This window comes from Loxodonta africana, chromosome X (assembly GCF_030014295.1).
Source record: "Loxodonta africana isolate mLoxAfr1 chromosome X, mLoxAfr1.hap2, whole genome shotgun sequence".
Lineage (NCBI taxonomy): Eukaryota > Metazoa > Chordata > Mammalia > Proboscidea > Elephantidae > Loxodonta > Loxodonta africana.
In genome coordinates, this window is record NC_087369.1 from 89,872,917 (window position 1) to 89,945,005 (window position 72,089).

Sequence of the window (72,089 nt, forward strand, 5' to 3'; positions counted from 1 at the left end):
AAAAACAATTAAAACAGGAAAACATCAATGTCATTATGTGGAAGATGACAATATTAAATCAATAAACAGGGACTAAAAAATGTAGTCATAGATCTCTCATGTGGAGAGGGAGTCGAGGTGATATAAAGAAATAGTTTGGTTTAAACTTAGAAACATAGGGGTAAATATTAAGGTAACCCAAAGGAGACTAAAATCCCACACATCAAAACAAAATACAAAATAAACATAAAAGACTCACCAAAAACAAAATCAACAACAATGAAAAAGAGGAAAAGACAATATATAAAGAAAAAAAACACTCAGCACAAAAAATTAAGTGGAACAAAGAAACTGACAACAACACACAAAAAAGATATGAAAATAGCAGCACTAAACTCTTATTTTTCCATAATTAAACTGAATGTGAATGGACTAAATGCACCAATAAAGAGACAGAGAGTAGCAGAAAGGATAAAAAAAAAAAAAACATGATCCATCTATATGCTGTCTACAAGAGACACATATATAGACTTAAAGACACAAAAAAACTAAAACTCAAAGGATGGAAAAAATATATATCAAACAAAAAACAATAAAAAAAGAGCAGGAGTGGCAATATTAATTTCTGGCAAAATAGACTTCAAAGTTAAGTCCACCACAAAGGATAAGGAAGGACAGTATATGATGATTAAAGGGACAATATACTAGGAGGATATAACCACATTAAATATTTATGCACCCAACAACAGGGCTCCAAATATACTCTAACAGCACTGAAAAGCAAGAAAGGCAGCTCCACAATAATAGTAGGAGACTTCAACACACCACTTTCATTGAAGGACAGAACATCCAGAAAGAAAGTAAAGACACAGAAGATTTAAATGCCACAATCAACCAACTTGACCTCATAGACATATACAGAACACTCCACCCAACAGCAGCTATGCATGCTGTCTTTTAAAATGCACATGGAACATGCTCTAGAATAGATGACATATTAGGTCATGAAGCAAGCCTTAACAGAATCCAAAACATCGATATATTACAAAGCATCTTCTCTGACCACAAAGCCAGAAAAGTAGAAATAAATAACAGAAAAACAGGGAAAAGAAATCAAACACTTGGAAACTGAACAACACCTTACTCTAAAACTACTAGGTTATAGAATAAATTAAGGATGGAACAAAAAAATTCATAGAATCCAATGAGAATGAAAACACTTCCTATCAGAACATTTGGGACACAGCCAAAGCAGTCCTCAGAGGTCAATTTATACCACTAATGCACACATGCAAAAAAGAAGCAACGGCCAAAACTGAACAATTTTCCCTACAACTTGAACTAATAGAAAGAGCAACAAAAGAAACCCTCAGGCACCAGAAGAAAGCAAGTGATAAAAATTAGAGCAGAATTAAATGAAATAGAGAACAGAAAAACAATTGAAAGAATTAACAACACCAAAACCTTGTTCTTTGAAAAAATTAATGAAATCACTAAACCATTGGCCAAACTGACAAAAGAAAAGCAGGAGAGGAAGCAAATAACCCAAATAAGAAAAGATATAGGTGATATCACAACAGGCTCAACTGTAATTAAAAAAATCATATCAGATTACTATGAAAAATTGTACTCTAACAAATTTAAAAACCTATAAGAAATGGACAAATTTCTAGAAACACACTACCTACCTAAACTAACACAAACAGAGGTAGAACAACTAAATAAACCCATAAAAAAGAGAATGAACAGCTAATTAAAAACTCCCAACAAAATAAAGCCCTGGTCCTGATGGCTTCTTCACTGGAGAATTATACCAAAATTGCAGAGAAGAGATAACACCACTAGAAAAGGATGGAATACTACCAAGCTCATTCCATGAAGCCAGCATATCCCTGATACCAAAACCACTTAAAGACACAACAAAACAGAATATTACGGACCTATCTCCCTAATGAACTTAGACGGAAAAATCCTCAACAAAATTCTCACCAATGGAATTCAACAACATTTCAAAAAAATAATTCACCATGACCAAGTAGGATTAATTTTTATACAGCAATGGTTCAACATTAGAAAAACAATCAATGTAATCCATCATATAAATAAAACAAAAGACAAGAACCATATGATCTTATCAATTGACGCAGAAAAGGCATTTGGCAAAGTCCAAAACCCATTCGTGATAAAAACTCTCAGCAAAATAGGAACAGAAGGAAAATTCGTCAGCCTAATAAAGCACATTTATACTAAGCCAACAGCCAAAATACTAAGCCAACAGCCAAAATCATCCTAAATGGAGAGAGTCTGAAAGCATTCCCCTTGAGAACGGGAACCAGACAAGGATGTCCTTTATCACCACTCTTATTCAACTTTGTGCTGGAAGTCCTAGCTAGTGCAATTAGGCTACGTAAAGAAATTAATGGCATCCAGATTGGTAAGGAAGAAGTAAAAGTATCTCTATTTGCAGGTGACATGATCTTAAACACAGAAAGCACTAAAGAATTCTCAAGAAAACTACTGAAACTAATAGAAGAGTTCAGCAGAGTATCAGGATACAACATAAACACACAAAAATCAGTTGGATTCCTCTACACCAATGCAGAAAACATTGCCAGGAAATCACCAAATCAATACCATTTACAATAGCCCCCAAGAAGATAAAATACTTAGGAATAAATCTAACAAGAGACGTAAAAGACCTATACAAAGAATACTACAAGACACTACTGCAAGAAACCAAAAGAGAGCTACATAAGTGGAAAAATATACCTTGCTCATGGATAGGAAGACTCAACATTGTAAAAACGTCTATTCTACTAGAAGTGATCTATAGATACGATGCAACTTGAATGCAAATACCAACGCCATTTCTTAATTAGATGGAGAAACAAATCAGCAACTTCATATGGAAAAGGAAAGAGACCACGGATAAGTAAAGCATTACTGAAAAAGAAGAAAGTAGGAGGCCTCGCACTACTTAATTTTAGAACCTATTATACCACCACTTATATAGTCAAACCAGCCTAGCACTGGTGCAACAACAGATACCTAGACCAATGGAACAGAATTGAGAATCCAGACATAAATCCATCCACATATGAGCAGCTGATATTTGACAAAGGCCCAAAGTCCATTAAATGGGGAAAAGACAGTCTGTTTAACAAATGGCGCTGGTATAACTGGATACTCATCTGCAAAAAAATGAAATAAGTTCCATACCTCACACAATGCACAAAAACTAACTCAAAATGAATCAAAGGCATAAATATAAAATCTAAAATGATAAAGATCATGGAAGAAAAAATAGGGACTGCACTCGGAGCCATAATACATGGCATAAACAGTATAAAAAACATTACTAACAATGCGCAAATGCCAGAACAGAAACTAGATAAGTGGGAGCTCCTAAAAATCAAGTACATATGCTCATCCAAAGACTTCACGAAAAGAGTAAAAAGATTACCTACAGACAGGGGAAAAAATTTTGGCTGTGACAAATCTGATCTGCATCTGATCTCTAAAATCTACATGATACTGCAAAAACTCAACAACAAAAAGATAAATAATTCAATTAAAAAATGGGCAAAGGATATGAACAGGCACTTCACCAAAGAAGACATTCAGGCAGCTAACAGATACATGATGAAATGATCATAATCATTAGCCATTAGAGAAATGCAAATCAAAACTACAATGAGATGCCATCTCACTTCAACAAGGCTGGCATTAATCCAAAAAACACAAAGTAATAAATGTTGGAGAGGTTGTGGAAAGACTGGAACACTTATACATTGTTGGTGGGAATGTAAAATTGTACAACCACTTTGGAAATTGATTTGGCACTTCCTTAAAAAGCTAGAAATAGAACTACCATACGATCCAGCAATCCTGCTTCTTGGAATATATCCTAGAGAATATGAGCCATTACACAAACAGATATATGCGCACCCATGTTAATTGCAGCACTGTTTACAACAGCAGAAAAGATGGAAACAACCAAGGTGCCCATCAGTGGATGAATGGATAAACAAATTATGGTATATTCACACAATGGAATACTATACAAGGAAAAAGAACAGCGATGGATCCGTGAAACATCTCATAACATGGCGGAATCTGGAAGGCATTACGCTGAGTGAAATTAGTCAGTTGTAAAAGGACAATTATTGTATGAGGCCACTTTTATAAGAACTCGAGAAATAGTTTAAACAGAGAAGAAAGTATTCTTTGATGTTTACAAGAGGAGGGAGGAAGGGAGGGAGAAGGGTTTTCATGAATTAGATAGTAGATAAGAACTATTTTAGGTGAAGGGAAAGAGAACACCCAGTACGGGAGAGGTCAGCACAACTGGACCAAACGAAAAGCTAAGAAGTTTCCTGAATAAACTGAACACTTCAAAGGCCAGCATAGCAGGGGTGGGGGTTTGGCTACCACGGTTTCGGGGGACATCTAAGTCGATTGGCATAATGAAATCTATGAAGAAAACATTCTGCATCCCACTTTGGAGAGTGGCATCTGGGGTCTTAAATGCTAGCAGGCAGCCATGTAAGATGCATCAATTGGTCTCAATCCCCCTGGAGCAAAGGAGAATGAAAAACACCAAGGACACAAAGTAATTATGAGCCCAAGAGACAGAAAGGGCCACATAAACCAGAGACTACATCAGCCTGAGACCAGAAGAACTAGATGGTGCCCAGCTACAACTGATGACTGTCCTGATGGAGAACACAACAGAGAACCCCTGAGGGAGCAGAACAGTGGGATGCAGACCTCAAAGTCTCTAAAAAGACCAGACTTAGAGGTCTGAATGAGACTAGAAGGGACCCCAGAGGTCATGGTCCCCAGACCTTCTGTTAGCCCCAGACAGGAGCCATTCCCACAGCCAACTCTTCAGACAGGGATTGGACTGGACTATGGGATAGAAAATGATACTGGTGATGAGTGAGCTTCGTGTATCAAGTAGACACATGAGTCTATGTCAGCAGCTCCTATCTGGAGGGGAGATGAGAGGGCAGAGGGGGTCAGAAGCTGGCCAAATGGACATGAAAATAGAGAGCGGAGAGGAGTGTGCTGTCTCATTAGGGGAAGAGCAACTAGGAGTATATAGCAAGGTGTATAAATTTTTGTGTGAGAGACTGACTTGATTTGTAAACTCACTTAAAGCACAATAATTAAAAAAAAATACCTCACAAAATTTTACAGTAATTCTTGCAAGGTATGATACCTGATATTCCCCTCTAAAATAGAAATTTACCTATTCTTTGAATTGTTGTTGGTGATCTGAAATTAAATGTACATGATCTCATAATTTGTAGCCTCAGAGTTTTACTAAAACTGAAAGGACTACCTAAGTGCCTAACCCGTTGCCGTCGAGCCGTTTCCGACTCATAGTGACCCTGTAGAACAGAATTTTACTGCCCCACAGGGTTTCCAAGGCTGTAATCATTATGGAAGCAGACTACCACATCTTTCTCCCACAAAGGGGCTGGTGGGTTTAAATTGCCGACTTCTGGTTAGCAGCCAAGTGCTTCACCACTGCGCCACCAGGGCTTCTTCCTAAGTTCCTAGATAATAAAAATATTTGTCTGAGATTATTAAATTAATCAAAGCACGTTGGTATCCTTTTCAGAAAAATCTTAAAACTTACAAAGGTAAAACATAAGCCTGTGGGATTACTTTACATGGTATCAACTGAATAACAATCATCCTTTAATAAGGCTATAACTTTTTGAACAATTTATATTTTAAAACAAAATATCGTATCAGCTACTATTCCACTTCTACAATGTATTCCCCAGTGAGACAAGCCGTACAAGTACCCTTATTTTCAAAACATTTTAGACATTCCTATTTTCCGGAATCATGATCTCTTGCTTTTCCATTATCTACAACAAAAAAAACCCCATTATCTGTGGTTTAAAAAAGAATGTTAAGCCTAAGCAAGACTAAAGGGGCACACTAGCCCAGGGGCAAGGACTAGAAGGCATGAGGGGACAGAAAATCTGGTAATAGGGAACCCAAGTTTGAGAAGGGGGAGCACTGACATGTCGTTAAGTTGTTAACCAGTGTGATAAAACAGTATGTGTGCTGTTTAATGAGAAGCTAGTTTGTTCTGTAAACCTTCATCTAAAGTCCAAAAAAAGCCCTTTTCATACAGATGAAACAAGTTCTTTTATTGAAATACACAACACTGTTTGCTCCTGGATATTCTGCATGTTGATAAAATATTGGTTGATTAACAATAAGTATTCTTTTGTGGGGATGTTTATTCCCACAAAGTATGGGAATCTTTTGATGACGAAGCTGCTCAAATACATACCTCTTTTGCAAGAGATTCTTTGAGAAATTTTATTATAGTTGGAAAAGTATTGCCTCTCACAATTGAATCATCTATAGTAACAATTCCTTTGCTATTAAAGTTTTCTGACAGTATTCTAATTTCATTTTGTAATACCAAGTTGTCATAAACTCATATTTGGCTAGATGAAGGTTTCTCCTACCCATCAGTTTTTACACAACACCTCCACATATGGAAGTCTTGCATAACCAAGAACATTGGGAGTAGAAAATTATGGAAGAGTGTTTACCACATCCATATCCTCAGGTACTTCAATTACCAGCTGCTGCTCATAATGGTATGTTACCTATGTTACCATGTAAACCACTTTGGTCTTCATATATATTATTTGGCTTTGCAAACTAACATATTCAAGGATTTAAAAAAGTCATTGGCTTTACATTAGACCTTAATATAATATCAAAAGTTTGGACATTATGTCTAGGTATTTTCACAATTTTTTAGGCAAGGCTTCAGCACAACACATTGCCCTCATACATAAAAAGCTGCAAGATTCTGAAGACACAGCCTATCCTTCTGTTTTGAGTTTGTTTGTTTGTTTGTTTTTCCTCTTTTGCACTTAAGTCAGACACAGGAATGAGAAAATATGCACTGAATGATTTCCATACGGGTCACATACTGCATAAATAGCACCTTTGTACATGATAAGTGCAAGATGTTATTTATGCAGTATGTGATCCTTATGAAAATCCTTCTCTGTATATTTTCTTATTCCTGTGTCTGACATAAGTGCAAAAGAGGGGGAAAAAAAGCTCAAAATGATAGCCCTGGTGGCGCAGTGGTTAAGAGCTTGGCTGCTAACCAGAAGGTTGGCAGTTGGAATCTACCAGGTGCTCCTTGGAAGCCCCATGGGGCAGTTTTACTCTGTCCTATATGGTCGCTATGAGCCCGGACTGACTCAAGAGCAATGGGTTTGATTTTTTGTTTTGGTGCTGATAAGCAAGGACTGCCATAGATGCACTCTTCATTAAAATATTAATCCTTGCTACTCAGTCTGGAGTTTCATCTTGTTTTTAGGAGGTGCATATGTCAGTAACTGTGTTATCATTTTACAAACAGAACCTGTGGATGGATCAATAGCATGACACAGCCTTTTCCTTAACCGGGCAACATTAACCAATTGCCACAAATTTTAACCAATTAACATTAACCAATTGCCACAACATTAGCCATGTGCCACAACTTTTCCCATGAAGCATTTCAACAACAAATGACTGCAATTCTCTAATTCATAGTTTCCTACAGTAGGATACTTCACCTGTACAATCTCTAATAAGTAGCCCCCTACTTACAATGTAGTCTGGTTAGGATGAACCACACTTATGGCCATCCTTTTTGTGTGTGTGTGTACCTAAAAAAAAATTTTTTTTTATCCTTAGTAATGTGTACTAAATACAATGTTGCAGCCTGTAATTTGCTGATGTTATCATTCTTGGATATTCACTAACAGATATTCCATTTTATGGTTTACTGTTCAAAACAGTGCTATATAGATTTAGTTTTCTAAACTAAATCAGGGGCTTCAGTTTCTTGAAAACATGGACCTAAATGCCGATTGATTTGCTAAAGACAATAGGCAGATTCAGGAAGCGGTGAGGTGTTACCCCAAAATATATGAAGAGAAAAAGAAAAGGACCATATAGGCACAGAGTAGGAAGAGCAAGGGGAGAAAAAGAATGATTTCTTTGATATTATATGTTGTTACTCATTGGAATGGGTTCCTTTAAAGGATAATCTGCTTTGTTTCTTCCTGTTTAAATAGTGTCTCCACAGAATGTTATTTGTGGCCCAGAAGTTAGCACTGAGTCTAGGCAAAATGGTGAAATAGCTAGTTTGCCTTCAGGTCTACTGTGTCCATACTCCTGATTAATGTTAGAACAGTGCTAAACAGGACTTCAGAGATTACTTATTCCATCCACCTTACCCTCTTTTGATAGATGGAGAAATCTGAATATAGAGAATTCCAGGAATTTACCCAAGATTACAGGAAATAATTTCCAGAAAAGGAAAGAGAACTAGGTATTCTGACTTCCAGCCTAATGCTCTTTTCATCACATCATGGATTCTATGGTGTTCTACTTTTCCTTTTAGGGTCCCTCCAACTCTCATGTCCTTAGCACTCAGGCTTCCCTTCCAAGTGGAACGCAACAACAAACTCAGACCTTCGTCTTACCCATTGCTCTATTTTACATGTTCAACCTTGGGTTTTTTTTTTTTTACCATTATTGTCAGAGCTCTTCTCTCTCCTCAGGAATGGATAATGAAGCCATATTAATTTGATCATTGTTATTCATGTATTACCTCTTCTAAGTAGAAGTATTGTCATAATACCATTAACCCAAAGGAGAGACAGCCATGGTAGAAATTTCAGTCACCAAAGCAGGCTTCTAGGGAGATATTTTGGATCAGGATTGTGTGTCTAGGATTCTCCAAATCATACCACATATGATCTAAGCAAGTAGATGCCTTTTGTTAAGATAATCATGTTACTAACTAGACTGGCAGTTATTTTGTATTCTAGTTTACTGTGGTCTTATAGTTAGGGCTCAAGTCCTTAACCCTAAATTGCCTCTCTAAATTTAATTTTAGTGACTTACCAGCACATCGGATCTGCATAGACATAAATCAGACTTATTATAGATTTCTGGGAAAAAAACTCTATCAACAATACACTTTGCAGTTTTATTTCAGTTTATATTACTGCCTTCAATAATAAATTGGCCATGCTTCACTGGAGAACAGTTTAAATTACCCAGAAAAGATTTCCAGCCTTCCTACAAAAAGACTGTCTTTTGGATACTTTTTTCTATTGCAAATAGTCTTGAAAGACCTACTTTTTGGCTTCTTTTATAGTGAATGTTCTTGATCCATTAGATGAAGCTGTTTGTTCTTCTTGAAAAACTAACCTACAAACATTTTAAAATATAGTAGTCTTGTAATCCTCCTAATATATTAGAATTGTTTAATTTTTTGACAAAAATTGACATGTGCATATACATATATATATATACAAAAGTGACTTCTGTCTTTCTTTATAATTATAAAAATTGCAACTGGAGAGATTCTCCTACCCCCACCCCCAGAAAACTCTGGTTTATAATAAGAGAGGATTGTTTTTGTAACGTCCATGTCTTAGAATGGGCCTCTCTATGCTCAAACGGTATATGTCAGATTTTTTAAAAACCTTTTTCTTCCTGGTGTCTTGCACTTTGAGGAATGAAAGTCCATAAACCAAAAGATCTAGTATGGAAAGAAGTGCCATGGTCATAAATGGGAAACAAATAACAGGATACAAGAGTCAAAAGTAAAATGCAACAGCTCAGTGGGTTGAATTCATTTAGAGTCAGAGTTAGAATATTCCACAGGGGTGGCAAAAGCACACGTTTTTCCTCTATCTTAAACAGAAAGGAGAACAAGTGTCCTACATTTAAGCTTCGTGGAACATAGTTTGCACAGTTTTCTTTTCTTTGTTTTGCAAACTGAGAGTGAGGTTAGAAAATAAATGTAGGTCAGAATTAGCAAAGAACTAGCCAGCCGGCTGATGTCATTTGCATATAAGTCTTGATTTGTGTTCTCAAGGGACATTCAATTAGTTCTTGAAGGGCTTTTTCAGCGGTGATAATTTAGATCCAAGGTAAGCCCAAAGCCTTCTTTTCATTTTAAACAGGACTAGATTATCTTGGTTTAGTTGAAACCTGATTATAGATTGTGTTGTAATGTGTCACAGTCAGTAATCTTAAAATAATTGGGAATATTTCCCCCACAAAAAATTTATCTAAGTAAACCATTTGATAATGAAGAAGTAAAGTCAGGGAATATAGGACATTTTCCCATAACTAGAGGGAGGGAAGGAGGCTGAAGAATTTATTCCTACTCTTTTTGTAGAGTTCTACCCTTTTTTTCTAGCCAGTTAATTATTACTAACACAAACCTGTATGCATACTCCACAGCTTTGTGGGTAGAAATAACAGCTTCTTCTGATACCCTGGTGACATGATCTAGAAGGCTGGAGGAGGCATACATGAATTGGGAATCAATAGATCCTAAGCCTCCTGCATTCTATGGTGAATGTAGCCTCCCACTTCCCTATTGCTGTAAAATCAGAGCCTGAAAATGGTACACAGCAATCTGGGCAAAAGGATGTATGTATCTTCAGACTGATGAGGGAAGCAGCTGCACTCTAAAAAAAAAAGTGGACTAAAATTGGGATTAAATCAAATTACTTTTCAGGTTAGGCTGTACTTTGTGATCTTCAGAAAATTGATAGTTTTTAAAAGTTCTTTGTGTTCCCTACAATAAAGGTTCTTGGAAGCAAAGCAAAACCTGGAGTAATACATCAAAGGAGATTATCAAATACATACTTTCCCATCCCCTGCCCCCGGGCTGGATTGGCTAAAATAAATTGAAAGAAATGCATAAGAACAATGGGAAAACTGGAATAAAGATCACCACAGTGAAGTAACTCATGGTAAAAAGCAATTAGTCATTTAAGCATCATTAACATTGCACTTACTAGAAAATTGCCAGCTATCCAGCTAAACCAGCTCAGAGATTTGGCCCAGAGGCAATACTCACCTGAACTTGTGTCTGAAACACTGAAGAATGGTTTTATGGTCAATCCAATTGGTCTCTATTATGACCCCCATTCCCTTCCCTCTCACTTAATCTCTTAAGCTACCAGCCACACCCTGCCTTCTCTCTTCCTCCTTGTTCTGGACCCTATTTCAGTGACACTTTCAAAAGCTTTTTCAATTTCTTCAGTTCCTTCACCTTCCATCTCAGCATTGGTAACCCCAGCCCAGTCCTGGCTCAGTTCAGTGGTCCACTTTGCCTGTTCTTGTTCCAAGGCTGCTGAAGATCCATCTGGGGGAAAATTGCATATCCAAGTTAATTGGCTCCACTACAAATGAGTGCTTTCCAACCTCAGCTGGACCTTAATCCTTCTATCATCCATAGTTGTTGGCTCCTTCTTCCATTTCCCACAGCATCTGTTCCAAACTTTTATTTCTTTTTTCAAGCCCTCACTTCTGGCCTCCTTACTTAGAGCAGATGACCTACATATCCATTCCCAAAAAAATGTCCCCAGGTGACAATTATCTTTGGGCTTCCCATTCAGTGTCCTTGTAGTAATTCATCCTTTTTTTCTTTTTCTCTCCTATATCATTGAACCTCTTTTGAACTCTTCCCATCGTTCCTCACAGCTTGTAAATGTGCTTCAGTCTCAACTGTTTTACATAGATGCCAAAGCTTTTACTCCCCCTCCTACTCCTCAAGACACATCTGTATCATTCCTTTCATAACCAAAGAATATTTAATGTCTCCAACTCTTCACCTTCAATTTCCTCCTCAATCTAGATATACTTGCATGTTGGTCCCCAGAGTTTTACAAGGCTTGTCATGAAAAACTTAGAAAAATGATTAGCCCCCATGTAACTCTCCCCTCCACTTCCTAGGGACAATCACTTTCAATTATTTTAGCTATTAATTTAGTTGCCACTCGACCATCTACTTTCTAGCTTCCAAAATTGTGTTGTTGTAGTCTTGCTTCTTTTTCTCTTTGTATTTGTGGTTTTATACATCTAAAAAATCCATACTTCTGTATTAAAGTGGTTTCAGGAGGGAATAAAATTAGATGCTTAGGTTCAATCAGTTACATTTATTGGAAATTTCCATTCTTTTACTGTAGATCCTCTTATTCTGTCTGCTACTTCAGGGTATTCCTCAACACACAATTCTCAGCTTCCTTTCTTATCTCCATTTAGTCTTCCTGGATGATTATATTACTCCTGTGGCTTCAACTATGCCCTCTACGAAGAGGGTTTAGTAGTCTATATCTCTAGACCTGAATTTTTTCCTGAGCCCCAAACCATTCATCTATATACTACAGCCCTCCATCTAGGTGTACCACAAAACCACAACAACAAAAAAAAACCTGTTGCCCTCAAGTCGATTCCAACTCATAGCGGCCCTATAGACATATAGGTGCCCGACAGACATGTCAAATACAACCTATTCAAAATCAAACTCATCCTTTACTTCCAAAAGTGTTCCCCCTCTTGCCATTCTTCTCCTAGTTAATAGAATCCATTAGTCCTCAAGCTAGAAAACTCAGTTACTTTCATCCATCTCCTCAACAAGGAATTTGTGTGCCTTTTGAAGGCGGACATGATGTATAATTCGTTTCTGGGTCTCCTAGCTGTTAGCACAGTTCCTCAAATACTCTGAGTAGGAACTCACATAAGTTTTCTAGATTGATGGAAACTTGCTTTTGGAATCTAAATATAGTACAAAGCTAAAGTCACCAGTAGACAAACACACAACAATGTGTCCAGTTCATGCATAGTTAAACTTTTTATTTTATGAAATTCTTATTTAACATGAAACAAAGTTATGCATGATTCTTTTATGATTAAAAGAATCTCCTTTGTTTTGTTTTTAAACAGTCCAGTTCTTATATTGAGACAAAAGCAATTATATAACTTTTGCCTCATTATATAGATCTCTGTGAGTAAAATTCTAGATTGGAAGTTCAAAACTGCTTTGTGTTTTAATGAGGATCTCTAGCTGCAGGTAAGTGTTTAGCTGCTAACAAAACGGTTGGCAGTTCATATTCACTAGTGCTCCTTGGAAACCCTATGGAGCAATATTGCTTTAACCTGTAGGGTTGCTATGAGTTGGAATCGACTCGAAGGCAACAGGTTTTTTGTTTGTTTGTTTGAAAACTTCTTTAAAAAGTACCAGGAGTTATTACTTTAGAAAATCTAGTAAAGTATGCTGCAAATGCTTCCAAAACATTCTATTTTGATAAATACAAAATAATAACAATAATGACAGTCTCTGGGACCTATGAGAGAAGAAAATCCACAAGAAGAATAAAATTTTCTTTTTCCCACTTTTTCCCCCTTGTCTCTAAACAGAAACAAATAAATCTACACATGAATGTCCTCTTGAGATTTCTTTGGTCTTCACAATGATTAAAATTCTTTTCACTCTTTTATAATGTTATGAGGAGGATATATGTTTATAGATCTTTATTATCAGATCAATCCTACACAGCCCATTAATTTTGTTTATACACATTTAATTTGTGTCAAGATTTTTTCTCAGATGAAAAAATGAGGAATTACCATTTCCAATTCAGAGTCCAGTAATGTGAACTAAACCTTTACTATTTCCTAGACTCTATGCTAGAGACTTCACATACATTTTCTCATTTAACCCTTGTACCGGACTCCAGGTTTGGAAACTAGAGATAGTTAACTTTTGTTTTACAAACCAGGGAAAAGATGTTCAAGAAGTTAACGGATTTGCCTACAGCCAGTCACACAGCTAGTAAGTAGTAGGCCTGGGATTTGAACCCAACTTGCCTGACTTTAAGTCCAATATTCTTCACATTATAAAATAGAAACATCTTATTCCACAGGTACTCTTTGTAGGCCTGTTCTCATATTGCACAGATACAATCTCGTATCACTTTCGCCAATAATACTTTACTTAGTTCTCACCACAGTGGAATTAGTTCCACTAAGTTGTGTGCAAATCTGGTTGGTAGCAGTGGCATGTAACTTGGAAAATACAGGCATACCCCTCTATGAATGTGATTGGTGACCACTAGAGCAAGCTAATGCAGAGGTGAAATAAGTAGAGTAGAGAATGTGCTCAGATTTGTTGAGTCAGGATTATTGGAATATATATTAAAGAATATATACTAACTTCTACTTTTTCAAGCAAGAAAACCATACTTCACAGAAACCAAGTGACTTGTCCAAAGCCACAGTCAACTAGCAACACAGCCAGCACTGAGACTTATATTTTTATTTTAGCTTCTTTTGTTTTAAGAGGAAAAACTCACCTTCCTAGCTTGCTAATGTGCCTGAAAAAAACTACCATCATAGATTTGCACTTTGGGATTCAGTCATTTTATATTAATTACACAGACCCTCTCAGAAGAGGTAAATAATTCATACTGGTGTAAGTCCTCCACCTCTTCCTGTTCAATGTCAGAGCCATGAAGACTGTTGAGGATTTAGCCATTGTGATGATCGGGAGACAGAACAGGTCAATTCTGAGTTGAGGAGAGGAAGAGAGAAGTCCAGGGCCCTGATTGCTGGGGGAAAGGGTCACAGTAAAGGAATTTGCATCACCACCGGAGAGTATAAGGCCGTAAGATACTTGGGGAGCTATGGATAAGAGACAAATACCACAAAAGGGGAGAGGGCATAAAAACAGCATTAAATGGCTAATGTATTCAAACTCAGTCAGCACCACAGATTTGGCCTTAGGCAGCAGTGGTCTTTTAATGGTTTTATTTGTTTTTACCTTCTACTACTATGGCTATATGGGGATTTGGAAAAAAGCTTTTATGTACCTAAGGGTTTGTATTTTTCTTTATAAATTGAACCATAATCCTCTCCATCATTTGACTCTGTTATGCTTGAAACAATCATCAAAACATTCCTTATTTTCATTCCTCTAAGCATGCATGTGGCAGTCAGAGCCAATCAGCTATGAGGCCAATTGTGTCCCCGCTGGCAATTCAGAAATTGCCTATTAACAGCTTCAGGGATGCCTGATGAAGGCATTCATTTGATAATGATTCTAATTTGTTGCAAAATAAAGTGATTAAGTCTATCTGGTACAATGTGTCCTTGGTTAATATCTATGTTCCTGATGGTTCTGGATGTTATCTATCAGATGGTAACTGTCAAAAGATATCTTTAAATAGGAATAGAAGGGAAATTTCTCAAAAAAATTAAGAGCATATATACAAAACCAACAGCCAACATTATACTCATTGGAGAAAAGCTGAGAGCTTTCCCCTTGAAAACAGGAACTAGACAAGGATGCTCATTATCACCACTCTTATCCAACATTGTACTGGAAGTCCTGGCCAGAGAAATATGACAAGAAAGATTTAAAAAAGTATCCAAATCAGAAAGAAAGAAGTAAAACTATCTGTATTTGCAGATGACATGATCCTGTTCATAGAAGACCCTAAAAATTCCACAAGAAAACTGCTGGAACTAATAGAAGAACTTAGCAACATTACAGGGTACAAGATCAACAAACAAAAATCAGTTGGGCTCCTCTACACTAACAAAAACTACTTAGAAATAGAAATAAAAAAATACCATTTAAAATAGCCCCCAAACTGATAAAATACCTAGGAATTAACCTAACCGAGGATGAAGAAGACTTATACAATGAAAATTATAAAACACGACTACAAGAGACTAAAAGAAAAAAAAAAGAGACTTACAAAAATGGAAAGACAGAGGTGTGACCAAGATGGCGGAGTAGTCAGACACTTCTGGTAATCCCTCTTACAACAAAGACCAGAGAAAACAAGTGAAACAGTTGCATATTTAACAAGCTAGAAGCCCTGAACATCAAAGGCAAAGTTAGAAAATGGACTGAGCAGCAGGGAGAGGGAGAGATGGTTCAGAAGTGGTGAAGGGTTGCCGGACCTGACTCGGCAGGAACACTCAGGCAAGACACCCTGGAGTGACCATGGCAGGGCTGACAGTAGTGTTACAGATATGGTTTCCTCAGGGAGAGACAGCAAACTGCACAGCCTACTCACACCTCCAGAACCAGAGAAGAACAGTACTCTTGGAAAAAGCTAAGTACTTTTTATTTTACCACATCCCCAGCCCTCAAGCCAGCCTCAGTGGCTGTCGATTTCTCTGGGCCTGAGATAGGTCCTGCTGCTTGCCCTGAGACATTCTCCCAGCCTTGCAGAAGAAATAAATTAACAATTGGGGGTAAAGATAACCTGCCAGCTCCACTAAACTGAGGAGCTCTGGACAGAAGCAGCTTCTGTCCAGGCACAAATGGTCCACGAATGTTAAATACCTTTCACCCTTGCATGGACCTGTGTGGTCCCATTTCAGGCAAATAGGCCCTTGTTGGCAGACTGCAACTGTTTCAGCTGTGCAGGAGAGAGGTAGGTTTTTGATGTTTGACACCATTTTGACTATTAAACAGGGTCCTCACTTACCCACATCAGGGGCTTAAGGATTGGTGGCTCCACCCATGCCACCTAGCCACCCATGAAAGGGGTCCAGGGATAAGTGGTACCTCCCAGTCTTTACAACCAAAAGCAACGGGTGCCCATGGTTTGGCTGCACAACCCACCCACCTGTGCGCTCTAGGGAACAGGGATGCACTTTCCTCACAGACACTCAGGGGATGGTGGTCAGCCCCCTGCCTTGTTCAGAGTGTGAACCCCAGCTGCAACCTGATGCCTGTGTCTACACCAATCACCCCTGCCCCTCTAAGACTATAAGACAGAGCCTGTACCACACACTTGATGACCAGCTACCTGGATGCCTGACCTGAATCCATACAAGAAAAGTGAATGAACTCCTAGACTCATATACCTGGTAAGAGCTCTAGCTGTGACAGGACGTTAGAGCTTCAAAGGCTAAAATAATCCAGCTAGCTCACTAAAGCAGCCTATTTGGGCATATCAAAACAAAGCAAGAAGCTAGGATACAGTAAGTAAACATAAAATAAACTAATACAATAGCTTATAGGTGGCTAGGAGACAACAATCAATATCAAATCACATAGTAAGCAGATCATGATCTCTTCAACAAGCTCTCGAAACAAAGAGTCAAGCAATATTCCAGATGAAAGTGTCTTCCTGGAATTACCAGATGCAGAATACAAAAGATTAATACACAGAACTCTTCAGGACATCAGGGACAAGATCAGAAAGGATATCAGGCAAAATGCAGAACAAGCCAAGGAACACACAGATAAAGCAGTTGAAGAAATTAAAAAGGTTATTCAAGAACATAATGAAAAATTTAACACACTTTAAGAATCCATATAGAGACAGCAATCAGAAATTCAGAAGATTAACAATGAAACTACAGAATTAGATAACTCAATACAGAGGAGAAGAGTTGAGGAAATGGAAAGCAGAATTAGTGAGACTGAATATAAAACACTGGGCAACAATATATTCCAAGAAAAATCAGATAAAAGAATTAAAAAAAAAAATGAAGAAACTAAGAATCATGTGGGACTCTATCAAGAGAAATAACCTACGAGTGATTGAGGTACCAGAAGAGGGAGGGATAAGAGAAAATACAGAGAGAATTGTTACTTTTTGGCAGAAAACTTCCCTGATATCATGAAAGGTGAGATGATATCTATCCAAGATACTCATCGAACTCTACATTAGGTAGATTTTAAAAGAAAGTCACCAAGACATATTATAATCACACATGCTAAAGCCAAAGATAGAGAATTTTAAGAGCGGCTAGGGATAAACAAAAAGTCACCTACAAAAGAGAGCCAATAAGAATAAGCTCGGGCTACTCAGTAGAAACTGCGCAGGCAAGAAGGGAATGGGATGACTTATATAAAGCATTGAAGGAAAAAAAAATGAAAGCCAAGCATCGTATATCCAGCAAAACTGTCTCTCAAATATGAATGCGAAATTAGGACATTTTCAGATAAAAGAAATTTAGGGCATTTGTAAAAACCAAACCAAAACTACAAAAATACTAAAGGGAGTTCTCTGGTTAGAAAAATCAGTAAAATCAGATACCAACTGAAGACTAGAACACTGGACAGAGCAAGCACATGTAAACCCAGATAGGGAAATCACAAAAATAAATCAGGATAAAAAAAACACTCAAAACAGGGAAATGGCAATGTCATTATGAGAAAGATTACAACATTAAAACAATAAAGAGGAACCAAGAAATGTAGTCATAGATCTTTCATATGGAGAGGAAGTCAAGGCGATATAAAGAAATAAAAGTTAAGTTTAAACATAGAAAAATAAGGGTGAATATTAAGATAACCACAAAGGAGACTAACAATCCTACTCGTTAAAATAAAGTACAAAAAAAAAATAAAGACTCAGTAAAAACAAAATCAACAACAACAAATAGGAAAATTATGCAGCACAAAAAATTAAGTGGGAAAAAGAAACTGTCAACAACACATAAAAAAGACATGAAAATGACATCACTAAACTCGTTCCTATCCATAATCATGCTGAATGTAAATGGACTAAATGGTCTGAATGCATCAACAAAGAGACGGAGTGGCAGAATGGATTAAAAAAACACTATCCGTCTATATGCTGCCTACAAGAGACACACCTAAGACTTAAAGACAAAAAAAACAACTAAAACTCAAAGGATGGAAAAAAATATATATCAAGCAAATGACAACCAAAAAAGAGCAGGAATGGCAATATTAATTTCTGACAAAATAGACTTAAAGTTATATCCACCACAAAGGATAAGGAAGGACACTATCTGATGATTAAAGCGACAATATACCAGGAGGATATAATGGTATTAAATATTTATGCATTCAATGATGGGGCTTCAAGATACATAAAACAAACCCTAGCAGCATTCAAAAGTGAGATAGACAGCTCCACAATAATACCAGGAGACTTCAACTCACCTCTTTCAGTGAAGGACAGAATATCCAGAAAGAAGCTCAATAAAGATATGGAAGATCTAAATGCCACAATCAACCAACTTGACCTCATAGACATATGCAGAACACTCCACCAAACAGCAGCCAAGTATACTTTCTTTTCTATTGCACATGGAATATTCTCTAGAACAGAACACATATTAGGTCATAAAGGAAGCCTTAACAGAACCCGTAACATTTAAATCTTACAAAGCATCTTCTCTGACCATAAATCCATAAAAGTAGAAATCAATAACTGAAAAGGTGGGGAAAAAAAATCAAATACTTGGAAACTGAAAAATACCCTGCTCAAAAACAACTGGGTTATAGAAGAAATTAAGGATGGAATATAGAAATTCATAGAATCCAATGAGAATGAAAACACCTCCTATCAGAACGTTTGGGACAGAGCTGAAGCATTCCTAAGAGGTCAATTCATAGCAATAAATGCACACATCCAAAAAGAAGGGCCAAAATGAGAGAATTATCCCTACAACTTGAACAAATAGAAAGAGAGCAACAAAAGAAACCCACAGGCACCAGAAGAAAGCAAATAATAAAAATTAGAGCAGACTTAAGTGAAATAGAGAACAGAAAAACCATCAAAAGAGTTAAGAAGACCAAAAGCTGGTTGTTTGAAAAAATTAACAAAATTCATAAACCATTGACCAAACTGACAAAAGAAAAACAGGAGAGGAAGCAAATAACCTGAATAAGAAATGAGATGGGTGGTATCACAAGAGAAGCAACTGAAATTAATGGAATCATGTCAGATTACTATGAAAAATTGTACTCTAACAAATTTGAAAATGTAGAAGAAATGGATGCATTTCTAGAAACACACTACCTACACTACCATAAATGGAGGTAGAACAAGTAAATAAACCCATAAAAAAAAGAGAGAGATTGAAAAGGCAATTAAATAACTCCCATCCAAAAAAAAAAAGCTCTGCCCCGGACAGCTTCACAGGACAGTCCTAGCAAACATTCAGAGAAGAGTTAACACCACAACTACTAAAGGTAGTTCAGAGCATAGAAAAGGGTGGAATATTCCCAAACTCATTCTATGAATCCAGCATATCCCTGATACCAAAACCAGGGCAAGACACCACTAAAAAAGAAAATTACAGACCTATATCCCTCATGAACTTAGATGCAAAAATCCTCAACAAAATTCTAGCCAATAGAATTCAAGAAATATATAAAAAAAAAATTCCCCACGACCAAGTGGTTTTCATACCAGGTATGCAGCAATTGTTCAGTATAAGAAAAACAATCAATGTAATCCATTATGTAAATAAAACAAAATACAAGAACCACATGAACTTATCAATTGCTGCAGAAAAGGCACTTGAAAAAGTCCAACACCATTCATGATAAAAACTCTCACCCAAATACGAATAGAAGGGAAATTCCTTAATGGAATAAAGGGCATTTATACAAAGACACTAGCCAACAACATCCTAAGTGGAGAAAGTCTGAAAGCATTCCTCTTGAGAATGAGAACCAAACGAGGACGCCCTTTATCACCACTCTTATTCAACATAGTTCTGGAGGTCATAGCCAGAGAAATTAGGCTAGATAAAGAAAAAAAGGGCATCTAAATTGGTAAGGAATAAGTAAAAGTATCTCTACTTGCAGATGACGTAATCTTATCACAGAAAACCAAAAGAACACTCAAGAAAACTACTGAAACTAATAAAATAGTTCAGCAAATTATCAGGATACAAGATAAACATACAAAAATCAGTTGGATTCCTCTACACCAACAAAAAGAACATTGATGAAGAAGTCACCTAATCAATACCATTTACAGTAGCCCCCAAGAAGATAAAATACTTAGGAATAAACCTGACCAGAGATGTAAAAGACCTATACAAAGAAATCTACAGGGCACTACTGCAAGAAACAAAAAGAGACCTACATAAGTGGAAAAACATATCTTGCTCATGGATAGGAAGACTCAACATTGTAAAAATATCTATTCTACTGAAAGCAATCTATAGAGACAATGCAATTCTGATCCAAATTCCAATGACACTTTTTAATGAGATGGAGGAACAAATCAGCCACTTCATATGGAAGAGAAAGAGGCCCCAGATAAGTAAAGAATTACTGACATAGAAGAGCAAAGTGGGAGACCTCACACTAGCTGATTTTAGAACATATTATACCACCATAGTAGGCAAAACAGCCCAGTACTGGTACATCAAGAGATACATAGACCAATGGAACAAAACTGAGAATGTAGACATAAATCCACCCACATATGAGCAGCTGATATTTGACAAAGGCCCAAAGTCAGTTAAATGGGGAAAAGATAGCCTTTTTAACAAATGGTGCTGGTATAACCGGATATCCATCTGCAAAAAAATAAGACACGACCCATACCTCACAGCATGCACAAAAACCAACTCAAAATGGATCAAAGGTCTAAATATTTAATCTAAAACAATAAAGATCATGGAAGAAATATTAGGGACCATGCTACGAGATCTAATACATGGCATAAACAGTACACAAAACATTACTAACAACGCACAAACACCAGAAGGGAAACTAGATAACCAAGAACTTCTAAAAATCAAACACCTATGCTCATCCAAAGACTTCACCAAAAGAGTAAAAAGATTACCTACAGACTGGGAAAAAGTTTTTAGCTATGATGTTTCCAATCAGTGTCTGATTTCTAAAATCTACATGATACTGCAAAAACTCAACAATGAAAAGACAAATAACCCAATTAAAAAATGGGCAGAAGCTATGAACAGGCACTTCACCAAAGAAGACATTCACGTACTTAACAGATACAACAGGAAACGCTCACTATCATTAGCCGTTAGAGAAATGGAAATCAAAACTACAACCAGATTCCATCCCACTCCAACAAGGCTGGCATTAATCCAAAAAATGCAAAATAATAAATGTGAGAGAGGTTGTGGAGAGACTGGAACACTTATACACTGCTGGTGGGAATGTAAAATGGTACAACCACTTTGGAAATCCATTTGGCACTTCCTTAAAAAACTAGAAATAATTAGAAAAACCATTAACGTAATCCACCATATAAATAAAAGACAAAAACCACATGATCTTATCAGTTGATGCAGAAAAGGCATTTGACAAAGTCCAACACCCATTCATGATAAAAACTCTCAGCAAAATAGGAATTGAAGGAAACTTCCTCAACATAATAAAGGGCATCTATTTTTTTTTTACAGAGCCAACAACATTCTAAATGGAGAGAGCCTGAAAACATTTCTCTTGAGAATGGAAACCAGACAAGGATGCCCTTTATCACCGCTCTTTTCTTCACTTTATTCAACATTGTGCTAGAGGTCCTAGCCAGAGCAATCAGGCTAGACAAAGAAATAAAGGGCATTCGGATTCGCAAGGAAGAATTAAAATTATCTCCATTTGCAGATGACACGATCTTATACACAGAAAACCCTAAGGAATCCTCCAGAAAACTACTGAAACTAAAAGAAGAGTTCGGCAGAGTTTCAGGCAACAAGATAAACATACAAAAATCACTTGGATTCCTCTACATCAACAAAAAGAACATCGAAGAGGAAATCACCAAATTAATACCATTCACAGTAGCCCCCCAAAAGATAAAATACTTAGGAATAAATCTTACCAAAGATGTAAAAGACCTATACAAAGAAAACTGCAAAGTACTAGTGCAAGAAATTAAAAGGGACCTACATAAGTGGAAAAACATGCCTTGCTCATGGATAGGAAGACTTAACATAGTAAAAATGTCTATTCTACCAAAAGCCATCTATACATACAATGCACTTCCGATCCAAATTCCAATGACATCTTTTAATGTGATGGAGAAACAAATCACCAACTTCATATGGAAGGGAAAGAAGCCTCAGATAAGTAAAGCAGTACTGAAAAAGAAGAAGAAAGTGGGAGGACTCACTCTACCTGATTTTAGAACCTATTATACAGCCACAGTAGTCAAAACAGCCTGGTACTGGTACAACAACAGGCACATAGACCAATGGAACAGAATTGAGAACCCAGATATAAATCCATCCACATATGAGCAGCTGATATTTGACAAAGGCCCAGTGTCAGTTAATTGGGGAAAAGATAGTCTTTTTAACAAACGGTGCTGGCATAACTGGATATCCATTTGCAAAAAATGAAACAGGACCCATACCTCACACCATGCACAAAAACTAACTCCAAATGGATCAAAGACCTAAACATAAAGACTAAAACGATAAAGATCATGGAAGAAAAAATAGGGACAACCTTAGGAGCCCTAATACGAGGCATAATCAGAATAGAAAACATTACTAAAAATGACAAAGAGAAACCAGATAACTGGGAGCTCCTAAAAATCAAACACCTATGCTCATCTAAAGACTTCACCAAAAGAGTAAAAAGACCACCTAAAGATTGGGAAAAAATTTTCAGCTAAGACATCGCCAACCAGCACCTGATCTTTAAAATCTGTATGATTCTATTAAAACTAAACCACAAAAAGACAAACAACCCAATTAAAAACTGGGGAAAGGATATGAACGCGCAATTCACTAAAGAAGATATTCAGGCGGCTAACAGATACATGAGGAAATGCTCTCGATCATTAGCCATTAGAGAAATGCAAATTAAAACTACGATGAGATTCCATTTCACTCCAACAAGGCCGGCATTAATGCAAAAAACACACAATAATAAATGTTGGAGAGGCTGTGGAGAGATTGGAACTCTATACACTGCTGGTGGGAATGTCAAATGGTACAACCACTTTGGAAATCTATCTGGCGTTTCCTTAAAAAGTTAGAACTAGAGCTACCATACAACCCAGAAATCCCACGCCTCGGAATATATCCTAAAGAAATAAGAGCCTTTACACGAACAGATATATGCACACCCATGTTTATTGCAGCACTGCTTACAATAGCAAAAAGCTGAAAGCAACCAAGATGTCCATCAAAGGATGAATGGATAAATAAATTATGGTATATTCACACAATGGAATACTACGCATCGATAAAGAACAGTGAGGAATCTGTGAAACATTTCATGACATGGAGGAACCTGGAAGGCATTATGCTGAGTGAAATTAGTCAGATGCAAAAGGACAAATATTGTATAAGACCACTATTATAAGACCTTGAGAAATAGTTTAAACTGAGAAGAACACATTCTTTTGTGGTTACAAGAGGGGGGAGAGAGGGAGGGAGGGTGGGAGAGGGTTATTTACTGATTAAATAGTAGATATGAACTACTTCAGGTGAAGGTAAGAACAACACTCAGTACAGGGAAGGTCAGCTCAACTGGACTGGACCAAAAGCAAAGAAGTTTCCTGAATAAACTGAATACTTTTTTTTTTTTTTCCGAAGGTCAGCAGAGGAAGGGTGGGGTTTTGAGGACTATGGCTCAGGGGACATCTAAGTCAATTGGCAAAATAAATTCTATAAGAAAACATTCTGCATCCCACTTTGAAGTGTGGTGTCTGGGGTCTCAAATGCTAACAAGCAGCCATCTAAGATGCATCAATTGGTCTCAACCCACCTGGATCAAAGGTGAATGAAGAACACCAAGGTCACAAGATAATTATGAGCCCAAGAGACAGAAAGGGCCACATGAACTAAGACTTACCACTTTGAGACCAGAAGAACTAGATGGTGCCTGGCCACAACAGATGACTGCCCTGACAGGGAGCACAACAGAGAACCCCTGAGGGAGCAGGAGAACAGTAGGATGCAGACCCCAAATTCTCATAAAAAGACCAGACTTAATGGTCTGACTGAGACTAGAAGAATCCCGGTGGTCATGGTCCCCAAACCTTCTGTTGGCCCAGGACAGGAACCATTCCTGAAGACAACTCATCAGACATGGATTGGACCGGACGTTGGGTTGGAGTGAGACGCTGATGAGGAGTGAGCTACTTGTATCAGGTGGACACTTGAGACTGTGTCGAGATCTCCTGTCTAGAGGGGGGATGGGAGGGTAGAGAGGGTTAGAAACTGGCAAAACGGTCATGAAAGGAAAGACTGGAAGGAGGGAGCAGACTGACTCATTAGGGGGAGAGTAAGTGGGAGTATGTAGTAAAGTGTATATAAGTTTATACGTGAGAGACTGACTTTATTTGTAAACTTTCATTTAAAGCACAATAAAAATTATTAAAAAAAAAGCTAGAAATAGAACTACAGTACGATCCAGCAATCCCATTCCTTGGAATATATCCTAGACAAAATAAGAATCTTTACACTAACAGATATATGCACACCCATGTTTATTGCAGCACTGTTTACAATAACAAAAAGATGGAAGTAACCAAAGTGCCCATCAACAGATGAATGGATAAATAAATTATGGCATATTCACACAATGGAATACTCTCATTGATAAAGAAAAATGATGAATCTGTGAAACATTTCATAACATGGAGGAATCTGGAAATCATTATGCTCAGTGAAATTAGTCAGTTGCAAAAAGACAACTATTGTATGAGACCATTATATAAGAACTCAAGAAATAGTTTAAACACAGAAGAAAATATACTTTGATGGTTACAAGAGTGGGGAGGGAGGGAGGGAGAGGGGTATTCACTAATTATATAGTAGATAAGAACTATTTTAGTTGAAGGGAAAGACAACACACAATACAGGAGAGGTCAGCAGAACTGGACTAAGCCAAAAGCAGAGAAGTTTCCTGAATAAACTGAATGCTTTGAAAGCCAGAGTAGCAGGAGAAGGGTCTGGGGACCATGGTTTTAGGAGACATCTAGGTCAATTGGCATAATAAAATCCATTAAGAAAACATTCTGCACCCCACTTTGGCTAGTGGCATCTGGGGCCTTAAATGCTAGCGAGCAGTCACCTAAGATGCATCAATTGGTCTGAAACCACCTGGTGCAAAGGAGAATGAAGAACACCAAGGACACAAGGTAATTATGAGCCCAAGAGATAGAAAGGGCTACAAAAATCAGAGACTACATCAGCCTGAGACTGGAGGAGCTGGATGGTGCCCGGCTGCAACAGATGACTGCTCTGACAGGGAACATAACAGAGAATCCCTGAGGGAGCAGGAGAACAGTGGGATGCAGACTTCAAATTCTCATAAAAAAGACCAGACTTAGTGGTCTGACTGAGACTGGAGGGACCCTGACGGTCTGGTCCCCGGACTCTTTGATAGCCCAAGATTGGAACCATTCTCGAAACCAATTCTTCAGACAGGCATTGGCCTGGACTATAAGATAGACAATGATGCTTGTGAGGAGTGAAATTGGTGGGTCAAGTAGACACATGGGACTATGTGAGTGACTCCCGTCTGGTGGCGAGATGATAAGTAAGAGGGGGAGAGTAGCTGGTTGAATGCACTCAGGGAATATAGGGTGGAGAGGAGGAATGTGCTGTCTCATTAAGGAGAGAGCAGCTGTGAGTGCACAGCAGGGTGTGTGTGGCTTTTTGTATGAGAGACTGACTTGATTTGGAAACCTTCACCTAAAACACAATAAATTAAAAAAAAAAACACACACAGTTAAACATCTTTCCGGTGTTCTCTGCTTTCAGCCAGGATCCATTTGACATCAGCAGTGATATCCCTCTCTCTACATCCTCTTCTGAATCCAGCTTGAATTCCTGGTAGTTTTCTGTCAATGTACTCCTGCAGCCGCTTTTGAAGGATCTTCAGCAAAATTTTATTTTCTTGTGATATTAATGATATTGTTCGATAATTTCTGCATTTTGTTAGATCACCTTTCTTTGGAATCTGCATAAATATGTATCTCTTCCAGTCGGTTGGCCAGGTAGCTGTAGTACAAATTTCTTTGCATAGATAAGTGAGCACTTTCAGTGCTGCATCCGTTAGTTGAAACATCTCAGTTGGTATTCTGTCAATTCCTGGAGCCTTGTTTTTTACCAAGGCCTTCAGTGCAGCTTGGATCTCTTCCTTCGGTACCATTGGATGCTGATCATATGCTACCTCCCGAAATGGTTGAACCTCGACCAATTTTTTTTTTTATATAGTGACTCTGTGTATTCCTTCCATCTTCTTTGCATGCTTCCTGGATCAATTTATATTTTCCCCAAAGAATCCTTCAATATTGAAACTCGAGGCTTGAATTTTTTCTTCATTTCTATCAGCTTGAGAAATGTTGAGCCTGTTCTTCCCTTTTGGTTTTCCATCTCCAGGTATTTGCACATGTCATTATAATGCTTTGTCTTCTCAAGCCATCCTTTGAAATCTTATGTTCAGCTCTTTTACTTCATCATTTCTTCCAATTGCTTTAGCTACTGGGCATTCAAGGGCAAGTTTCAGAGTCAATTTTGAGATCCAATTTGGTCTTTTTTTTTTTTCTTTTCTGCCTTTTTAATGACCTCTTGCTTTCTTCATGTATGATGTTCTTGATGTCATTCCACAACTTGTCTGGTGTTAGGTCGTTAGTGTTTAATGTGTCAAATCTATTCTTGAGACAGTCTCTAAATTCAGGTGAGATATACTCAGGTTTGTACTTTGGCTCTCATAGATGTGTTCTAATTTTCTTCAACTTCAACTTGCATAGGAGCAATTGATGGTCTTTTCCCCAGTCGGCACCTGACCTTGTTCTGACTGACGATATTGAGCTTTTCCATCTTCTCTTTTCGCAGATGTAGTCAATTTGATTCCTGTGTATTTCATCTGGTAAGGTCCATGTGTATAGTCACTGTTTATGTTTTTGAAAAAAGGTATTTGCCATGAAGAAGTTGTTGGTTTTGCAAAATTCTATCATACAATCTCTGATGTGGTTTCTATCGCCAGGCCATATTTTCCAACTATTGATCCTTCCTCTTTGTTTCCAGCTTCTGTGTTGCAATCACCAGTAACTTACAATGCATCATGTGTGTGTGTTTGATCAATTTTAGACTGTAGAATTTGACAAAAATCTTTAATTTCTTCATCTTTGGCCTTAGTGGTTGGTGTGTAAATTTGAATAATAGTCATATTAACTGGTGTTTCTTGTAGGCATATGAATTTTATCCTATTACTAAGTGTTGTACTTCAAGATAAATCTTGAAGTGTTCTTTTTGACGATGAATGTAAGACCATTCTTCTTCATAGTGCCATTCCCAGCATAGTAGGCCATATGATCGTCCCTTTCAAAATGGCCAATACCAGTCCATTTCAGCTCACTAAGGCCTAGGATATCGATGTTTATGTGTTCCATTTCATTTTTGATGATTTCCAATATTCCTAGATTCATAATTTGTACACTCCACATTCTGATTATTAATGGATGTTTGCAGCTTTTTTTTCTCATTTTGAGTTGTGCCACATCAGCAAATGAAGGTCCCAAAAGCTTGACCCCATCCAGGTCATTAAGTCCGACTCCACTTTGAGAAGGCAGCTCTTCCCCAGTTGTCTTTTGAATGGCTTCCAACCTCAAGGCTTCATCTTCCAGCACTATATCAGACAATGTTCTGCTGACATTCATAAGGTTTTCACTGGCTAATTCTTTTCAGAAGTAGACTGCCAGGTCTTTCTTCCTAGTCTACCTTAGTCTGGAAGCTCAGCTGAATCCTGCCTGTCATGGGTGACCCTGCTGGTATTTGAATTCTAGTGGAATAGTTTCCAGCATCACAGAAACATGCAAACCTCCACAGTACGACAAACTGACAGATGAGTGAGGGAGAAATATCTATAGGTACATGCAAATACAAATATGTGGGTGCAGGCACATATATTCATTGAAGACGATAATATAGATACTCCTCGGACATAACCAAATACATTCCAACTTGGTTTTCTGAGTTTGAAGGCTCAGGAGCATAGTCTCATGGGACACCTCAGTCAATCAGCATAACATAGTTCACAAAAATCAAGATCTGCATCCTAGTGAAGTAAGTAGGGCCTGGGGTCTTAAAACTTGTGAGTGGCCATCTAAGACACAACTACAGATCTGTATTTGACAGGAGCAAAACAGTAAGAAGGTAATCAAAAGTGCAGAGAATAAACAAGTCCACATGAGCCATGGCCTCATCTACCCTGAGACCAGAAGAAATAGATGGTGGCTGGCTATCATCACTAACGCTTCTTACTGGGATCACAGTAGTTGGTCCTGGATAGAATGGGAGAAAAATATGGATCAGAGCTCAAATTCTAGATATAAATAAATAAGTAATAAAAACAGACAAAATGGAACAGTAGAGAACAATGGACTCCCTGAGACTATTGCCCTGAGACTCTTTAAACCTAGAGCTGAGCCTATCCCCTTAGATCACCTATTAGAAAAATATCAGAGTGGCAAACAAAATGAAGGATAGTGCCCATAAGATTGGTGCTCTACTTAAAAACCATCAGTGTGAGAGCAAAGGGTTAACAATTACTCATAAGCAGAGATGAGAATAAAAGGGAGCAGGGAAACTAGAGTACTGAAAAGGGAACAAACTGAACACAAAGAGAATGTTGACACATTGTGATAAATGTAACTAATGTCACTGAACAATTTGTATGGAAATTGTCAAATGGGAACATAATTTTCACACGAAAAAGTTATCTTTATTTTTATGGAAATAATACGCATTTGTGAATTTGCAAAGCTCTTTGCTCATGAATTCTCAGTGCCTTCGCCGATTCTTTAGGAATCCCAGGATACAGGTCATTGTTTTTTGTACATACTTGGTAAGTCTTATTTTTATCTCTTCTTTGTGCTGGGAGAAATAATTCATCCCTTCTGTAGCAGCTTTTGTAGGCATAAAAAATTTGTAGGCATACTGGGGCTCAAATTATCACTGTTCTTTGGAGTCAGCTCCATAATTTTAAACGTCTTTGTGTATCTTTCATGTGCAGGACACTATTAGGCTAGGGTGAGTCTAAGACTAGTAACAGTTGTTGTTGTTGTTGTTGTTAGGTACCGTTGAGTGGGTTCCGACTCATAGCGACCCTATGCACAACAGAACGAAACTCTGCCTGTTCCTGCGCCATCCTTACAATCGTTGTTACGCTTCAGCTCATTGTTGCACGCACTGTGTCAATCCCCCTCGTGGAGGGTCTTCCTTTTTTCCGCTGACTCTGTACTCTGCCAAGCATGATGTCCTTCTCCAGGGACTGATCCCTCCTGACAACATGTCCAAAGAATGTACGCAGTCTCGCCATCCTCACCTCTAAGGAGCATTCTAGCCGCACTTCTTCCAAGACAGATTTGTTCGTTCTTTTGGCAGTCCATGGTATATTGAATATTTTTCGCCAACATCACAATTCAAAGGCGTCAATTCTTCTTCGGTTTTCCTTATTCATTGTCCAGCTTCCACATGAGTATGACGTGATTGAAAATACCACGGCTTGGGTAGGGACACCTTAGTCTTCAGGGTAACATCTTTGCTCTTCAGCACTTTGAAGAGGTCCTTTGCAGCAGATTTGCCCAATGCAATGCGTCTTTTGATTTCTTGACTGCTGCTTTCATGGCTGTTGATTGTGGATCCAGTTAAAATGAAATCCTTGACAACTTCAATCTTTTCTCCATTTATCATGATGCTGCTCATTAGTCCAGTTGTGAGGATTTTTGTTTTCTTTATGTTGAGGTGCAATCCATACAGAAGGCTGTGGTCTTTGAGCTTCATTAGTAAGTGCTTGAAGTCCTCTTCACTTTCAGCAAGCGAGGCTGTGCCATCTGCAAAACGCAGGTTGTTAATGAGTCTTCCTCCAATCCTGATGCCCTGTTCTTCTTCATATAGTCCCGCTTCTCAGATTATTTGTTCAGCATACAGATTAAATAGGTATGGTGAAATAATACAACCCTGACGCACACCTTTCCTGACTTGAAACCAATCAGTATCCCCTTGTTCTGTCCGAACAACTGCCTCTTGATCTATGTAAAGGTTCCTCATGAGCACAATTAAATGTTCTGGAATTCCCATTCTTCGCAGTGTTATCCATAGTTTGTTATGATCCACACAGTCAAATGCCTTTGCATAGTCAATAAAACACAGGTAAACATTCTTCTGGTATTCTCTGCTTTCAGCCAGGATCCATCTGACATCAGCAATGATATCCCTGGTTCCACGTCCTCTTCTGAAACCGGCCTGAATTTCTGGCAGTTCCCTGTCAATATACTGCTGCAGCCGTTTTTGAATGATCTTCCGCAAAATTTTGCTTTCATGTGATATTAATGATATTGTTCTATAATTTCCACATTTTGTTGGATCACCTTTCTTGGGAATAGGCATAAATATGGATCTCTTCCAGTCAGTGGGCCAGGAAGCTGTCTTCCATATTTCTTGGCATAGACGAGTGAGCACCTCCAGCGTTGCATCTGTTTGTTGAAACATCTCAACTGATATTCCAACAGTTCCTGGAGCCTTGTTTTTCACCAGTGCCTTCAGAGCAGCTTGGACTTCTTCCTTCAGTACCATCGGTTCCTGATCATATGCCACCTCTTGAAATGGTTGAATATCGACTAAATCTTTTTGGTATAATGACTGTGTGTTCCTTCCACTTCTTTTGCTGCTTCTTGCATCATTTAATATCTTCACCATGGAATCCTTCACTATCGCAACTCGAGGCTTGAATTTTTTCTTCAGTTCTTTCAGCTTGAGAAATGCCGAGCGTGTTCTTCCCTTTTGGTTTTCCATCTCCAGCTCTTTGCACATGTCACTATAATACTTTGCCTTCTCCAGAGGCCCTTTGAAATCTTCTGTTCTTTTCTTTTGCTTCATTAATTCTTTCTTTTGCTTTAGCTGATCGACGCTCAAGAGCAAGTTTCAGAGTCTCCTGTGACATCCATATTGGTCTTTTCTTTCTTTCCTGTCTTTTCAGTGACCTCTTGCTTTCTTCATGGATGATGTCCTTGATGTCATTCCACAACTCTTCTGGCCTTCGGTCACTAGCTTTCAATGCATCAAATCTATTCTTCAGATCGTCTCTAAATTCAGGTGGGATATACTCAAGGTCATATTTTGGCTCTCGTGGACTTCCTCTGATTTTCTTCAGTTTCATCTTGAACTTGCATATGAGCAATTGATGGTCTGTTCCACAGTCGGCCCCTGGCCTTGTTCTGAGTGATGATATTGAGCTTTTCCATTGTCTCTTTCCACAGATGTAGTCAATTTGATTTCTGTGTGTTCCATCTGGCAAGGTCCATGTGTATAATCGCTGTTTATGTTGGTGAAAGAAGGTATTTGCAATGAAGAAGTCGTTGGTCTTGCAAAATTCTATCATTCGATCTCCGCCATTGTTTCTATCACCAAGGCCATATTTTCCAACCACTGATCCTTCTTCTTTGTTTCCAACTTTCACATTCCAATCACCGGTAATTATCAATGCGTCTTGATTGCATGTTTGATCAGTTTCAGACTGTAGCAGCTGATAAAAATCTTCTATTTCTTCATCTTTGGCCCTAGTGGTTGGTGAGTAAATTTGAATAATAGTCGTATTAACTGGTCTTCCTTGTAGGCGTATGGATATTATCCTATCACTGACAGTGTTGTACTTCAGGATAGATCTTGAAAAGTTCTTTTTGACGATGAATGCAACCCCATTCCTCTTAGAGTTGTCATTCCCAGCATAGTAGATTGTATGATTGTCCAATTCAAAATGGCCAATACCAGTCCATTTCAGCTCACTAATGCCTAGGATATCAATGTTTATGCATTCCATTTCATTTTTGATGAATTCCAATTTTCCTAGATTCTTACTTCGTACATTAAGAGTAGTAACAGAAGTGAGTAAAACATGGACCTTTGCCTCAGTGAACGTAAAGGCCAGTACATGTACATGAATGAGTTGAAACATGGCAGAATGTAATGAGTACCATTAAAGATTCAGAAGTAGTGTTGTGAGAGCACAGCATTGGGAGAGATTACGTCTATTTGTGAAATCAAAGAAGGCTTCATAGAAGCAGTAAGTATGTGGACTAAACCTTAAAGGATATGTGCAACAGAACAAACAGAAAAAGTTATTGTAGGGAAGCTATTGCTTGACAGGGAGAACATCATGGGTATAAATATGGAATTGAGAAAATGCAAGGCACAATTAGGGAAGAGTGAAGTGTTAACTTGAGGGCTTTGAATAAGAAAGATAAAAAGCTTAGATTTTTTATCAGAGAAAATGGACAGCCTTTGAAGAATTTCGAGCACTGGAATGGCATGTTCAGAGGTGCTCTTCAGAATGATCACTCTGACAACAGCGTGGGGAATCTACTCGATAGCTTTAAACTTGGAGGCAGAGAGACCAGGTGGGTGACTATTCCAATAGTCCAAAAATGTGACCAGGAAGGACCTGACTAGTGCAGTAAGTGTGAATGTGGACAGAAGGGATGTTTTCAAGGGATATTTGGGAAGATTTGGTTATTGATTGGATATAGAGAAGTAGAGAGAGCTTGGATTACCAGGAAAATGATTCTCCCACTATCCAAGTTAAGGAATCCAGATGGATGCCTTTAAAGTACTAGGCTTTTGACACATAGGATCCTCAGAGCTGGAGGGAGAAGCCTTTAGAAATCTACTTCAACTCTCTCCTTCTGTCCATTTTACATACTGACAAACTGAGTACAGAGATTTGATGTCATATTCCTAAGGTCCCTTGATGGCAGACCTAGGATAAGAATTGAGCTCTTTTGAGGAGAAATCTAGTGTTATTTCCTTGCTACCATATTGTGTCACTCTTTACAAAAGAATGGGTTTGGGCTGTGTGAATGTGTGTGTATGTGTGCATCAACAAACACACAGTCAACTGAGAGACTGACAGAAATTGAAGGCACCTAGTGTTTCTCTAGTCTAAACACTTCACTTTATAGATAGGAGCTCTGAGGCTCAGAAAAGAGAAATAATTTTTTTGAGGCAACATAGCTGGTAAAGCATGGATTCTGTTTATTTGAGAAAATAGGACTAGAACAGTTGAAACCAAGAATGTAACAGTGCAGGCTAACATAAATACATCACCCAGGAAGAAAATGTTTAAGGATATATTTCACAGGGCTATGTCCTACAATGCCAGAGGTAAGTGCTGCCTGTTGAATAAATAAATAGGAACCACCCAGCAGAACTCATCATGGCCCGTTGTGAATATTGGTACCAGGGAATTCCTATGTTACCACCCCCAGTAAATAATTAAATTACAGGAGATATAGGTTAATCTTTTTATAAGGCAAGGGACTCCATTTTTTACTTAAGGACTATATTAAAAAAATTCTGCTCTTCAAGTAGATAGAAGAATAAATTTCCTCCTACTTTATTTTTTTTCCTCACAGTGGTAACATCATACAAAGATGGAACAAATGCTTTTTTTCAACATGAAAAAGAAATGTTTTGCTCCACTATTTTCTTTTGATTTTGTATTTCGTCTTGCTGCCTGAATTCTGGTTTACTTGCTGTTCTTTTCCTCGTTTGTCTTTTCCCTACTTCCTCCAACAACCTTTCAGAATCCTGCACTCCAAGTTCTTGTAGTAGAACTACAGCTATGATTTAGGCATTCCCAGGCAGGGACAAAAGCACAAAATAGGTGTTTGGATTTGGGGTTATTTTTCTCTAAGTGCAAACTCCCTTAACTTGTGAAATCTGATGGCATGAGGCAGTCCATTTGGTCTGCATTTCTTTCTAACTAAACTGGAAAAATTACTCATAAGTGGAACAGATTGAAAAGGAAGAACCATAGATTTTGAATGAACTAATGATGCATAGTTAGAAGCATCACCATAACAAAAGAAGAGCAAATGATACCAGAGTTCACAAAGAAGAGACTGTCCAAGAGATTAATAACAGTGCAGAGCTCTCAAAGTTTACTTCCTTTCAAGGACACTAAACAAACAAACAAACAAACAAACAAACAAAAAAACCAAACCCATTACTGTTGAGTCATAGAGACCCTACAGGACAAAGTAGAACTGCCCCATAGGGTTTCCAAGGAGTGACTGGTGGATTTGAACTGCCAGCCTTTTGGTTCGCAGCAGAGTTCTTAACCACTGCACCAGTAGGGTTCCTTCAAGGACACAGTAATTTAAAATTTGAAATTAAATTAAAAATTAAAAGAACATGAAGTTGAGAAAATTCAACCCCTTTCATCCCATTAGATAGGAATAGAAGGAATATTCCTTCTGCAAGATAGGAATAGAAGGGATGTTCCCCCATATAACAAAAACCCATAAATAACATCACGCTCTTAGTGAGAGCATTCTCATTAGGATCCGGAACAAGACAAGGATGCCCACTCTCAACACTGCTTTTCAACATTGGTCTGGAAGTCCTAGACAAAACAATTAGGCTAGGAAAAAAAAATAAAGGTAAAAACTCTCTCTTTTCACAGATGACATGATTCTATATGCAGAAAGCTCCAAAGATTCCATAAGAAAGCTATTAGAACTGATAAATAAATTCAGCAAAGTGGCAAGACACGAAGTCAACACACAAAAATCAGTAAGGTTTCTATACATCAGTAATGAGAAAGTAGAAAAGAAAACTAAGGAAACATTGCCATTTACAATACCATTTGTCTTAGTTGGGTTTTTTTAGAGGAGCAAAATTAGTGAGGCATACATACGTAAATATAGAGAGAGAGATATACTTCAAGGAAATGGCTCATGCAATTGTGGGGACTGGCAAGTCTCAAATCTATAGGTCAGGCAGCAGGCTGGAGACTTCTGCAGGCTTACATCTCAAGACCCAGAGGTCAAACAACGAGAAGAGTGAAGGTTGGAGAGAATGAGCTCTTCCAGAATATCCATTTATATTTTGCAGGCATACCACACTCTCAAGAAAATTCCCCTTTAAACTGATTGGCTGATCACATCAGATCATATCACATAAAGCAATTACATTATATTACATCATTGCATTGCGTTGCGTTGCGTTGCGTTGCATTGCGTTGCGTTGCGTTGCATTGCATTGCATTACGGAACAGCACCAGTCCAGTATCTGGCCAAACCACTGAGAATCAGCCTAGCCAAGTTGGCACATAAAATTAACCATCACAGCATCTAAAACATAAAGTACCTAGGGATAAATTTAACCAGAAAAGTGAAAGACTTGTACACAGAAAACTGTAAAACATTACTAAAAGAAGTTAAATACGGATGAAATAAATGAAGGACTTCCTGTGTGTGTGGATTGAATGGCTTAATAGTTACCATGTCAATACCACCCATCTTATGCTGGGTTCTCTAGAGAAGCAAAAACAGTGAAGTATATAAATATATATAGGGAGAGATTTATATCAAGGAAATGGCTTACACGTTTATAGAGGCTGGAGTTTCCCAAGTCCATGGGTCAGGCTGGGGGCTTCTCCTGACTCACATAGCTGCAGAGGCTGAAGAACCCAAGATCGCTAAGTGAATCTGCAGAGCTCTGGCTCACAAGCTACGGAGACTGCCGAATCCTAATATCAGCAGGTAAGATGGCAGGCAAGCTGCTACTTCAAGTACCAGGTACTGGAGGTCAGATGAACAGGAGCCAGCCACAGGATCCAGAGGGCACAAAAGTCCATGAGCCTTGCCAGAAAGTCCACCTATGTTGAATGCAGGCCAAACCCCCAAGGAAATTCCCTTTCAACTGATTGGCTACTCACAGCAGATCCCATCATGGAGGTGATCACATTATATCACATTATATCAGATCTCATCATGGAAGTGATTGCATTATTATACTGCTGCCAAAGTACATCATAACTGCCAAACCACTGAGAATCATTACTCAGGCAAGTTGACACAAACCTTAATGATCACACCACCCAACCCAAAGCAATCTATAAATTCAATGCAATCCCAATCAAAATTCCAATGGCCTTTTTTGCAGAAATTGAAAATCCAATCTTCAAATTTATGTGAAAGGGCAAGGGACCCCAAATAGCTGAAGCAATTTTGAAGAAGAATCAAGTAGGACTCACACACCCTGATTTCAAAATAAAACCATAATAATTGAAACATCTTGGTACTGGTATAATAGACTTGTACACAAATGGAACACATTTTAGAGTCCAGAAATAAATACAAACATATTTTTGACAAGGATGCTAAATCTATTCAAGGGGAAAACGGTGCTGGAAAAATTGGATTTCCACATGCAGAAGAATGAATCAGGATCTTTGCCTCACACCATATACAAAAACCAATTCAAAAAGGATCAAGGACCTAAATGTAAAAACTAAAACCATAATATTGTTAGCAGAAAATAGAGGCACGGCTGCAGGACCTAGTTTTTTAAAATGAATTATCAGATGTAATGACAAAAGCACGAGCCGCAAAAGACATAGATAAATGGAGCCTCATAAAAATGAAAATACTTCTGTTCATCAAAGGACATTATCAAAAAAGTAAAAAGACAACCTACAGATTAGGAAAAAATTGGGGGGATCCACATATCTGACAAGGGTCTAATATCCAAAATTTATTTTTAAAAAACTTCTATGACTTAAAAACAAAACAAAAAAAAACCCAATCAAAACATGGACAGAGGACTTGAACAGGCATTTCACCAAAAACGATATTGAAAGGGCCAACAAGCATATAAGAAAAGTGCTCAGTGTCATTAGCCATTACAGCAATACCTATTTCTGTCAAACCTTGGTTCTCACCCATGGTAACCCTATAGGACAGAGTAGAACTGCCCCATAGAGTTTCCAAGGCTGTAAATCTTTACAGAAGCAAAATGCCACATCTTTCTCCAGCAGAGCAGCTGGTGGATTTGAACCACCAACCTTTTGGTTAGTGCTCACCATTAGGAAAATGCAAATCAAAACTCCAATGTGATATCACTTCATTCCCATTATAATGGCATTGATTTTTTTTAAATGGAAAATAACAGGTATTTCCAAGGTTGTAGAGAAACTGGAACCCTCATTTACTGCTGGTGGCAACGTAAAACAGTACTGCCACTGTGGAAAACAGTTTGGTGGTTCCTGAAAAAGTTGAACTTAGAACTACCGTATGACTCAGCAATTCTACTCCTAGGTACGTACCCAAAAGAATTAAAAGCAGGAACACAAACAGATACCCGTACCTCAGTGCTCGTTGCAGCACTATTCACAATAACCAAAAAATGGTAACAGCCTAAGTGTCCATCAACAGAAGAATGATTAAACAAAATGTGATGCATAAATACAATGGAATATTAGTCAATCATGAAGAGAAAGGAAGTCCTGAAGCATGCCACTACATATATGAACTTTGAAAACATCATACTGAGTGAAATGAATTAGTCACAGATGGACAAATATTATATAATGTCACTTATATGAAATAAGCAAATATATAGAAAAAAACAAACAAAAAGTGGTTACCAAAGGTGGGAGGGAAGGCAAAAGGGAAACATTTTGCTTAGGGTGCATTGAATTTATGTCAATGGTGATGAGATAGTTTGGCAAATAATAGGGAGAATGGTAGGTAACATGAGGAGTGTAATCAATGTCACTGAATTATACATGTAGAAATTGTTGAATTGGAGAGTGTTTTGCCGTGTATATTTTCATGATAAAAAAGGAACATAAGGTTACAAATGATTTTCTGTTTTTTTATTAGCATACTTTTTAAAATGACTGTATTACATTGGCCACTATTTTGAAAATACATGGAACTTATGAATAAATCATTAGGCTATTTTAAGAATCAAATAAATAAATGCTGAATTTCTACTGTGTGCAGGACCGATACTGAATGTTTGAGGGATACAAAGATGAATAAAATAGGAGCTTCTGTATTAAAAAAAAAAAAAAAATTTTTTTTTTTTAGGACCTTACAAATTTAATGGACAGAAGGAAGCTCAATAGCAACATTTAAGGGCAGGTTTGAGAAAATATCAGAAGAGGTATATGGCAAAGCAGTGAGTGTAAAAGCCAAGTAAAAAGGACAGATGTAAACTTAGCAGTTGCAAGAAGGTAGGCTGGGGTGATCACGGAAGGCTTTATGGAACAGACAGAATTTGAGTTGGCCGTTTAACGAATGATTTATATTTTGAGTGCCCATACCCACCCATGCATACCCATACACACACACAAAGCTGCATTCTATTAAATATCTGTCAAATAGACCATTCATATATAATTTACAACCTGTTCTTTTGAATACATAGCTAATATTATTTTCACTTGTTGTTAGTTTCTGTCAAGTCCATTCCAACTCCTGGCGACCCCTAAGTGTTACAAAGTATTACTAATCCATAGAATTATCTTGGCTGTAATCTTAATGGAATCAGATTGCCAGGCCTTTCCTTCCATAGTATTTCTGGGTAAGTTCAAACTACCAATCTTTAGGTTAGCGGTCAAGCACCGTTTGCTCTACCTAGGGATCTATTATTTTCACTTAGCAAATTCCGTTTCTTTTGTTTCATTGGACCACAAAACATTTCAAACCTGTTACAATAAACTCAGGTGCTTGCAGAATACAAATCATTTTAAAATGAAAATTATTAGAATTTTTTGCAACAAAGTGCAGTGCTAATTGATGGACTCTGGCCCATTTTGGGGGTGGAAGAGGGGCTTCTTTTACTTGGCCCTGTCAACATCATAGAGCTACCAACCCTACTTCTTCTCTTTGTCAAACTTTCTACTTCATGTTCTGCTGAATTCCATGTTTATTTTCTGTGGTTTTACAGAATTTTTTTCTCCCAAATACCACCAATAATCTTCTAATCATTGGCCCTAATGGCCAAACCCAAGCAAAACAAGACCATTCTTGAGCTATTAGCAAACACTGTTTCTTGCCCCTCCTTTTCTTGAAACAGAAACCCTGGTGGCATAGTGGTTAAGTGCTGTGGCTGCTAACTAAATGGTTGGCAGTTTTAACCCACCAGGCGCTCCTTGGAAACTCTATGGGGCAGTTCTACTCTGTCCTATAGGGTCGCAATGAGTCGGAATCGACTCAACGGAAGTGGGTTTGGTTTTTGGTTTGTTTTTTCTTGAAACAGTTTGGTAAATTTGGGGTCATAGTGTTTCCTCTATCTTCTCAAGGACCCCTTCTTTTTCTTTTTCTTCCCCCACTCCTTAAGTGCATTCATTTCCAAAAACTCACTCTTGGCCTCCTGTGCTTTCTTCAGTGAAATCACAAGGAATCAACTCTTTCCTCTGCAAAGATAACTCTCAAATCTGTTTTTGTAGTCCTAACCTCTCACCCCAAACACCAATTCAGTTTCTCAAACTATCTCCAGAAAATTTCGATATGGAGGTTCTGTTGTCACCTAAATCTTAAGCAGACAGAAAAGGCCACATAAACCAGAGACTCCATCAAGCCTGAGACCAGAAGAACTAGATGGTGCCCAGCTACAACCAATGACTACTCTGACAGGGAGCACAACAGAGAACCCCTAAGGGATCAGGAGAGCAGTGGGATGAAGACCTCAAATTCTCATAAAAAGACCAGACTTAATGGTCTGACTGAGACTAGAAGGACCCCAGAGGTCATGGCCCCCAGACCTTCTGTTAGTCCGAGACAGGAACCATTCACAAAGCCAACTCTTCAGACAGGGATTGGACTGGACAGTGGGATAGAAAATGATACTGGTGAAGAGTGAGCTTCTTGGATCAAGTAGACACATGAGACTATGTTGGCATCTCCTGTCTTAAGGGGAGATGGGAGGGTGGAGGAGGTCAGAAGCTGGATGAATGGACATGAAAAGAAATAGAGGAGGAAAGGATTGTGCTGTTTCATTAGGGGGAGAGCAATTAGGAGTATATAGCAAAGTGTACATAAATTTTCCTATGAGAGACTGACTTGATTTGTAAACTTTCACTTAAAGCACAATAAAAAATTTTTAAAAAGACTGGTTTCCTCATTCCTCAAACATTCTTGTATATTTATGCATCCACACTGTTACATATCCTAGTGCTCAAACTAGATGCCTTTTCCTCTGCTCTCATTTCTTCAAATCCTGCTTTGTCTTCAAGGCCTCTATGAAGACTTTCTGTCTAACAATCAATGCACACGGTTTTCTTCCTTTGCTTAATTCCTAGGACAGCCAACAGGATTCGTATAGGTGAAATCTGCAGTTAAGGGCAAGGAAATCATTGCAAGTGAGTGTCCTTAGGGAGGCTGGAATGTGCAAGACATTTTTAAAGGGAAACGAGTAAGCCTTTCTGACTTGAGTGACAGATTCATGGAGGGCAGTTCTGGGTGGTAAGTTTGGAATGATGAACGCTGTGGGGACTTTCAGTGTCAAGCCAAGGAGTATCTACTGCTGTGAATTCATCAGAAACTTGTTTACATTTAATATTATTTTAATTTCATGCTATTTTATTAATGAAAAATTATTTAGAAATTGCTGATCAATGGATGCAATAGCACTCCCTTTTAAAACAATGAAAATATTCATTTATCTAGAAAATTCTGTTCCCTGAATGTTCTGATTAAAAGCGAGTTTATTATATTTACTTTAGCTTTATTTGTTATCACTGTTATATTTTCTTACTTGAATCATTTTCGATTTAATGCTATCTTTAATGTCACAAGTTTATAGATGCCAATAAGTGAACAATGAAATAAGATTAAATGCAATAATATATATGATCATGTGATGGCTGAAAAAACAGGACCTAAAAGCTGGGACCTTTCTTTGAAATGTAGCCCTTTTTATTTAAAAAAAAAATTCTTTTATATTTTCCTTCAAAACTGTAATCAATTTGGTACCAATATGTAGTACATAGTTACTTTATGCAGTGAAGCTATGTTATGGATGAGACTATGTTATAAGTTAGTTCTTCCAACATTTCTTACTGTAGTTCCTTGGTGTAGCAGAGGGTCAGGTGGGAGAAGAGCTACTCAAAAACATCATATTGTAAGGTGCCCTCTTTAGGTGAAAACCAGTATGAGAAACTATGGGAACCTTAAGGTGTGACAATAGAAAAAAAAAATCTGTTGCCATCGAATTGACTCTGACTCATAAAAAATCATAAAATCAGGTGGAAAATATGGTTGGAGCTATGTAGAAAATTGTTTTCTTAAAAGTATTTGGATTAAATTGTAAATTAAATGGTACAGGAACAGCTTTAGCATAACTGAGGATTCTTGATAACTTTATGACTTGGAACAGTCATGCCCAGTCTCTGGGCATCAGTTTTCCACACTGTAAAACATGGGACTGAGATGATATGGAAGAGAGGAGGTTGTACTTAGAAAATCTCTCAAAGGTTCCAGACGATGCTGACATTCTGTGGTTCTAGAATTTAGTTTCAAACATAATTCTAGGAAGAGCTCTGGGCCCTTCACTCAACATCAGCAATATTTATTGAAAATTCTATGCAACGTTTGTTATGGATAGAATTGTGTCCTCCAAAAATATGTGTTGTAAATCCTAACCCCTATACTTGTGGATTTAATCCCATTTGGGAATAAGATTTTCTTTGTCATGTTAATGAGGCCATCAGTTTAGGGTGTGTCTTAAACCAATCATTTTTGAGATACCAAAGGAGAAGATTAGGCACAGATCCAGGCAAGCATAGATGGGGAAAGATAGATGCCATGCCACATAAAGATCACCAAGGAACTGAGCAACAGAAGCTGAAAAAAGAAAATGGCATTTCGCCAGTGCTGACAGAGTATTTCCCTAGAACTGACACCCACAATTTAGGTTTCTAGCCTCCTAAACTGTGAGAAAATAAATTTTTGTTTGTTAAAACCACCTACTTGTGGTATTTCTGTCATAGCAGCACTAGATAACTAAGGGAGCCCTGGTGGCGTAGTGGTTAAGAACTCAGCTGCTAACCAAAAGTTGGTAGTTTGAATCTACCAGCTGCTTGCTAGAAACCTGATGGGGCAGTTCTACCTTGTCCTATAAGATCACTATGAGTCGGAATTGACTCAATGGCAACAAGTTTGGTTTATTGAAACCCTGGTGGCATAGTGGGTAAGAGCTATGGCTGCTAACCATAAGAAAGGCAGTTCAAATCAATCAGGTGCTCCTTGGAAAATCCATGGGGAAGTTCTCTTCCATCCTATAGGGTTGCTATGAGTCAAAATCAACTCCACAGCAACGAGTTTGGTTTTTTGGTTTTAGATAACTAAGTCACTGCCCTAAATATATTTCAGCACTTGCTTGCTCATACTTTAAAGGAAATAGAAACTTCCTACCCCTGCAGTCCCACCATAGGTAGTAACCATGTTTTGTATTCTTTGGCCCCATTGCACTGGCTATGACTGACTGGGTCACAAATGAGTACTTAACAAGACAAATTTATTCCTAGGCTTTGCATGGATTTATGACCCGTGGATCCTAGCTTACAAAAGATGAAGTAAGCCAAGCAAACTCTACTCTGAGACAGTTAGCAATGGAAGCAGAAGCCAAAAGGATGAATTGAGAATTGCCATAATAATTATTGCAAATGTTCGTGTTGCACTTGCTATATATGCCAGCCAAATATTAATTCATTCAACCCTCACAACAGCCTATGCAGTAGATTCTGTTTCTGTTATTATCATCATCATCGAGCAAATGAGTAAATGGAATCACAGAGAAAGTAAGTAACTTCTCAGGGATGCCCAGGCAGAGCTAAGATTGAAACCCAGACGGTCTGGCTCCAGAGTCTGTGCTATTAACTACTACTCTATATAGTCATGGGTTTCAAGTATAGCAAGTCAAAGGGCCACATGCAAGCTGAAGTTTTGAGCAAATAGAAATAATAAAGTAGAGGTAGAGGAAACTGGATTGCAAAAAAACAGAGGACATGGCAGACTCACAGACAGAAGGAGAGATATCAAGGGAAGGACTATGGAGCCCAAGAGGGAGTGACCTGCTTGAATAATAATAATAGTTAATATTTATAATAAAAACTTATTAAGTGCCAGCTTAGTTCTTAATCCCCACATATTTATTACGAAGTGTGGTTATTATTCTCTTTTTAAAGATGGATAAATTGAGGCACAGATTCATTCATTGAGTTGCATATGGTCACACAGTTGGACAGTGGCAAAACCAGAATTTGATTTCAAAGTTTATACTTGTAACTACCCCACTTCTATCCCATTTCCTGTTCCTGTGAGTCCCGGCTATGCATAAACTACTGCCCTTAACTTTCCTTGAGACCCTGTATATATTTAACCTAACCCTGGCCCCTTTTATTTGAGCTAAACCTGTTGGGTCTCTGTTCTTGCAAAGAAAACAATGTTAACTGAAACATACAATGCCACATCAGACGGTGTAGAGGAGGATATAAAGGTGTTTAACATGATCCCTTCTCTCAAAAAATTGGAAATCTAATTGGAACAATAGGCTATCAAGGTAGAAAATCACTAATAATAACAGGTATTATGTATGCAGTATTTGTTGACAGGGTGATGAGGGAGTGAAGACCGAGGTTAGAACAATGGCCCCTGAAGCTCTAAGATGTATAGAAGGTTCATGTCTGGTTCCTTTAGCCTTGACTACCTGAAGTTGGTCACTTGCAAACACTACTGCAAAAGCTTCTACAGAATTTGAAGACACATTTCCAAGTTCACTCTCATCACAAAGAAAATCCAATCTTATAGAAATTCCCCTTTCACAAGCATTCCACTGAGGTGGGTTTGGGTACCATCTGCTTCTAACACTCATTGGGTTTTTGAAAGGAATCATTGTGACTGCCAGGAACCACAGCAGAAGGCCAAATGGACAACTGGAAGTCACACTCCAGTTTACCCACTTGCCTTTTACTATCAAGATATAGAATTAGCCAGAATGGCTGAGAAGGTCACATAACTCAATCCTAAAAATAGTTTTCACTAAAAAATCTTAAAATGCAAAATCTCTGGGGGATTGTACCAGCCAGATACCAACCTAGGAAATGAACTCTTGAGGACTATTCAAAACCAAAAGATTTACAGCAAGGTACCAGAGAGGTTAATCTGCAAATGACAACAACTTCAGAACAATAAAAGAGGGAATAAACAATGTAAGTATAGAATTTTCTAATGGAGAGGAAAGCAAGGCAATATCAAGTGATAATAGACTGATTCAAACCTAGGAAGTTAAGGGTAAATTTCAAGGTAACCACAAAGAAAGTTAGCAAATGTATTCATCAAAATAAAGAACAAAAACGTAAAGTTTAAAAAGCAGTACAAAATGACAGCAATAAACTCACACTTATCAATTTTATTACACTGAACATAAATGGCCTAAATGCACCCATAAAGAGGCACAGAGTGACAGAATGGATTTAAAAAAAAAGGATCCATCAATATGCTGTCTACAAGAGACAGGTCTTAAAAACAAAGATGTAAATTTATTAAAAATCAAAGGAAGGAAAAAAATACCTTCAGCAAACAGCTACCAAAAAAGAGCAGGAGTGACAATACTAATCTCTGATAAAATAGACTTTAAAACAAAATTCATCATACAAGACAAAGAAGGACACTAAATAATGATTAAAAGGATGAGCCATCATGAAGAAATAATCATAATAAATATCTACTCACGCAATGACAGGGCTCCAAAATACATAAAATAAACTCTAACAGCACTGAAAAGAGAAACTGACTCTTCCACAATAATAGTAGGAAACTTCAACACACCACTCTCGGTAAAGGACAGAACATCCAGAAAGAAACTCAACAAAGACACAGAAGATCTAAAGGACACACTCAGCCAATTTGCCCTCATAGACATATATAGAACACTCTATCCAACAGCCGCAAAGTACTCATTCTTTTGCAACGCACATGGAATGTTCTCCAGAATAGACCACATCTTAGGCCACAGAGCAACCCTCAACAAAATCCAAAATATTGAGATAATGCAAAGCATCTTCTCTGACCACAATGCACCAAAGTAGAAATTAACAACAGGAAGAGCAAAGGGAAAAAACAAAACAAAACAATTACATGGAAACTGAATAACACCCTGCATAAAAACCACTCAGTAATAGAAGAAATCAGAGGTGGAATAAAAAAATTCCCAGAATCAAACGAGAATGAAAACATCATACCAAAACCTTTGGAACACAGCAAAGGCAGTGCTCAAAGGTAGATTTATAGCAAAAGATGCACACATCAAAAAAGGAGAAAGGGACAAAATCAAAGAATAAATCCTACAAATCAAACAGAAAGAGAACAGAAAAAGAGGCCCACAGCCTCCAGAAGAAATTAAATAATAAAGATCAGAGCAGAAAAAAATGCAATAGAGAATAGAAAAATAATAGAAAGAATCAACAAAACCAAAAGCTGGTTCTTTGAAAAGGTGAACAAAATCAGCAAAACCACTGGCCAAACTGACAAAAGAAAAACAGGGCAGGACAAAAATAACCCAAATAAGAAATGAAATGGAGACACTACAACAGACCCAACTGAAATATAAAGGATCATAACAGAGTATTATAAAAAACTATACTTCAATAAGTTAAAAAACCTAGAGAAAAAGGACAAATTTCTAGAAACACACTACCTATCCAAATTAACACAAACTGAAGTTGAAAATCTGAACAGACCCATAAAAAGAGAAAAGATTGAAAAGGTAATGAAAAAACTCCCAACAAGAAAAAGCCCTGGCCCAGATGGCTTCACCAGGGAATTCTACAAAACATTCAGAGAAAAGTTTAAGCCAGTTATTACTCAAACTATTTCGGAGCACAGAAAAGGAAGGGATACTTCTGAATTCATTCTATGAAGCCAGCATAACCCTGATACCAAAACCAGGCAAAGACACCACAAAAAAAGACAATTACAGACTAATATCTCTCATGAATGTAGATGCAAAAATTGTCAACAAAATTCTAACCAATAGAATTCAGCACCATATCAAAAAAATAATATACCACTACCAAGTAGAATTCATACAAGGTATGCAAGGATGGTTCATTAGAAAATCAATCGAAGTAATTTACCACAAAAATAGAAAAGAAAAGAATCACCTGATCATCTCAATCAATGCAGAAAAGGCATTCAATAAAGTTCAGCACCCATGTCTGATAAAAACTCTCAGTAAAATAGGTATAGAAGGGAAATTCCACCACATAAGGAAGGGCATGTATACAAAACCAACAGCCAATATCATTCTAAATGGAGAGAGTCTGAAAACATTCCTCTTGAGAACAGGAACAAGACAAGGATGTCCTTTATCACCACACGTATTTAATATTCTGTTGGAAATCCTAGCTGGAGCAATAAGGCAAGAAAAAGAAATGAAGGGTATCCAAATTGGTAATGAAGAAGTAAAACTGTCCCTATTTGCCTATGATATGATACTGTACATAGAAAACCCAAAAGACTCTATGAGAAAACTACTGGAGGTAATAGAAAGTTTCAGCAGAGTAGCAGAATACAAGATAAACCTACAAAAATCAGCTGGCTTCCTATACACCAATAAAGAGAGCGATGAAAAGGAAATCAGGAAAACAATACCATTTATAATAGCCCCTATAAAAATAAAATACTTGGGAATAAATCTAACCAGGGATTTGAAAGACTTATACAAAGAAATCTACAAAACACTACTGCTAGAAACCAAAAGAGATCTACAGAAATGGAAAAACATACCATACTCATGGATAGGTAGACTCAATATTGTGAAAACGACAATTCTACTCAAAGCACTTTACAAGTGCAATGCAATCCCGATCCAAATACCAACAACATTCTTTAAAGAGACGGCAAAAATTATCATTAACTTCATATGGAAATGGAAGAAGCCCCGGAATAGTAAAGCAGTATTGAAGAAGAAGAAGAAAGTAGGAGGACTAGCACTACCTGACCTCAGAACCTACTATACAGCTACAGTAGTCAAAACAGCCTGGTGCTGGTACAATGACAGATACATTGACCAATGGAACAAAATTAAGAACCCAGATGCATATCCATCTACCTGTGGTCACCTGATCTTCGACAAGGGCCCAAAGTTCATCAAATGGGGAAAAGACATTCTTTTTAACAATAGTGCTAGCAAACCTGGATGTCCATGTGCAAAAAATGAGACAGGACCCATACTTCACACCATACACAAAAACTAATTCAAAATGGATCAAAGACCTAAATATAAGGTCAAAAACTATAAAGATCATAGAAGAAAAAATAGATCAATGCTAGAGGCTCTAATACATGGCATTAACAGGTTACGAGCCATAACTAACAACACGCAAATCTTCTAAAAACTAAACATTTATACTCATCAAAAGACTTCACCAAAAGAGTAAAAAAAAAGAACCTATAGACTGGAAAAAATAAATTTGCCTATTACAAATCCAACAAAGGTTTAATCTCTAAAATCTATAGGAAAATCCAACACCTTTACAACAACAAAAAACGAATAATCCAGTTAAAAAATAGGCAAAGGCAATTAATAGACACTTCACCAAAGTTTTTTTTTTCACCAAAGAAGAGATTCAGCAGCTAACAGACACATGAGGAAATGGTTGAGATCACTAGCCATTAAAAGGAAAAACCCATTGCCATCAAGTCGATTCCAATTCAGTGACCCTATAGGACAGAGGGGAACTGCCCCATAGAGTTTCCAAGGAGCACCTGGTGGATTCAAACTGCTGACCTTTTGGTTAGCAGCCATAGCACTGAACCACTGCACCATGAGGGTTTCCCACTAGCCATGAAAGAAATGCAATCAAAGCCACAACGAGATGCCATCTCACCCTGGCATTACTGGCACCAATCAAAAATAAAAAAGAACAAATGTTGGAGAGGTTGCAGAGAGATTGGAATTCTTGTGCACTGCTGGTGGGAATGCAAAATGAAGCAACCTTTTTGGAAAGCCATATGGCACTTCCTTAGAAAGCTAGAAATAGAAATACCATATGATCCAGCAATCCCACTCCTAGGAATATAGCCTAGAGAAAATTAGAGTCGTTACACGAATAGACATGTGCACATCCATATTCATTGCAGCATTGTTCACAACAGCAAAAAATGGAAAAAACCTAGATACCCATCAACAGATGAATGGATAAACAAACTATGGTACTGTGGTTTATACACACAATGGAGTACTACTCAGAGATAAAGAACAATGATTAATCTGTGAAGCATCTCACAACATGGGAGAATCTGGATGGCATCATGCTGAGTGAAATAAGTCAATCACAAAAGGGCAGATATGTATGAGACCACTACTATAAAAAATCATGGAAAGGTTTACACATAAAAGGAAACAATCTTTGACGGTTATGAGAGGAGGGGTGGGGATGGAAAAACACTAGACAATAGATAAGTGGTGATTCTGGTAAAGGGTAAGACAGCACACAGTGCTGGGGAAGCCAGCACAACCTGTACAAGGCAAGGTCATGGAAGCTCCATAGACACATCCAAACTCCCTGAGAGACCGAATTTCTGGGCTTAGGGCTGCGGGGACCATGGTGTCAAGGAACATCTAGCCCAACTGGCACAACATAGTTTATTAAAAAAATGTTCTACATTCTACTTTGGTGCATAGTGTCAGGGGTCTTAAAAGCCTGCGAGTGGCCATCTAAGGTACTCCACTGGTCTCACCCCTTCAGGAGCAAGGGAGAATGAAGAAAACTAAAGATACAAGGGAAAGATTAGTCCAAAGGACCAATGGACCACAACTTCCACGGCCTCCACCAGACTGAGTTCAGTACAACTAGATGGTGCCCGGCTACCACCACTGACTGCTCTGACAGGGATCACAATAGAGGGTCCTGGCCAGAGCTGGAGAAAAATGTAGAACAAAATTCTAACTCACAAAAAAAGACCAGACTTTCTGGTCTGACAGAGACTGGAGAAACCCCGGGAGTATGGCCCCTGGGCACCGTTTTAGCTCATAAATGAAGTAACTCCTGAGGTTCACCCTTCAGTGAAAGATTAGACAGGCCTACACATAAATCAGAGACTACATCAGCCTGAGACCAGAAGAACTAGATGGTGCCCGGCTACAGCCGATGACTGCCCTGACAGGGAACACAACAGAAAATCCCTGATGTGTCAGGAGAACAGTGGGATGTAGACCTCAAATTATCATAAAAAGACCAGACTTAATGGTCTGACTGAGCCTAGAAGGACCCTGGAGGTCATGGTCCCCAGACCTTCTGTTAGCCCAAGACTGGAATCATTCCCAAAGCCAACTCTTCAGAGAGGGGTTGGACGGGACTATAAGACAGAAAATGATACTGGTGAGGAGTGAGCTTCTTGGCTCAAGAAGACACATGAGACCATGTGGGCAGCTCCAGTCTAGAGTCGAGATGAGAAGGCAGAGGTGGACAGGAGCTGGCTGAATGGACATGGGGAATACAGGGTGGAGAGGAGGAATGTGCTGTCTCATTAGGGGGAGAGCAACTAGGAGTACATAGCAAGGTGCATATAAATTTTTGTATAAGACACTGGCTTAATTTGTAAACTTTCACTTAAAGCACATACACGCAAAAAAATGATTAAATGGCCCCATAAAACGAAATGAGACTAAAGGGCCACAGCAACCCAGGGGCAAGGACTAGAAGGCAGGAGGGGGCAGGAAACCTGGTAATAGGGAACCCAAGGTTGAGAAAGGAAAGTGTTGACATGTCATGAGGTTGTTATCCAATGTCGTAAAGTGGTATATATATACTGTTTAATGAGAAGCTAGTTTGTTCCATAAACCTTCATCTAAAATATAATAAAAAATATATGTATCTCTGGGGGAATCTGTTATTGTGTGTGTTTGTATTTGTGTGTCTTCTTTTTTTTGTAATTAGGGAGTGAAAAGGATTGAAATGATTCCTTATTTTAGCTTTGGACTGCCTCCTAAGGAATTGTACCAATTCTGACTTCAAAGGAAAAAAAATTACTTTATAAACCCCACAGGACCATTAAAAATTAAATTCCTAAGCAGTCATCAAGTGAATCAGTATGAGTAAGGATACAATAAAGCTTCATTAATTCAAACTAATTGGAAGATAGAGGAAGTGAGTAGTATGAATTATAGAATATTTTAAAAGGAATGTAATTTATGACATTCAAGTGTTTATAGTAACTAAAAGTAGACTCGCTATTGTATAGTCGAAGTCCTTGGGGGATTTGCATTAAGAGCAGGTTTTTCCGTCCATGTCTTTCAGTTCATATAATTTTTTCAGCCCAGAGTGCTTTTGTGTCCAACGACCAGATGCATATTGATCTTTCAAGATTTGAATGCTGCCTACTCTTTCATGCCTTTTTCTGATACATTCAACTGGACTTTCTTCTGCATTGCTTTGCAGTTCTTTGAGTTCCTATCTGTCAGATGCTTGGAGGCATGGACCAGGATTTAGTAATCTCTGTATCGACTATTCTTTTATTGACTATATCATTTAGTGTTGTGTCTTATACATTAAGGTATCTCAAAACATGCCTGATAAGTGCATTTACTAACAATTATTGATGTATACTGTTATAGACTTTTTAAAGGGTCATATCATTTTGAGTTCAGAAATGAAAGAAATTCAGTAGGATGTGTGGTAAAGAAAGCAGTCAACAGCAAGCAGTTACAAGTCTAAAATAGGTTAGATCTAATATTATAGTACCCTCAAATGAGAGAGCCCTAAGAATCTTGGAAACTATTTGGTTCAACCCTTTCATGTTTTAAAAAGTGCTTTATTGAGATGCAATTTACATACCATTAAAGTTCAATTGTTTAAAGTGTATAATCCAGTGGTTTTTAGTATATTCAAAGAGCTGTGGAAAGATCAAAATAATCTCATTTTAAAACATTATTATTATCCTTTCAAAAACAACCCATTGGCAGTCACTCTGACTTCCCTCCCTCTTCCCAATCCAATCCAGTCTTACACAACCACTTTCTGTCTCTGTAGATTTGCCTATTTCATATAAATGGAATCTTACAATATGTGGTCTTTTGAGATTAGCTTTTTTCACTTAACAAAATATTTTCAAGGTTCGTCCATGTTATAGCATAAACCAGTGTTTCATTCCTTTTATTGCCAAATAATATTCCATTGTATAAATATACCACGTTTGTTTACACATTCATCAATTGATGGACATTTGTGTTTTTCCACTTTTTAGGTGTTATGACTAATGCTGCTATGGACATTTGTGTATAGGTTTTTGTGTGAATGTATGTTTTCATCTCTCTTGGATATATACTAGGAGTGAAATTGTCACATCTTATGGTAAGTTTTTTAACTTTTTGAGGAACTACTGTGGTGCAATTAATTACTTTTGTGTGTGGCCTTTCCAGCCATGGCCTTGTAACTTCCACCCAGGTGATTGTGTGATAGGGTAATTATGTCTTACCAAGCGGATCAGTCAGTTTTGCCTTAAAAGAGAGTCAATTCCAGAACAGAGAGGAGGAACCCATCACCACCAAGAAAGGAAACCAGCAGCAGAGGCCCAGCAGCAGGAGATGGTGTGGTGGGCTTCCCGACCTACGGAGAAAGAAAGCTGAGTCTCCCTGGGTAGATACTGAGGGCTAGAGAGAGGCATGCCTACAAGCATGGCTGGAAAGAGGCTATCCTGATGGAAGAACTGTATCCTAAGTGTTCTTGAGCCTGAATTGTAACTGTTACTTCCCTAATAAACCCCATAATTGTGGGTATGGTCTGTGAGTTCTGTGTGGCCATTGCACTGAATTATCGAACCCAGTAAACAGTGCTGTGAGAGGGACTGTTGGTGTCAGAATTGGTAAAGATAGGGAGAAAAAAAGGCATGTCTGACCTCCTTCTCATGGGAATCAGCCTTGGGCTGTTGACTTTGCTTCTGTGAAGTTAGGGGAGTTCAGACACCACCCCCAGTTTTACAACTACCAAACTTTTTTCCAAAAAGGCTACACCATTTGACATTCTCAATAACATATGAGGATTCTGATTTCTCCACATCTTCATCATCATATTTATTGTATACCTTTTTGATAATAGCCATCTGTATAAATTATCTACTGCTGCTGTAACAGGAATATCACAAGTAGATGTCTTTAAAGAACAGAACTTTATTCTCTCACAGTCTAGGAGGCTAGAAGTCCGAATTCAGGGCACCAGCTCCCAGGGAATGCGTTCTCTGTTGGTGCTGGGGGGAAGTCTTCTCATCAAACTTCCTCTGGTTTAGGAGCTTCTCAGCACAGGGACTCCAGACCCAAAGGAATCACTCCACCCCTGGCGCTTCTTTCGTAGTGGCATGAGGTCCCTCTCCTCTCTGCTTGCTTCTCTCTTTAATATCTCAAAAGAGATTGACTCAAGATACAACCTAACCATGTAGATTGAGTCCTGCCTTATTAAGATAACTGCCTCTAATCTTACCTCATTAACATCAGATTTAGGATTTACAACACATAGGATAACCACATCAGATCACAAAATGGTGGAAAACCACAAAAAACTGGGAATCTTGGCCTAGCCAATTTGACACACACTTTGGGGGGACACAATTCAATCCATAATGTTCTACCCATTGGCAACCCCAAAATTCATGTCTTTGCTACACATGAAACACATACATCCCATCTAGTCATCTCAAAAGTTTTGAATCAACTCCAAGTCCAAATTCCATCCTGGGGCAAAATTCCTCTTCATCTGCGAAATCTAGAATACAAGTTATCTGCTTCCAAAATACAGTGGTGGAACTGGCCCAAGGTAGACATTTCCATTACAAATGGGAGAAATTGGAGGGAAAGAAAGAAAAACAGGTACCAACCAAGCAAGTCAGCAGAACACATTACATTAGCTCTCAAGTCTTGAAAATATTCCTCTGTTCTCTGAGACCATTTAGGCAATGGCTCTGCCTTCTAGACTTTCGGTGTTGGCTACAGTCTCCAGATTTTGAGTAGAGGCCCCCCAGCTCTGGGCTTCAGCTATGCCTTCCAGGCCCACTGGAATAGCAACTCTGCTCCCTCACATTTGGGAAGCCCCAATTTCCTAGTTCATATGAGTGGTGACATTAATCCTCAGCCCCAGCAGGCCCCATCCTTCTGCCCATAGGGCATGGCAGCCCTGCCCCCTCAGCTTTGGGCAGCTTATCTGGACTCATCTTGCAGGCACTTGGGAAAAGCAGCCTAACACTCCAGTACCAAGATGATGAAGATCTGACTCCTTGAATCCTAGGAGGCTGTGGCCCCATCCTTTGAAACTCCAAAGGCCATGGCTCCACACTTTGAGACCCCAGAAATCATGACCCTACCGTTTGAGACTGAGGCAGCTCTTATTCCTATGCTCCTTGTCTCTGCAGCTTCTGCTTCCTAGTTTCTTGGCCTCTTGGCCTCTTCGGCCTCTGGGGCTGGTCCAGAGTCTGCCCTGCTTGGACAAGTGTTCAAAAGCCCTTTAGCTCTATAGAGAAGTGCCTGGAGGCACCCCACTCTGCCAGTAATTCTCAGCTGGAAGGAACTCAGTTCTCTTGCTCCATGGGTTGGCAAACCTAGCTCAAAAATAAGTGTCTGGAAGCACTCCACTCTGCAAGGAAGGCTTCTGCACAAAGGCACTCTCTCTCACTCCTTGGGTTGGCTCCCTCGTCGTTTCATTCCGGACTCCTGGTTGTGCTGCCACCATTTCTCTGTTGCTGCTTCTCATCATCTGCACAGTCTCCAGTGTTACACCTCTCCTCGTTTCCTTCTGAGTTCTCATCAGAATTGTCTTTGATATCCATCATTCCACCTACAGTCTCTTCAAGGCAATCTAGACTTTTACTATTAGGCTCTTTAAAACTCTTCCAGTCTGTACCCATTCACAGTTTCAAAACTGCTTTCACATTGCAGGTATTTGTTTGTTAGAGTATCACCCCACTCGTCTGGTACCAAATTCTGTCTTAGCTAGCTAATGCTGCTATAACAGAAATATCACAAGTGGATGGCTTTAGCAAAGAGAACTTCCATTCTCTCACAGTTTGGGAGGCTGGAAATTCAAATTCGGGCACCAGCTCCAGGGGAAAGCTTTTTACCTCTGTCGGGCTCTGGTGGAAGGTCTTTGTCGTCAATCTTCCCCTGGTCTAGGAGCTTCTCACCACAGAGACCCCAGATCCAAAGGACAAGCTCCACTCCTATCCTGGCTCTTCTTGCTTGCTGGTAATGAGGTCCCTCTCCTCTCTTCTCTCTTTTATATCTCAAAAGAAATGGACTCAAGAAACAACCGAATCCTGAAGATTGAGCCCTGCCTCATTAACATAACTGCCTCTAATCCTGCCTCATAATATCATAGAGGTAGGATTTACAGCACGTAGGATATTCACAGCAGATCACTAAATGGTGGACAACCACACAATACTGGGAATCATGGCCTAGCCAGACTGACACACATTTTGGTGGGACACAATTCAATCTATAAAAAAGTCCCATGGAGAAGCAGAGTGGGCTAGGAGGACTTCCCAGAGGAGGTAGAATTTGAGCTGGATCTTGATGGATGATAACCAAAAAACCGAAACTCATTGCCATCGAGTCGATTCCAACTCATAACGACCCTACAAGACAGAGTAGAACTGTGACATAGGGTTTCCAAGGTGTGGCTGGTGGATTTGAACTGCCAACCTTTGGTTGGCAGCTGAGCTCTTAACCACTACGCTACCAGGGCTCCTGATGGATGATAGGGGTTTAAAGAAGTCGAGAAGGGGATACCTTTCCAGGCAGCCAGAGCAAAGTGGACAAATGCAGGAGATGTGAAGTGGGAGGTGAGAAGGAGGGTAGTTTGTGAAGAAAAAGGGATAAGGAGAAGAGCTTTGGTGGGGGGTGCTCTATTGTAGCAACTCAGTGCGCTATAGCGATTGAAGCCAACCTATAGTTATGGCCATCATCTCTCTGCATGATTGACTCACTAGTTGTGTCCTCTCTGGATTAATATCTCTCAGTTTTCTAATTCATCTGCATTCATTTTTCCCCAAGGGACTCAAGAGACTCCAGTACTCCTTAACAGGTCTTTTACCATGTTCACTGGATCATTTGCCCTTCTAGCATCACTCTCCCTCTCTCTACCTGAGCTCCAGCCTCCTTGGCCCTCTTTCAGCTCCTTCAATGAAATATGATCCCTCTCACCATGAGCATTTTCACATACTGTTCCTTTTGCAGGAAAGCTCCAACTTCTCTTAACCAAAGTTAATTCTTACTCTTCATTCCAAACTTATCCCAGCAATAATGCCCCCAGGAAACACTTCCTTAAGACTTGGTTTAGGTAATAGCCACTTACTACATACTCTTATAGCATCACAGCCCTAATGGTGCAGTGGTTCAGAGCTCAGTTTCTATCCAAAAATATTGTCAGTTTTTATCCACTAGCCACTCTTTGGAAACCCAATGGGGAAGTTTTACTTTGTCCTAAAGGGTCACTATGAGTCTGAATCGACCTGACTGCAACAGTTTTTTTTAATAGCATCACAGATCTTTTCTTCATAGCATTCAACGTAGGTATAATTTTACATGTTGTTTTGTAATTATTTGCCTGTGATTATTTGATTAAAGTCAGTTTCTCCCAACTGTAAACTCCAAGAGGATGGGGTTCATATCTGAGTAATCCAAAATTAATGCTAGTGGTGTTCACAAAAATTCTTCTTTCTGATCTTCTACCTTCATCTGTGAAATCTAGAATACATTTTATCTGTTTCCAAAATATATTGGTGGAACAGGCACAAGCCTGACGTTTCTATTACAAATGGGAGAAATTGGAGGGAAAGAAGGGATAACAGGTACCAAGCAAGTCAGCAGAACACATTGCATTAGCTCTCAAGGCTTGAAAATATTTCTCTGTTCTCAGAGACCATTTAGGCAATGGCCCTGCCTTCCAGACTCTGGGTGTTGGCCACACTCTCTGGATTCTGGTTGGAGGCCCCTCGGCCCTGGACTTCAGCTCCACCTTTCAGGCCCACTGGAACAGCAACTCTGCTCCCTCGGCTTGGGTGGCCCCATTATCAAGTCAACCTTAGTGGCAACCCAACCCCTTTGGCCCTAGCAGGATCCATTCTTCTGCCCATTGGGCATGGCAGCCCCACACCCTCAGCTTTGGGCAGCAGATCCAACCTCATCCCACTGGCACTCATGAACAGCAGCCCCACAGCCTGGAACCGAGTTGGCGAAGATTTGACTCTTTGAAACCTAGGAGACTGTGGCCCCACATTTTGAGACCCGGCATGCCATGGCTCCATTCTTTGAGACCCTAGAGGTTTTGGTCCTACCTTTGGGACCTAAGCAGCTTGGCTTCTTGTGCTCCTTATCTCTTTGGCTTCTGCTTTCTGATTCCTTGGTCTCTTGGCCTTGCAGGCCTTTGGGCCAGCACAGCATCTGTCCTCCTTGGGAAAGTTTTCCAAAGCTCTTTAACTCTACTGATAAGTTCCTGGAGGCACCCCACTCCCCCAGAAAGCCCCTTGCCTGAAGGCACGCAGCTCCCTTGCTCCATGGTTTGGCTCCCATGCCGTCTCATGCCAGTGTCTTGGTTCTGCTGCTGCTTTTTCTCTCCTGTTGCTTCTTGACATCTGCACCATCTCTGGTGTTACAGCTCTCCCCACTTTCTTCTGAGCTCTCATCAGAATTGTCTTTGATGTCCATAATTCCAGCAACAGCCTCTTCAAGGCAAGGCACCTCAAACTCTTCCAGCCCCTACCATTTCACAATTTCAAAACCACTTCCACATTGTAGGTATCCTTTAGAGCAGCAACTCACTCTTGGTAACAAATTCTGTTTCAGTTATCTAGTGTTGCTATAACAGAAATATCAAAAGTGAATGGCTTTAACAAACAGAAGTCTATTCTCTCACAGTCTAGTCCAGGAGGCTAGAAGTCTGAATTCAGGGTGCCAGCTCATGGGGAATGCTTCTCTCTCTGTCAGTGCTGGGGGAAGGTCCTTGTCATCAATCTTCCTCTGGTCTAGAAGCTTCTTAGCACAGGGACCCCAGATCCAAAATATACACTCCACTCCCAGCACTTTTTTCTTGGTGACATGAGGTCCCTCTCCTCTCTGCTTGAGTCTTTCTTTATATCTCAAAGGAGATTAACTCAACATATAACGTAACCCTGTAGATTGAGTCCTGCCTCATTAACATCACAAAACCCACAACATCATAGAGGTTAGGATTTACAACACATAGGATAATCATATCAGTTCACAAAATGGTGGACAACCCCACAGTACAGAAATCATGGCCTTGCCAAATTGATACACACTTTCGGGGGACACAATTCAATCCATGACACCATCAGTGGGTGTGAAATGGTATCTCACTGTGGTTTTGATTTGCATTTTCCTAATGACTATAATGACATTGAGCATCCTTTCATGTACTTCTTGGTAAACTGCTTATCTTCTTTGGGGAAATGTCTATTCAGATCCTTTGCCCATTTTTTAATTGGGTTATTTTTCTTTTTCATTTTGAATTGTAAGAGTTCTTTATATATTCTACATACTAGTCCCTTATCAGAGATATGATTTAAAAATACTTTCTCTCATTCTGTGGATTGCTTTTCACTTTCTTGATGGTGTCTTTTGACCCACAAAAGTTATAATTTTGAAGTCCAACACTTCAATCTTCTCTTTTATGATATTTTGTTTTGATATCATATCTAACAAATTACTGCCTAACTCATGATCATGGAGATTTACACCATTGTTTTGTTTTCTTCTAAGAGTTTTATAATTTAGCTCTTAATTTTAGGTATATAGTCTACCTTGAGCTAACTTTTCTATATGATGTGAGGTAGAGGTCCAAAGTCATTCTTTTGAATGTGTATGTTCAGTTGACCCAGCACCATTTGTTGAAAACACTATCCTTTCTCTGTTGAATTGTCTTGACATTCTTGTCAAATAACAATTGACCATAAATGTGTGGGTTTGATTCTGGATTATTAATTTTACTTCATTAATTTATCTTTATGCCAGTACCACACTGTTTTGATTACTGTATTTTCATAGTAAGTGATGAAATCAGGAATTGTGAGCCACCAACATTGTTCTTTTTTAAAGATTATTTTCACTATTCTTGGTCACTGGCATTTCCATATGAATTTTAGGATCAACTTGTCAATTTCTGCAAAGAAGAGAGCTAGAATTTGAATAGGGATTTTGTTGAATAAGTACAGTATTGCTATCCTAACAATATACATCTTCCCATCCATAAACATGGGCTGTATTTCCATTACTTAGATCTTATTTAATTTTTTCAACAATGCTTTCAAGTTTTTGCTGTACAAGACTTGTATTTCTTTGTTAAAAGTATTGCCAAGTGTTTTCTTTATTTTCATGCTATTATAATGAGATTGTTTCCTTAATTTCATTTTCAGAGTGTGCACTGCTAATGTATAGAAGTTGAACTGAGTTTTGTATATTGATCTTACATTCTGCAAACTTGCTGAACTTATCTGTAATTACGTGTGTGTGTTCCTTCAGATTTTCTATACACAAAATTATGTTTTGGGTAAATAGAGATTGTTTTACTTCTTGGTTTCCAACCTGAGTACTTTTTTATCTTCCTTTTTCTTACCTTATTGCTCTCACTAGATCTTCCTTCATAATGTTGACTAGAATTGGCAAAGTTGGACATCCTTGTCTGCTTTCTGATCTTAAAGAGAAAGCTTTCAGCCTGAAAGACTGAATATCATGTTAACTGTGGGTTTTTCATGAATGCCCTTCATTATGTTGAGGAAGTTTTCTTCTATTCATATTTTATTGAGTGTTTTTATCACGAAGAAATGTTGAATTTTGTTAAGTGCATTTTCTGCATTTATTGAGGTTAGCACAGTTTTTTATCCTTTTATTTTATTAATCCCCACAAGTCTGTCAGTTTGTCATATGTACTGTGGTAGCTTGGGTGTTGCTGTGATGCTAGAAACTATGTCACTGGTATTTCAAATGTTAGCATGGTCAACATGGTAGACAGGTTTCAGCAGAGCTTCCAGACTAAGACAGACTAGAAAGAAGGACCTGGCAGTCTACTTCTGAAAAAAATTAGCCAGTGAAAATCTTATGAACAACAGCAGAACATTGTCTGATATAATGGTGGAAGATGAGCCTCTCAGGTTGGAAGGCACTCAAAATATGGCTGGGGAAGAACAGTCTCCTCAAAGTAGAGTCGACCTTAATGTCATGGGTGGAGTCGAGCTTTCGGGACCTTCATTTGCTGATGTGGCATGACTCAAAATGAGAAGCAACAGCTGCAAACTATCTGTTAATAATCAGAACATGGAATGTGAGAAGTATGAATCTAGGAAAATTGGAAGTCATCAAAAATGAAATGCAATGCATAAACATTGATATCCTAGGCATTAATGAGCTGAAATGGACTGGTACTGGCCATTTTGAATCAAACAATCATATGGTGTACTATGCCAGGAATTACAAATTGAAGAGGAATGGCATTGCATTCATCATCAAAAAGAACATTTCAAGATCTATCCTGAAGTACAGTGCTGTCACTTATAGGATAATATCCATACACCTACACACAAGATCCGTTAATAAGACTATTATTCAAATTTACACATGAACCACTAATGCCAAAGATGAGGAAAGTGACGATCTTTATCAAATATCCAGTCTGAAATTGATCAAACATGCAATAAAGATGCATCGATAATTACTGGTGATTGGAATGAGAAAGTTGCAAAGAAAGAAGAAAGAACAGTAGTCAGAAAATATTGCCTTGGTGATAGAAATGATGCTGGAAACTACATGATAGAATTTTGCAACATCATAGACTTCTTCACTGTAAATACTTTTTCAACAGCTTAAACCAAGACTATACACATGGACCATGCCATATGGAATACACAGGCATCGAATTGACTACATCTGTGGAAAGAGAAGATGGAAAAGCTCAATATCATCCGTCAGAACAAGGCAGGGGCCAACTTTGGAACAAACCATCGATTGCTCATATGCAAGTTCAAGCTGAAGCTGAAGAAAACTAGAAAAGTCTACAAGCACCAAAGTATGAACTTGAGTACATTCCACTTGAATTTAGAGACCATTTCAAGAATAAATTTGACTCACTAAATATTAAAGACAGAAGACCAGACAAGTTGTGGAATGACATCAAGGACATCATACATAAAGAAAGCAAGAGGTCATTAAAAAGACAGGAAATAAAGAAAAGACCAAAATGAATGTCAGAAGAGACTCTGAAACTTCCTCTTGAATGTAGAGTAGCTATAGTGAAAGGAAGAAAGGATGAAGTAAAAGACCTGAACAGAAGATTTCAAAGGGTAGCTCAAGAAGACAAAGTATCATAATGAAATGTGCAATGACCTAGAGTTGGAAAAACAAAAGGGAAGAACATGCTCACCATTTCTCAAGCTGAAAGTACTGAAGGGAAAGTCCAAGTCTCAAGTTGCAATAGTGAAGGATTCTATGGGACAAATATTAAACGATGAAGGAAGCATCAAAAGAAGATGGAAGGAATACAAAATGTCACTGTACCAAAAAGAATTGGTTGATGTTCAACCATTTCAGGAGGTAGCGTATGATCCAGAACTAATGGTCCTGAAGGAAGAAGCTCAAGCTGCACTGAAGGCATTGGTGAAAAACAAGGCTCTAGGAGTTGACTGAATACTAGTTCAGAAGTTTCAACAAACAGATGCAGCGCTGGAAGCACTCAGTCATCTATGCCATGAAATTTGGAAGACAGCTACCTGTCTAGCTGAGTGGAAGAGATCCATATTTGTGCCCATTCCAAAGAAAGGTGATCCAACAGAATACAGAAACTATCGAACAATATCATTAACATCACATGAAAGTAAAATTTTGCTGAAGATCATGCAAAATTGTTTGCAGCAGTACATTGACGAGGAACTGCCAGAAATTCAAGCCAGATTCAGACGAGGACTTGAAAAGAGGAATATCATTGCTGATGTCAGGTGGATTTTAGCTGAAAGCAGAGAATACCAGAAAGATATTTACCTGTGTTTTGTTGACTATGCAAAGGCATTCAACTGTGTGGATTATAACAAATTACGGATAACATTAAAAAGAATGGGAATTCCAGAACACTTAACTGTGCTCATGGGGAACCTCTACATAGACCAAGTGACAGTTGTTTGGACAGAACAAGGGACTACTGACTGGTTTAAAATCAGAAAAGGTGTGCATCAGGGTTGTATCATTTCACCATACTTATTCAATTTGTATGCTGAGCAAATAATCAGAGAAGTTTGACTATATGAAGAAGAACCCGGCATCAGGACTGGAGGAGGACTCATTAACAACCTGCAATATGAAGATGACACAACCTTGTTTGATGAAAGTGAAGAGGATTTGACACACTTATTGATGAAAATCAGAGACTATAGCCTTCAGTATGAATTACACCTTAACATAAAGAAAACAAAAAGCTTTACAACTGGACCAATAAGCAACATCATGATAAACCAAGAAAAGATTGAAGTGGTCAAGGATTTAATTTTACTTGGATCCACAATCAATGCCCTGAAAAAGCAGCAATCAAGAAATCAAATGATGCATTGGGCAAATCTGCTGCAAAAGACCTCTTTAAAGTGTTAAAAAAAAAAAAAAAAGATGACACTTTAAGGACTAAGGTGTGGCTGACGCAGGCCATGGTGTTTTTAATCACCTCACTTGCTTGCAAAATCTGGACAATGAATAAAGAAAACCTAAGAAGAAATGATGCCTTTGAATTATGGTGTTGGTGAAGAATATTGAATATACCATGGGCTGCCAGAAAAATGAACAAATTTGTCTTAGAAGGAGTACAGACAGCATGCTCCTTAGAAACAAGGATGGTGAAATTTTGTCTCACATATTTTGGACATGGACCAGTCCCTGGAGAAGAACTTCATACTTGATAAAGTGAAGGGTCAGTGATAAATAGGAAGACCCTCAATGAGATGGATTGACACTGTGGCTGCAACAATGGACTCAAGCATAACAACAATTGTGAGGATAACACAGGACAAGACAGTGTTTAGTTCTGCTGTACATAGGGTTGTTATGAGTTGGAACCAACTTGAGGGCACCTAACAACAACATTCTATTAATATGCTGTATTGCATTGATCGATGCATTCCTGGGTTAAATCCCATTTGTTCAAGGTGTATAATTCTTTCAAAATATTTCTGGACTTAGTTTGCTAGTATTTTGTTGAGGATTTTAGCATCTGTATTTATAAGAGATAAGGACCTGTAGTTTTCTTTTCTTGTGGTGTTTTTGTCTGGCTTTGTTATCAGGGTAATGCTGGCATCATAGAATGATTTAGGGCATGCTCCCTCCTCTTCTATTTTTTGGAAGAGTTTGAGAAGAATTGGTGTTAATCCTTCCTTAAGAATTTGGCAGAATTCACCTGTGAAGCCATCTGGTCCTGATTTTCTTTTTCCTTTTTAGTTAGTTTTGGTAATTTTTGTTTTTCCAGAAATCTGTCCATTTTACCTAGGTTATCAAATTTGTGAACAATTGTTCATGGTATTCTCTTACAGTCCTTTTTATTTCTGTAAGATCTGTAGTAATGCTCTCTGTTTCATTCCTGGTTTTAGAAATTTGAGTCCTTGATCACCTTAGTTATGGGTTTGCAAACTTTGCAGAACTCTTCAAAGAACCAACTTTTGGTTTTGACCCTCTCAATTGTTTTTCTATTCTGTTTCATTTATTTATGCTCTATTCTTTATTATTTCCTTTCTTATGCTTGTTTTGAGTATGGTATTCTTTTTTTTTAATTTTCCAAGGTGAAAAGTTATTTATTTGAGATATTTTAATTTAATATCACATATAAATTTCCCTCCATGCACTTCTTTAGTTGCATCTCATAAGTTTTGGTATGTTGTGTTTTCATTTTCACTCAACTCAAAGTATTTTCTAATTTCCCTTGATATTTCTTCTTTAACCCTTATTATTTAGGAGTGTGTTGTTTAATTTCCACATTAAAAAAATTCCATGATTTCTTTTTGTTGTTGATTTTAGTATATTCCTTTGTGGTCTGTGAACATACTTTGTATTGTTTCAATCCTATTAAATCTATTAAGCCTTGTTTTATGGCCTGACCTATGATCTATCCTGGAGAGTATTCTATGTGTACTCGAGAGGAATGTATATTCTGTTATTGTTGGGTGAAGTATTCTATAGATACCTGTTAGGTCTGGTTGGTATATAGTGTTGTTTATTTATTCTATATGTTTCTTCACCTTCTGTTTAGTTGTTATATTCATTACTGAAAATGCAGCACTAAAGTCATCAAATATTACTGTTGAATTGTCTATTACTCCCTTCAATTCTATCAGCTGTTGCTTCATGTATTTTGGGCATCTGCGTATAGGTGCATATATGTTTATAATTGTAATATCTTCTGATAGGTTGATCATTTTATAATTATAAAACATCCCTCTTTATTTTAGTAACAGGTGTTTTCTAAAAGACTATTTTGTCTGATAGCCACTCCAGCTATCTTTGGATATTGTTTTTATGCTGTATTTATCCATCCTTTAAATTTCAAACTGAATCTTAAATGTATGTCCTACAGACAGCATACAGCTGGATCTTGTTTTTCAATCCAGTCTGACAATACATCTTTCTGTTCAATTGTTTAATCTATCATATTTAATGTTATTATGGATATGGTTGGATTTCAGTATTCAATTTTGTTTTCTTTATGTCTCATGACTACTTTCGTTCTGTGTTCCTCTTTCAGTTTTTCATCTTGAGTGCATATTTTCTAGTGTACATTTTTCTTTCCTTTAATGATTTTAAGTATATTTTTAGGTGCTTTCTTAGTTTTTAGTTTTTTTCTTAGTGGTTTCTCTAGGGAATACGATATTTTTCTCATCAAAATCTACTGCACATCTATACTATCATACTTCCAGAACATTTGCATTTTGATTTTGTGCTCTATTTATTAGCACACCCCATGCCTTTGAGATCAGCCTGGGACCTTAGGTCTCAAATTAGTAGATACAGAGATTTTCAGACCTTAGAACTGTTCAAAAATAGTTTAAGATAATTCAAAAACGGTTGCAGCTGTACCTCAACAGGAAGCTGCCAGAAATTCAAGCTGGATTCAGAAGAGGATGTGGAATGAGGGATATCACTGCTGATGTGTGATGGATCTTGGCCGAAAGCAGAAAATACCAGGAAGATGTTTACCTGTGTTTTATTGACTATGCAAAGGCATTCAACTGTGCAGCTCATAACAAATCATGGATAGCTTTGAGAAGAATGGGAATCCCAGAACACTTAATTGTGTTCATGCAGAGCCTGTACATAGACCAAGAGGCAGTCGTTTGACCAGAACGAGGGGATACTGAGTGGTTTAAAATCAGAAAAGGTGTGTGTCAGGGTTGTATCCTTTCACCATACTTATGCAATCTGTATGCTGAGCAAATAATCAGAGAAGCTGGACTATATGGAGAAGAACGGGGCATCAGGATTGGAGGAAGATTCGTTAACAACCTGCAATATGCAGATGACACAACTTTGTTTGATGAAAGTGAAGAGGACTTGAAGTAGTTACTGATGATGATAAAAGACTACAGCCCTCAGTATGGTTTACCCATCAGCATAAAGAAAACAAGAATCCTCACAACTAGACCAATAAGCCACATCATGATAAATGGAAAAATACTGAAGTTATCAAGGATTTCATTTTCCTTGTATTCACAATCAATGCTCATAGAAGCAGCAGTGAAGAAATAAAATGATGCATTGCATTGGGAAAATCTGCTACAAAAAAGCCTCTTTATAGTGTTAAAAGGCAAAGATGTCACTTTGAGGACTAAGGTGGGCCTGGCCCAAGCTGTTGTATTTTCAATTGCCTCATATGCATGTGAAAGCTGGACAGTGAATAAGGAAGACCAAAGGAAAATTGATGCATTTGAATTATGGTGTTGGAGAAGAATATGGACTTCTGGAAGAACAAACAAATCTGTCTTGGAAGAAACACAGTCAGAATGCTCCTTAGAAGCAAGGATAGCGAGACTTTGCCTCATGTGCTTTGGACATGTATTTTATCAGGAAGGATCAGTCTCTAGAGAAAGACATCATGTTTGGTATAGTAGAGGGTCAGCAAAAAAAGAGGAAACCTCTCAATGAGATAGTTTGACACAGTGGCTGCAACAATGTACTCAAACACAGCAAATATTGTGAGAATGGCACAGGATCTAGAAGCATTTCATTTTGTTGAACATAGGGTCATTATGAGTCAGACTGACCTGAAGACACCTAACAGCAACAACAGCACTGTCCAAAAGCCATACATTCTGTTAGGGGTTTGTCAGCTTCCAGTGAGAAATTGTCATCAGAAAAGGCAGAATGTTTATGTTTGCACATTAACCAGATGATTTGGACAGGGTAGTGAGTGCTCTATCAAAAGAACATATGACTAAGATTATCAGTACAAAAATTGTCCGAATGAATGCAGAAAGTACTAGCCTTGTGACATAGGGCAAATTACTTAACATCTGCATGCTGTATTTTGCTCAAGTATAAAATAGGAATAATAGTGGTATTTACTTCATGGAGTCGTACAGATTAAGTAAATAAATATAGGGAAACAACTTAGAACTGTGCCAGGCATACAGTAATGCTCAAGAAATGCAATCTTTCATTTGATCTCAACCCACCTGGAGCAAAGGAGAAGGAAGAACACCAAAGACACAAGTAATTATGAGCCCAAGAGACAGAAGAGCAACGTAAATCAGAGACTACATCAGCCTGAGACCAGAAGAACTAGATGGTGCCCGGCTACAACTGATGACTGCCCTGACTGGGAATACAACAGAGAACCCCTGAAGGAGCAGGAAAGCAGTGGGATGCAGCCTTCAAATTCTCATAAAAAGACCAGACTTAATGGTCTGACTGAGACTAGAAGGGCTCTGGAGTTCATGGTCCCCAGACCTTCTGTTAGCCCAAGGCTGGAACCATTCCCAAAGCCAACTCTTCAGACAGGGATTGGACTGGACTATGGGATAGAAAATGATACTGGTGAAGAATGAGCTTCTTGGCTCAAGTAGACACATGAGACTGTGTGGGTAGCTCCTGTCTGGAGGGTAGATGAGAAGGCAGGGGGGACAGAAGATGGCTGATGGACACGAAAATAGAGGGTGGAGAGAAAGAGTATGCTGTCTCACTAGTGGGAGAGCAACTAGGAGTGTACAGCAAGGTGTATATAAATTTTTATATGAGAGACTGACTTGATTTGTAAACTTTCACTGAAAGTACAATAAAAAAAATTTTAAAAAGAAATGCAATCTGTTGTCATTATTATTATTATCTTGAATTTTTTCTAACCTATACCAAGCAATCAAGACTGCTGACACTCAAGAGGTGAAGCCAGCATGGCACTATAGACAGAAGCACCATGCCATCCCTCTACACCAAAGACTTGAAAAACTAAGTAAGACAGATACAAATGTCAATCCTGGAACCCTAAGTACCAAATGAAGGAATAAAGAACTCAATCAAACACCAAATGGAAAAAGAAACTGACAGAGAACAGAGAATGAGGAGAGCTAGAGAGTGGAGGTCCCCTACTGGCTAATGTGGCTGGATTCGCCATCTTGGACTCCAGCCACCAAAGAATGCAGGCAGGGGGTATGGGAAGGCAACTCCACAAGCTCACAACAGGAGATAGAGCACCTGTTAACCAGGGATACTGGCTTTCCATCCCCCTTCCTTCTTCACTCTGTGCTGCCTCTGCCACTTTCTAATGGGCCATGGTTGATTGGCTGGAGAGACAGTAGCTCCCTGCCACTGAGGTCCACCCCATGCCCACTGGCTGACCGCTTCAGCACCATTTGTTTGTTTGGTTTGTATTTTTGTTTGTTTTTAGTTTTTTTTTTTTTGGCTTTTTGTTGTTGTTGCTTCTCTCTCTCTACCTTCCTTCCTTTTGTTTCTCCTGCCCAGCTAGCCCTGTGTGTCATTCCGTCCCTTTCTTGACTGAATGTGACTTTTTGGTTTGTTTGCTTTGTTCTGTTTTTTTTTGTTGTTGTTTTGTTTTGTTTGTTTTATTTTTATTCTTTTGGCTTTTTTGTTGCTCTTCTCTCTCCCTTCCTTCCTTTCCTTTCTCCCACCCAGCTAGCCCCGTGTGTCATCCTCTCCCCTTTTTGAACGTCTGCGATTTTTTGGTTTGTTTGCTTTCTTCTTTTTTTGTTTTTTTTTTTGATATTGTTTTTTGTTTTTGTTTGTTGTTGTTGCTTATCCCTCACTTGCTTCTATTCCTTTCCCCTGCCCTGCTAGCCATGTGTGCTGTCTCCTCCCCTTCTTGATGGGCTGTGATTTTTTGGTTTGTTTGCTTTGTTCTATTTTTGTTTGTTTATTTGTTCATTTTCTGATGGTGGGGGTTTGTTGCTTCTCTCTCTCATTTCCTTCCTTTCCTTTCTCCCACCAGCTACCCCATGTGTCATGCACTCCCCTTCGTGATGGTCTCTGATTTTTTTTGGTTTGTTTACTTTTTTCTTTTTGTTTGTTTCTTCTCTCTCTCTCCTTTCCTTTCTCCAGCCCATCCGTCCCCGTGCACTGCCATTGCCTCTTCTAGAGGGGCTGTGGTGCAGAGCTCGGTTGGAGAGTCACTGCATACGGCCTGCCCATGTCTGTGTCTATATCACTGACCAGCTTCCTCAGTGCCATTTTATTTATTTACTGTTTGTTTTTGTTATTGTTTCTTCCCTCTCTCCCTTCCTTCTTCTCCTTTCTCCCATCCACTCAGTCCGTGTGCTGCCTTCAACTACTTGGCAGGCTGTGCTGTACCATTTGGCTGGAAAGCATCTAGCACAAAGTCTCTTGGGGCTGCACCACCTCCACTGGCTAGATGCCTTAGCACCATATTTTTTCTTTTTCTTTATCTTTCCCCTTTTTTCCTTCACCCTCCTACCTAGGCCTTGTGCTGACTCCACCCCTTCCTGACAGGCTGTGCCATGGCTCCTGGCGAGAGAAACATTAGCTCACTCCCACCCCAATTCTGCTGCACCCCCAAAGGCTGGTTCGCCCACCACCATATTGTTTTTGTTGTTTTTGTTTATTTATGTATTTATTTGATTGTTTATTGGTTTCTTCTCTCTCTTTCCCCACTGTCCTTTCCTTTCTCCTGCCTACTTAACCCCATGCACCACCCATGCCACTTCTTGACAGGCCGAGCTACACAACTAGGAAAGACAGCCACCAGCACACCACCTTGCTGGGTCTACAACATCCTACTGCACCACCATTTTATTTACTTTTCTTTTACTTACTTTTTGCTTACTGTTTTTTACTTCTCTTTTGCTTTTGTTTCTCTCTCTTCTTTCTCCCATCCACTTAGCTCTGCACATTACAGCCTCTCCTTTCCCACCTGCCTATCTGCACTGTTCACTGAGTGCCATGGCCTCAAGCAGTACCAACGTGGTACCCTAGGTCCCGCCCTGCACAGCCCTGCAGCCCTGCTCCATTGCCTCCAGTGCATGCTGCAAACTACCCACCCTCACTTGTCCACTGCTGCTGGACATGCCCTGCTGCACCACAGCTAAGCGACTGACCCTTACCGCCTGGACAAGATGGTGGGAAGTATTGTGCCCATGGAAAAGCAAGCAACAAAACAACTGAGCACGCCTGCCAGGACATAACCAGATGAAAAATCAGGACAAAACAATCAAACCTACAGTCAATAAACAAAGAAAATAATTCCTGAATGTCTTGGAGACAGCAGACAACATCAAAACATAAAAAAAGAAGAGGATGGCCCAGAAAGTGACCAAAATAAAACACCAGATGACATTCTGCTAGAAGAAAATGCACTGGAACTGATAAGGAATTTAGAACTCTAATATTCAGGGTTCCCCAGCAGACAAAGGAAAATGCAGACAAATAAGGAAAAAATAGACAAAATCATGGAAAAGACAAAAAAACAATGGAAGAAATCAGGAAAATAATACAGGAACAAAATATCAAAATAAGTTAAAAAAGAGAGAGAGAGAATACAAAAACAGCAATAAGAAATTCAAAAGATAAACATCATGATTTCGGAAATGGATAGTGCCATAGAAGGTTTTCAGAGCAAATTTGAAACAATGGAAGACGAGATCAGTGAAATAGAAGACAAATACTTGAATACCACTTTGAGGAAAAACCAGAGAAAAGAATGAAGAAAAACGAAAAAACTCTGAGAATGACATGGTATACAATGAAAAGCAAAAATTTGCATGTGATCAGAGTTCCAGAACAGGGGGAGAAAATGGAAAACACAGAGAGGATCACTGAAGATTTGCTGACAGAAAACTTCCCTAATATCATGAAATACAAAAAGCCAACCATCCAAGAAGCTCAATGAACCCCACGTAGGATAGACCCCAAAAGCAAAACAAAAAGACATATCATAATCACATTTACTAAAACAAAAGACAAGAATCCTGAGAGCCACTTGAGAAAAACAAAAAAGTCACAAAGGAGAAGCAATAAGACTAGGTTCTGATTACCCTGCAGAACCCATGCATGCAAGCAGGCAATGGGGTGACATATATAAAATCTTGAAAGAAAAAAACTGCCACTCAATAATAATGTATCCTGTAATGATCCCACAAAAATTTTATGGAGAAATTAGGGTATTTCCAGATCAACAGAAATTAACAGAATATGTAAAAACAAACCAAACTTACAAGAATTATTAATGAGAATCCTTTGGGTAGAGAACCAGCATCTTCAGACAACAACATGAATCTAGCACATAAGACAGCATCAGCCAGATACCAATGTAGATGATGAACTCCCAAGGATTAAAAAAAAAAAAAACTAAAAAATTTACAACAGGGAAGCAGATGGGTCAACCTGTAGATAACAACGTTGGAACAATAAAAGAAGGAATAAACAGTGTGAGTATAGAACTTTCAAATGGAGAGGAAGTCAAGGCATTATCAAGTAATAAAAGGCTGATTTAAACTTAAAAAGATAGGGGTAAATTTCAAGGTAACCACAAAGTTAACAAACCTACTCATCAAAATAAAGAACAAAAAATAAAGTCTCACTAAACACAAAATCTACAAAGACAAAACAAATGGGAAAAAAATCCACAAACAAAAGGATTTCAGGACAGAAAAGTAAGAGGAACAAAGAAAACATCTTTACCACAAAAAAAAGACTACAAAATGACAGCAATAAACTCACGTCTCAATAATCACACTGAACATAAATGGTTAAATGCACCCATAAAGAAACAGAGAGTGACACAATGGGAAAAAAAAAACTGAACTCATCAATATGCTATCTTCAAGAGACACACTTTAGAAACAAAGACATAAATTTTTTTTAAAAATCAAAGAATGGAAAAAACATATCAAGCAAACAGCTACCAAAAAAGAGCAGGAATGACAATACTAATCACAGATAAAACAGACTTTCAAACAAAATCTACCATAAAAGACAAAGAAAGACATTATATAATGATTAAAGAAACAATCCACCAAGACGGCATAACTGTAATAAATATCTATGCACCTAGTGACATGCCTCCAAATTACATAAAATAAACTCTAACAGCACTGAAAAGAGAAACTGACAGTTCCACAATAAGAGTAGGAGGCTTCAATACACCACTCTTGGTAAAGTGCAGAACATCTAGAAACTCAGCAAAGATACAGAAGATCTAAAGAACACAATCAACCAATTGACCTCACAGACATGTATAGAACACTCCACCCACCAGCAGCAAAGTACACATTCTTTTCTAATGCACATGGAATTTCTCCAGAATAGACCACTTCTTTGGCCACAAAGTAATCCACAACAAAAATATTGAGATACTACATAGTATCTTCTCTGATCACAATGTCATCAAAGTAGAAATAAGAGGAAGAGCAAGGGGGAAAAATCAAATACATGTAAATTGAATAACAATCTGGTTAAAAATCACTGGGTAATAGAAAAAATCAAAGATGGAATCAAAAGATTCCAAGAATCAAACAAAAATGAAAACACATCATACCAAAATCTTTAGGACACAGCGAAGGCAGTGCTCAGAGGTCAATTTATATCAATAGATGCACACATCAAAAAAGAATAAAGGGACAAAATCAAAACATTAGCTACGCAACTCAAACAAATAAAAAGAGAACAGTAAAAGGATCCAGCAGCCCCCAGAAGAAAGGAAATAATAAAGATCAGAGCAGAAATAAATGAAATAGAGAGGAGAAAAACAATAGAAAAAATCAACAAAACCAAAATTTGGTTCTTTGAAAGGATCAACAAAGTTGACAAACCACTGGTCAAAATGACAAAAGGAAAACAGGAGAGGATGAAAATAACCTAAATAAGAAATGAAATGGGGGACCGTACAACAGACCCAAATGAAATTAAAAGGATCATAAGAGAGTACTTTGAAAAACTATACTCCAACAAATTTGAAAACCCAGAGGAAATGGACAAATTTCTAGAAACACACTACCTACCCAAACTTACACAAACTGAAGTTGAAAATCTGAACAGACCCGCAACAAGAGAAGAGATTGAAAAGGTAATTAAAAAAAAAAAAAAAAAAAAACTCCCAACAACAGAAAAACCCTGACCCAAATGGCTTCAACAGAGAATTCTACCAAACATTCAGAGAAGAGCTTACACCAGTGCAACCCAAACTAGTTCAGAACAAAGAAAAAGAAGGGATACTTCCAAATTCATTCTATGAAGCC

At 38.4% G+C, this 72,089-nt stretch overlaps 1 pseudogene; it reads right to left on the minus strand.

The window, feature by feature from the left end:
* Window positions 1-6,080: 6,080 nt before the first annotated feature.
* LOC135228942 (amidophosphoribosyltransferase-like) lies at window positions 6,081-56,925 on the minus strand (annotated as a pseudogene).
* Window positions 56,926-72,089: the final 15,164 nt, after the last annotated feature.